This window comes from Scomber scombrus, chromosome 9, assembly GCF_963691925.1.
Source record: "Scomber scombrus chromosome 9, fScoSco1.1, whole genome shotgun sequence".
In the NCBI taxonomy this organism is placed as follows: domain Eukaryota; kingdom Metazoa; phylum Chordata; class Actinopteri; order Scombriformes; family Scombridae; genus Scomber; species Scomber scombrus.
The window spans coordinates 11,720,531-11,792,619 of record NC_084978.1 but is presented as its reverse complement, the minus strand read 5'-3'; the positions used below and the strand labels follow the sequence as shown (position 1 = coordinate 11,792,619).

The 72,089-nt window shown below is 39.2% G+C and overlaps 1 pseudogene; it reads right to left on the bottom strand.

The window, feature by feature from the left end:
• Nucleotides 1-34,039: 34,039 nt before the first annotated feature.
• On the bottom strand, nucleotides 34,040-71,292 carry LOC133986399 (ecto-NOX disulfide-thiol exchanger 2-like; annotated as a pseudogene).
• Between the last annotated feature and the right edge of the window lie 797 nt (nucleotides 71,293-72,089).

Sequence of the window (72,089 nt, the reverse complement as noted above, 5' to 3'; positions counted from 1 at the left end):
ATTAAGACAGCAGCTACAGCTCTCACAAAGAGCCAAAACAAAGCAGGAGAGTGAGAGTGCTAACAATGCTAATGATCAAGCTGTTGTTTACTGAGAGCCACTGACAGCTTCATACACAGAAGTCCAGATAGATGAGGAAATCTGGGTGTTTATGGCAGAAAAAGAGCTCATGTTTGTCTTGCATGACTGAAGTTTCTTGAAGATCATTATTTTCTCAGCCGCATGTAGGGTGGCCTCCTCTGTAGAGTCTCACCTTGTCTTATCAGGACGCAGTTTCTTTCAAGTTGTAGTCTACTCTCTCTCTCTCTCTGTCTCCCTCCCCCTCCTCTCTCTCTGTGTGTGTGTGTGTGTGTGTGTGTGTGTGTGTGTGTGTGTGTGTGTGTGTGTGTGTGTGTGTGTGTGTGTGTGTGTGTGTGTGTGTGTGTGTGTGTGTGTGTGTGTGTGTGTGTGTGTGAATTGGAGTTTGTACATTTACTGTAAATGTGTCTTTGTATGCCATGCCATAGGTCCATCATTTTCTAACTCAATTGTGTTGGGGTGATTTATTCAGTGACAAGTTCAGTCCCTGTGAAGATTGGCCTGTAATGATATGTCATGTCAGAGAAGAGGAGAAGAGGAGAGGGGAGTGGAGAAGACAGGAAGGATAGGATTTGAGAGGAGAGGAGAAGAGGATAAATAAGTAAGGGAAACAGGTAGGAAAGGGGTAGACAAACATTTAGCATGTAATAGTAGGTTTTTGTCACTTAAACTGACTTGATTAGCACTCTGTTCGTTTGCGCTGTCATCTTGCTTTAACGTCTCCGGCTAGAGTCAATTACAGAAATGAGAGGAAACGTCAATGAGAAACAAGTCACCCACTAATGCAATAAGACACACCAAAATCACACTCCATCCCTCTCTAACTCCCCTTCTCTCATACACACACTAACACCACAGCAGAGAGCATGAACAAGGACCAGTTTCTGTTCAGGTTTTGGAGACAAAAGTAGATAAATAAAAGTCAACTAGTTTACGAGAATATATGACCCAAGAATAGCAACTAAAATAATTTAAACTGTTCCCTGCTCTGTTCTGCGGTGCTGTGTGGAAAGATTCAACCAATTAAAGTTGCATCCGCATTTCATGGCTGAAGGTGGCAGTAATGTGACAACAGAACTGACAGGTGTGAGATGAAAGGTGACATCTTTAGAGTGGATTTGGGATAGTATGGGGCTGATATGGTAACTACATTATTAAACAGATACACAGTATTAAGAAATAATGCAGCAGTGACAGCTACAATCCTGCATGAGTGCACATGGTGAAAGAATGCCTGCAAGACTGAACCATCCTGTCACATTATTTGCAAGGAGCTGATATGTACCTTAGTGTAATTGCATACAGTACAGGACCTTGACACCTTTCAGCTGCATTCATTTACTACCCATTCTAATTAATACATGAATTATTTAAAGGTATTATTTATAAGATGTCTACCCTTTTTTGTTGGTTTGCTATATTCAAATACTTTTTCTGCTCCAATGAACCATTTTTCTAACAGGAAATGATCTTCATGACATAATATTCTGCTGAATGGCATGATAAGACAGTCAGTGTCACAGCGACCTGTCAGCATTACCAGTACTTCAGTACATTAAAAATGCAATGGTGGAAACTGTGCTTCGCCTGACAATTTTATCTTAACCACAGTACTCTTTGGTGATGGGAGACTGATTGTTGGAACCATGCTAAGAACTGATTCTGATTCTTCATTCCTGCTGCGATAGGTCAGGAAGATCCCTATACATTAACCTTTTCAATTGTTTGGCAGAGCCACATTAAGGGGACACAGTAAAGGGAGTGTTTTCTGTTGTCCATGTCGCTGGGGCTGATGGCTGTGTGGCTGATGGCTGTGTTGAAAGGTGGGTGTATGGCTTTAATATCCCTTTCTTCTAGAGGCTCAGGTGTGGGTGTTCTCTGCAACACTTGCTGGGAAAACGGGAATGTGGAACAGTGATGAAGCTATGGTTCAGAAAAGTCCAGATAAAACAAAATATTCCTTTCCTCGCTGTTGACGTTCACGTTCACGTTGCGACCTGCCAACCTCTCACTAACATGCTTTTTTTTCTCCTTCCTGATTCCAAGTGCAGTCCTTTTTTCTCTTTATCTCTCTTCAAACTCCAGTACAGTAACTCTTGTACACACAAGAAGTTGAATAACACACACATAAAAACAACGTGTACCAAGATGGCACAGCATTACAACTTGCAGGTCAGTTATGGCAAATGATATAAGCTGTTGATTGAAATAATGTGAAAGCAGATTAAATTAAGAGGGAGGAAAAAGGTGTTTATTCTCCAGCGACATAAGCAGCTCGTAGTGAAATGATTGCCTCATGAGAGAGTACAGGAATAGTTGGACAGAAGGCGTTGTCATCTCCTTAACATCACCAGAGGACAAATATCCTTGCTGAGGTCCAGATGATCAAGCATCTCCGCTACTGAACAGCTCAGTTTGTGGGGAGATGTAATTCTCTTGAGAACAGGGAGTGATGAATACCAAATACAACAAATCTAGAAAGTCCTGGTCACTCAGAGAAGCGTTTCTACTGTAGAACTGCAGACTGTAACACAACTAGAGTCACATCTACAGATTTTGTAACTTAACTACCTTGTAGCTCACTACCTTAACTACAGTGTAACTGCTCATTAGTAGAGTATTATAGCACCTTATAGGACTTTGCACCCATAGATCCTCCTCATTGTGCCAAGAACAAGAACACCTTCTATCAGTTTACAGCAGGCCAAATTGAGAAACTTTGCAGATTAAGAAAAAAGGTGACTAACCTGAGAGCAGGAAGCAAGCTGCTGGAGTCCTCACGCACCACTTGAGAGTAGTATTTCAGTATTACCATTATCTTATTACATAGCTGATTAAACTTGAAGCTCATTCTCATGTCAGTCCTCTTCCCTCTAGCCATGCTTAGCCAAAATTGGCAGGCAAGAAATGAAACATAAGAGGTAGTGGAGTATACCTGTGCTCGAATAAGATCTTTGTTGCATTTCAATAGGTGACCTGAAATGACATACGTCTTTGTAGTTTCTGAAAAATGTGCATCTTACAGAGTAGAATAGTGCTGAATTTCTAAATTTTTTCCATTGAGCGTCATGACAATTTGGTCTTGTCAAGGATTCTGAGTCTGCACTAGAATCTTATAAAATTTAAGGACATCCCACTGGGCAAACAGAAATAAACTGCTTTACAAGCATACATACTGTATTTGTGAGTTGCACATTATTACCAGAAATCCTCTCTCGACAGCCCGTGAGAAGCTTCAGCTGTGTTATCACTTAGCTACCTCACTCAAGGCACCTTGAACAACAGAGAGTCCACATGTACATATGTTTCCCATTTAAGCTTCCAATCAGGTCCAGAAACTCAACCAAATACAAAGACTCAGTTCCCTTCTGGTTTTCTAAAACTCCTTCCACTTACAGCTGACTCCCTTTAACCAGATTATACCATTTTTCCCCTCTAAACTCAAAAAAGTGTTTTGTGTTTTTGACGGTTGAAGAAAATCCTGAATGAGTGACCTGTTGTGTAGGATCCTGGACAAACTTCCCACACAGCTGTGGACCATCATGCAATAATGGACTGCATTTAAGCATCATGCACATTTTTTAAATAAATCAATGCAGAGGTGATAAGTGTGTGTAGGAACTTCTTTTCCTTTGGAATTGGATCTTCGGGGGAACGGATTCCTTGCATCACAGGAGAGACAAAGCAAGTGCTGTGCGTAGTACCTTTTACTTTCGTAACATTAACATACAACATTACAAGAAGTAAAAAGGAAGGGATGGTAATGACAGCAATAAATGCAACTAAGATATGCAAGCATTTTCTGCTTTAGAACTGCATAACCTAAAACAAATCTCATTTGGGAGTTCATTCAAGGATTTTATGAGACCTGAGATGTCTTCGGCCCACATACACGAGGAACAGTTGTGGGCTATATCTTGATAACTATACTGAGAGAAAGATCTAAATGTGCTAACTATAATCATTTGTTATTTAAGTTATTATGTGGAATTAACCACACAATTTAGATTTCAACCTTTTCTTCTCGTTCTTTCTTTGCTAGCCTGAATCTCAAATTCAAGGTTAAATTATACAGTATGACCTAGTGTTTCAGGTACTTCAAATGACCTGTCTCATTCAATTTTCTTTTTGTAAGGCATGGTTGATACCAAAGATTATGATTACTTTTCTATTATCCGTGCCTTTAGGCAACCTTCCACCCATTCATTTACTCTGCGGAGTTGATTTAGGGACAAATCATTAGCCACCACTTTAAATGCACTAAAATCTTCACTAAAATGCAGCCAGCGGTGTATTGAATTATTTTCCCAATATTCGTCATGCACTGAAACTCATTATAAAGTAATTTCTAGAACACAAATTAGACACATGGCTTTTCAGATTCCATATTTCCATTTAAGCACACAGAAAGTCTTCTCTTGGCTTAGCGTGTGCGTGTGTGTGCATGCATGCCTTTGTGTTTTTCTGTTAAGCTTTCATGTGTGTATGGCCTGCAGGTTGAGCAGTCTTGCCTTGAAGTTATCGATTTGGTTCTTCAGCAGTTGTTTGTCTTCAACACTCCTCTCAAGCTGTGCGTCTTGTTTTCTCATTCTCAAAAGTTGCTATACATAAAGAACAAAAGTGCTTAACCACTGAACTTCATGTTAGCCATGTTTCATTGGTGAAAATCTTCAGTTTCTACAGATACAGGATTTGAATCTGTAATACACTGAACTTCTTTTTTATCACAAGACAAAATTCTTCTTGAGAAAAATCTACAATAAGGGTTCCTTCATCAGCTTCTTTTGATGAGATGCTGAACTATCCTTCTGTTACAGTGGTGGTGTGCAGTCTGAGTCAAGTGAGGTTAAAATTGAGTGCTTGTCAGCAGACGGGGAGCGAGCAGTGATTCGACTGATCAGCAAGGCAGACCTGCACATAATGAGCTCCTCTGCATATCTAGAACCTCATGCATGCCCTGTATTAAAAGATATCTTCTGCATATGTCATCTAGATAATGAATGAGCCAATTACACTCTAATATTTTTACATTATGCAGCATTATGGTCTGCGTTCTGTCTGCATCGTATATTATTTTTGGCATGCACTTCAAAAAAGCAGTTGTGCAGATAGGTAGCTGGAAAATAGCACAAATCAAGTAATCATTTCTGGCACTGTGGTGGCCTAGTGAGGAACTGGCTGTTCTCAAATCATGCCGAAATTGCAAGGACTGAAAAAGTGAAGGCAAAATAATATTTTATTTGTTTTTAATACATAGCACATACTATGAAATACCTTTGAATATTGCTGTGTTGTGTTGCAAAGTTACTTTTAACATCTAGGTTTTTTTTGTCTCACAAAAACTGATATCTGAGTCGGAGCTTGAGGAGATTCAGCTCAGTTAACCTTAACAAACGCAAACAGCTTGGCTTTATTAGCTGACCAGCCAACAGACTATTTATACATTATATATACAACACCAGTCAACAGTTTGAATATAACTTTCCATTCCCTTGAATGAGAAAGCTTGTCCAAACTTTTGAATGGTGCTGTACATAGTGTATATACACACACATACATCATGTCCGCATTAATGGACAGCACTTGAACTGCAAGGAAACTGATAAGTAAAGTTGATGGCTAGCAAGGGGACACCTGAAATTGAAAATATGCATTTTGCATGTGTTGCATGTTATTGCAATTTGAATATAATTGAACCACATGATTTCACTCTCCATTGTGCTATCTATATTTCAGATAGGTGTAAATATAATCTGTACAGCTCATGTTTGTGACAAACTAGAGAAGATGTTGAGCTCATCCAGCTGCTTATGTAATATTCCATGGAAAAACAGAACGAAAAATAATTAACAATATCCGATGTAAATATGAGACCTATTAAATTAGATTATTTTCCAGATAACATAATAAGATTAAGATTGTTTCTTCAGTGTAAAATGTAAATGAGGCCTTATCCTCCCATGGGAGGATATTTTCTTACTAAGGACAATCCTCTGTATAAATTGCATTCACACCTGGCTGCCTCTGAGATACTAAGGTCGTATCATAATGAAAACAAACACTGATGGAAGGGGTCTGAAAGATTTAATCTAATCAAATTGTATGTTTAGATCTTGCATTAATATCTTCCTTTCCCTGGTAGGACAGCTTTAATTTAAAGTGTGTAAATGTTTGTCACAATGGTGCCACAGAGAAGTTCAATGGCAGAAACACGGAAACAAGCCTGGTCAAATGAGGTTAAGACTTAACAAATTATTAGAAGTAAGCCCAAAAGTGGAACATTCATTTAAAGGCTTGACTTAAAACACTGAAACCAAAATAGTGACTGCAGCTCTGATGCAATTTGTTATAATTTAGACTTGGTGCTGAATAGACTATTGGCAAGCACCAGAAGCAAATCTCCACATATGCTTCCCCGCCCCTCAGAGACTGAAGCCTGTCAAAGTGATAAACAGAAGATTGTGGTTGCACTATGCAGCTCCCTAATGTAAACGTGTATGTGGGAAAAACAACAGATGTGCTCAGCCAACCTTTCATAGGTAAATATAATCTTAAGAAAAACATTTTAGCTTCCAGCATCATTCAGTTGAGGAAAAAATATGGTTTATGGTCATATTTTTCAACTTAAAAAACGAAAATAGTCACCAATGATTCCCAAAATGACTTATATGAGTGTTTTCAGCGCCCTCACTTTCAGGATGGATGGGGACCAGAAGAAGAGTCCACGGGACCATGGTATAATATTTATGATATTTTATGGTGTGACAAGGCTGTGGTTAAGGTCTAGTTAGGTTAACGTACAAAAACCACTTGGTTAGGGTTAGGGAGAGATCACAGTTTGGACACCCGAGCCACTGCCACTCACGTTGTGAACACCCATGAAGCTTAGATTTATGGGGAAAAGACACTTGGTTGGAAGTGGGAGGTGATCAGCTGATTCTTACAGCAAAAGCCACTTTTTGAACAGCGTCACTTCCCTGGGTCATTGTTGCCAGCCTGAACTTTAGACCGAGACTATCATTTTTATTGTGAGGATGGGCTAAATGTTTTTATATTTGTGCTGGAGACATATTTCATAAAGGTAATTATAATGCACTTTGTCAAATTAGACAGAAGTGGAGAAAAGCTCCTCAGCCTTGAAGACAATATTTTATATGACATCTCTTTGCTTAAAGAAGAGGAACTGCAGGCTGGGGCTATTTGACAACACAGCAGGTGATCAGAAAAGTGGATTCCTGCCTGAGGATATGTTTTCTTTTTTCAAGCAAATTGCTAAATGCTCCTAGGGGTAATATTCAATTATAAATGGCCAGAAGCTGTGATTTTCAATGCTGGTCCTCAGGGTGCAAAGACTTGTTCTTTTTTCTTGTTTTTAAATACACTTTGTATGATTGTAATGTCTGTCTAAATGGAAATTTCTATTGTCCAATCAAAACAACAACAAATTGATTCACACCTTCACCTGCACACAAACACATGCCTGCAGCTGCATGTTGAGTCGGATTAGACGTGTTACTCAAATTTACAGTAATGCATGTACATTTTTAGTATGAAAAGGTGCAATACACAATTTTCTACAAATCAAGCTACAGCAAAGAAAATAGATAATTGTTAACCAATCAGATAACACAATGGTGGCATGTGAATGTAAAAGTGATTTATTTATAGGAGGCATCTCAAGCTAATCTGTTATATCTGAAGATGTTAGTGCTGCAACTAACAATCATTTTCATTATCAATTAATCTTTCAATTATTTTCTTGATTAATTGATTAGTCGTTTGGTCTATAAAATGGTATAAAAAAAAGCCCAACCAGAAATACACTACCCAAAGATATTCAGTTTACTGCCAGAAAGGAGTAAAGACACCAGAAAATATTCACATATAATAAGTTGGAACCAGCTAGCCTTAGCAGGTTCTGCTATACAAGCGAGCCTTGGCTGAGTGTTAATATGGTGAAGCTTTAAACCTTAGTTGAACTCAGTTTGCAGAACATTTTAATGTGGGTTGAGAAAAAAATACAGTGCTCATTAAATGCTACCTTGTAAGGACAGAGGAATCATGTTTTAGACACTGCACGTGACTAGCTTTGATCATAGTCCACCCACACAGGTGTTTTCACTAAATGTACCGGATTCAGTGTACCTGAAGGTCTTCTCAAGACTGTGTAGGACCACAGACTGTGCTTGACTTACAATGTCCCCTACTCTCCTACTACTCGTACTGTGCCTGAGAACTATAAGGCTCAAGTTAGGCTAGAAAAGAAGTCGTTTGTATGACATTCAACCTTGTGAAAAAAGTTATATTGAACAGCCACACTCAATGACAGACTGAAAGGCCAACAACCATAATACAACATTAAATCTCAGAAGGCATTCATAGAGTTGGACTCAGCTGCACATATAGGAAATTAGAGAAACTGTTGTAGGCAAAACATTTTAAAAAAGAGAGCCAAAGACAGGAGTTCAAAACCTTGGCTTGTTTTTACCTCCACATAACTGGCCAATCGCAGCGTCATGTACGTGTGAATGCCATATTTATAGTTTGGGAAAGTTGCAGAAATGATCTTAATCCAATGTCGGAAAGGTGCCGGAGGAAGGATTTCTTAAGCTGTTTGACCGCCCGGCAAGCTGTTCTGATGGAGTATGCTGGTGCCTTAACGCCTTTATTATTCTAATTGGTGTGAATGGTGACTTCACTTTAACGGAGCTCGGTGCACACTTGGGCTAATGTTTGATACTTTAGCTAAATTGTCCTACATGGGCAGGTACTGTAATCAAGTAACAATAAACTTATATTGCAACAATAATCCAACTCAGTGTGAGTCCCGGAGCTGGGAAAAGCATCAGGTGAGCACATGTCAGACATCAAAACTACTATAAGTCTTTGAATCTTATAAATGGAGCAATAATGCCCACCAGCACACTTATGAAAGGGCCTACATTTAGTGATGGAGACCATAATGGCTTGTTAAAGGGAAAAAAAAAGATTGACTCAGTAATTTAGTTTTTTTAATAGGGCTCAATTACAACACAGAATAACCTCTGTGCAGAGCCTTCAAATATACCTGGAAGAAGCCAAGCCAGTTATGTACCATCCCACCTGTCCACCAGGCTCTTTAAAAAAAAACTGTGAACACACAAAGTGAAAAGAAACCCCCAGGGGTCATCAAAAAGTTAAAAGTTTCACTTGCCTTATTTTTTATAGACTATGATTTAAATCATGACCTTATAGTGAGAACAAGTTTATTCCTCTTCTTGGAAATGCCACAATAATCAAATTTAAACTATCATTTAAAAGAGCACATTTAGTAGCAAATGCTGCCTGCTTCTCACATTTCCTACACAAAAAGGTTCATGAGGTCATTTATTCTTGCTTACCTTTCAAACTCTTCTGCAGTTTTAGAGTGCACTGACAACACTGGCACACACCGACTTCTCTGAAAATCGTTGCCTCAGGTTGTTTCTGTTCATTCAGGTAATTCTGCATTGTCATAGACCAGAAGATGATATGCATTTTCAGGGATCAGTAAAGTACAGTCCAGTTCAATAATTGATTGAAACACTGATTACTATCAGCTGTGATAAGCCAAAGCCGCAATGATTTACAATAAAAAAGTCCCTCCACTTCCTCTGAGGTTACAATTGTATAGTATGAGAAATAGAATAGAACAGCAATAAAAATCTATGCTGATAGGAACCACATTAAACTTTTTTGTTGTTGTTCATTGGCTGTTAAAGCACTGTGTGTGACCGGAATGAGGCTTTTGTTTCACTCTTGTTTTTCCTGAAGTGAATAATTTCCCAGTATGATGACATAAGCAGGATCATTTCACGTGTTTTCAATGCAAAGTAATTTGTTTCAATGGATTTTTTGGAAAGATGTGACTGTGTTAAAGTCAAGCGGTGATCTGTTATGTCTCTAGTAGCAGCAACATTCTCAAAACAGGAAATGTTATACAGGAAACAAGTGGCATTTACTGTTTGGTTTGGCAAAAATGCAACTAACAGTAACTAACTAACTAACAAAAACATATTTCAGATTCAGAATAGCCAATTAATGATTGGGAAACAGATTCTAATAATTATAAATTATAGTCATATATTCAGAAATGCTAGCACCAACAAATCACCTATTTTCTTTGAAGTATAAGATTTATTGTCACAAAGAGATGCAATTTCTTTGAAGCACTTGTTTGCCTCACTTTACACACGTCCACTGACTTTATACTGTAACTTGCATTATCATCCATTTTATTCTTTTACCTCATAAGGATGCATTAAAAATACCATGACATTTTTCATTAGGCTGCTGCAAAATTAATTCTGTTTAATCTCAATAACAGCAAAAGCGCAAAGAAACCTCAAGAGACTTTTAGACAAAGAATCATTTGCCTGCTTTTATATTTCTGAAGCAAATGGAGAGTATGAGAGCCTTTAAGAAATTATGTTCCCATGCAGGCACTGAAATACAATCCCTTTTGAAAAATAGCAAAGTGCCTTTTATCTCTGAATAGGCTTTTGACTTCAATAGGATTCTTCTTTTTCCTATTTTTTTCCCTATTAACTTTCCTGGAGAAATTGAATTCACATTGACCTCAGTGCAATTGAAAGCGTAACAAAGCAGAATTATTGATTTTGATATGAATGCCATCAATAATATCCATAAATGCCCCAAATTAGATTTTTCAGTTCACTCAGATTGACTTTCAAAACGCTAATCATGACTTAAAATCTATCCAAAAATATCAAGGTTGCACGAGTCTAACGTGTCATAGAAAATATGAAGGGAAAAAGGTTTTTCAAATATAATGTGCACTACAGAATAAATGAGTCATCTAGGATTAAGAAGCTTATTGTCGGGGTTACATTTCCTGTCAGTAGTTTATAGCTGCTCTTTCACCGTCACTAAATCTACTAGAACATAAAAGGCTAAGGTCATTGGTTCTGTGTATGTTTTCCATAGTATTTAACAAACTGGAAGGGAATGGATGTCCATGTTAAATTGTAAATTGAAATTACACTATGAAAGAGGAATAGAAAGGACAAAGACAATAATAGGAAGAAAAAACACAATAGATAAAATACTACACTAAAATAAAATAAGTACAACCAGATTCAGTTCTTAATGTTTTCAAAAATGTAATTATAATAAAGACATTTTGGAGACTTTTGAAAAATATGTAGATAATGAAAATAAAGTGGAAAACATTTGTATTTCAATTTGTATTGAAAACATTTCAGAATTTAAAAAAAACATCCCATTATAACCATTGCATTTAAAATAAAATAAATCTTAGGGTCTTTGCATTTAAAATATGTTACAACATCTTTAATACAGAGTTTATAATTATATTTATGCTGGAAATGACAACTAAAATCTGACCAAAATTTGACTATAAGAGTAAATGTAGTTCCAGGAACTTGTCTCATGGGTACACATTCAGGTAGAGGTAGGTACGTTTTTTATCAGAGGCAATATATTCTACATGGGGACTGAGTTAATAATTATGTCATATTAAATCTCAGGTAATTGGGTAATCTTTTATTGTGTCCATACATTTACTGACTAAATGGAAGTAAAATCAGTCGTGGAAGTAAAGTAAAGGAAGTAAAATTCATATCAAGTTTGTCTCAGTCTGTAAAACCGTAGACCTTCAGGAACGAACAGACTGATCATCATCATCTGTGTACTGTTGGAGACGCTTTCACACTGCAGGTAGAAAGCTTTTGTCAGGAGCTACTTCAACGTTATTACATCTGCTGAAGTCTGAGCTTACCATCTGCTACTTGAATTAAATCAACTGTTTGGTGACCACACAGTCTTACCTATTATTGCTTCAGTTTGATGGCTGGCCCTCCACCTGTAGCCTATAACCTGCACCGATATCTCTAACTTAAAACTTATTTTTTATTTTTCCATGGTGCAGTAGATTTTCCTTTCTTAGATCCTTAACATCAACAACATTCTTATTGCATTTTTGCTGCTTCTTTCTCCCACCCCTTTAATATTTGCAACACCTTTTTTTAAATATTAGTTTTTTTTCTTCTTGTGTCATTTTGCCTTTTCATTTGCCTTTTCTGTTTTCACACTTGCCCTCAAATAGCAAATTAAATAAGTGATCGTCAGAGTGTGAATCAAAATCGCCAAAGATAAATGGTTTGTTGTCATCATAGATAAAAGTGTATTTCATGAAGCTTAGGTTGTTTTATTTTGACGGCAATTTCTACAAGAACAAAAGTGAAAAGTTCATCCTGTCCAGGATAGGCGTATAGAGAGGTGTGAAAATATAATTCACCTTTACTGTTATTAATGAAATAATTTTCAAAAATGAGCTTGCTGTCATAGCGACTGTGTCAGTGAAATCAGAAAGATACTCAATAATAAGATGTATAATATTTCATCCAGGAGGGATAATTATTATAAAAAGGTCAGGTGGTTGAGGCCAGGTGAAGACATTCTTCCCACCCAGCTGTTTCATGCAGCAGCATTATCATTCACACATGCTCTGTGAAGAACCACTTTTTCCTTGTTAGAAGATGGCATCTAATGGGGAAAATCCATTTTATTTGTAAATAATTATATTTTACAGATGTTATGTTTGAGTAACATTTCTCCTTTAAATGAATTATTGGATTTTTAGCTATTTTAAAGCTACTGTACAAAAGTAGGTTTTTATGATACATCTTTAATTAGCATCATACACTACTGATGTGACCTGTGTAAGCACATGGCTTTGGTCTCAATATTTGAAATATAGTTTTAAAGTAAATATTAATTTTAATTAATTCTTATGAATTAACAATGTTTTTCTTGGGTTACACCATGGGACATATAAACTGAGCACTCAGCAACTAAGTCCAAAAAACGATAGTTTATGAGTAATTGTTAAGAGCTTCTAACCTTCTAGGGCAGCAGTTGTGATCATCAGGGGTCCTTGTCTGTAAAACCCCTTCCTGTTATATGGCCGTCTTTACAATTTTAACAAAATGGCCTTTTAAATGGCAATTACACTTTGAGACAGTTCATGTGGTTCACTTGACTTGACATGATTCCCCAAATTATATTTAATATTTAGAACAATTGTATTCAGTTTATTTAATATGAAATAGTGACAATGTAAGATTATGCCAAACTAGTTGGTGTGGTGTTTTATTGAGAATTTTAGCATTTTTAAGCAAGTGTAATTGTTCAAATTTAACCCCTTTAAATTTGACTAAACTACATGGAAACAAAAAAAGGAGCATCACGTCATTGACACATACACATTCTTGGGTGTTGAGAAATACATTGAAAGGATTGAAAGGGATTATTTTTCCCTCCTATGCCATGTGTGGAAACATGGTTAAATTACCGACTTGCTGAGATAAGAATATGGAACATCTTGTGTGTGTGTTGTGATTTCTTCCAGCAATATGCAGTGAGGCAGGCAAGGGAAGGGGATAGTATTGATTATGAAGTCTTATTAACTTGCTGTCCAAGGAAAGCTAACAGTCTGACTAGATTCTGTCTGATTTGGCCCACATTTGCTCTGTATTTTCCCAGCAGGGATTGTTATCAACAATAGCATACACATGCACCTGCACAAATGCATGTACACCTACACTAGGAGAAGAACAACAGTTTATTCTCCCATTAATCTGTGTGCTGCAACAGCCATAATTTGAGCTTTTTTCAGCTCTTTGTACTTGTGTATCTGTATGTACACTGTGTATACAGTATATATATGTCCAGCTCCATTTATCAAAATATGCCTCAATATGACATATATTTATAAGCATCGGAAATATTAGCGCTATTCCCTGTTTAATTTTACAGGGTTTTCTTGTCATATATAAGATGTATCTGTGCAGAGATTCTTGGTAGTAATAATAAAGCATCTTCCAATATGAAGCCTAAGCGGCATGACTTTCATTTAGAAAAGACATTTAAAAAGATTAGTTCTATTTCCTGTTCTGCACAGTTTATTTATCTATTATTATTTGTATTCATATCTATTATTTATCATGTCATCTGTTTGTAATATCAGATTACAAGTTCTTTCAAGTGTTAATACAAGTTCCAGTTCTCTCTCTCTCTGTCTGTGTGTGTGTGTGTGTGTGTGTGTGTGTGTGTGTGTGTGTGTGTGTGTGTGTGTGTGTGTGTGTGTGTGTGTGTGTGTGTGAGAGAGAGATTTAGGGTTCAGTCCTGTTTAATGTGCTCCAGGGACTCCATGTAATACAATTTTTGGTAGAGCCAATTTGATTCACCCTCCTTTGTCTGTAATTGTATTAGTCAGAATGTCTTTCAAGAACATGATGGTGTCAAGACATTTGACTTCATTTACCTTTGTGACCACAACAGCAATTTATCAAACTACAGACTTTGAAATACAGATAATGACAGATACAGTGCTTGGCCAGTTGTGTGAGCATTTGTTGGACTCACCAAGGTTGTTTTTCTGTTTCTAATCACAGTGATTTCTTTCACAGATATTTTTTCTGAAAAATAAAAATCACTTTAATAGATACTGAAGTGTAAACTGTGTCCAAACTGAATACTACATACTGATTGTAATTGTGGTTTGTGTCTCCTACACAGCGGAAACAACAAAATGAAGTGTACTTGCCAGTGCCAACATACACCCTTAAATCACTGGATTTTTGAGTATAAACAGCATGTTGATGGCCACTATTGTCCTGCAATTCAGTGCATAATCAAATACATGAAGGGGCTAAAGTGGAAGATGGGTTGATGGTGTTGCAATAGCTCACATCACAACCCAGTAAACCAAAACATAAAACTTGTCGGAAACACATTTTTGCATGCTATTCATGAGGTTTCCAAATTCAAAATTAAGAGCACTGTCTAACTTACACTGCACTTTTAGAAGCTTCCTAACTAATGCTGTCTCACTCAAAAATGACTGAAAAAGTTATTGCTGCCACTCAGAGGAATCCAAGTGTTTATCTAGCACAATTTTCAGTTATTTTGGTTGTAAAGAGTATGCTCCTTTCTGCCAAAATACCAGGTACAGTATTGCCTGTTAAGATCACAGTAAACCCAGCTCGTCTGTGGCAGGTACCTATCTCCCTAAACATCTGCACACTGCTGAGTGTCATCCCAAAAAAACTTTACCTGAGTCCTTAGATTCACCCATGTCATCATCAGGTCCATCTCCTCTTCTCCCCCGATGCCCCTAAGCTGCTCGTTGTGCACCCATAGTATAAAAACCTAAAATAATGTAAAAATATCAAACACTACTACATATACATATACAGTATATATATATGTATATGTAGTAGTGTTTGATATTTTTACATTATTTTAGGTTTTTATACTATCAGTGCAATTGGCTCTCAGACAGGAGCTGATATCATAGAGCCAACTCATTTGCGACCAACACATCACTACTCACAAAGTACAAAGTAATAAACAACTAATTTATCTATGTCCGACCTCTAGGTTCGGCGCCACTGGGCTAAATTACCTAAACCACCTGTGTAGTAGTAGTTAAAAATAGCTCCACATCAAACAGATACTACAGTAAAATGGTGCTTACACATCAATTAATCAGTATTAATAATATAAAGTCATATATGTCATATATTACAATGCAGAATGACAACTTTCACTTTTCATAATTAGAGTTATGTACAGTTGTACCTTTTTTAAGTTGAATTTTGAATGCAGGCCTTTTACTTGTAATTGTGCATATTAACAATAAGGTATTAGTACTTTTACTCAAGTTAAGGATCTATATTTCTTCCACTGCTGGGTAGACGTAACATTTTTAGCACTTGGTACTTTTACCAAGAATAAAAATAATCTGAAAATACTTTGACCTCCACTCTGGAAACTATTCGTGTGGCACAGCTTGACCTGTACAGAGGTAAGTCTTGTCCACCTTCTACCTTATATTAGTGCCTGGTAAACAAACACACACACACACACACACACACACACACACACACACACACACACACACACACACACACACACACACACACACACACACACACACACACACACACACACACATCCCTATGTGTGCACACAAAATGAGTGTGCATCTGCTCAATTACACATTGAAGGGCATAAGACCATTCTTCTGTGGTTAATGCAGTGTGAAAGTATATAACAGATAAAAGACAGAGGGATTAAAACAGGCTATTGAGCATGTTAAGGTACTAAAGCTCAAAGAACAATGTAATCCTTCATGAATCTAACTTTATGCTGTTCATACTGAGAACCCTTTGAATACTATCCACAAGTGTTTCAAAGCAGTCGTGAATAAAACATTACAGAACACATTTTTAACATCTGATTTTTACACACAAGAATTACTACTACTGAAAAATACATTGCATTTTTAACATTTTCCAAGCAAGCTTAAGGGTAGAATAGCTACATAAAAGATTGCACAGTGTGCAATAACTGCAATTTTATGGTGGCTAAATCTCTACATTTGTTTTCCTGAAACAATTTCCCTTTCAATTCGTCCCCTTCAATTTCCAGTGCCATGTCAAAGGGCAAGAACAACTGGTGCCCTTTTAAGAGACATAACAGGTTTCACCTTACTGAAAGCAAGAGAGGACGTGATATGATGTCTGTGCCACTGATTTCCTCTGCAGCAGAAGAACACTGATGCTATGTTAAGGCTGATTCTCCACGGTTTTTCAGCACATCAAGCCTTTCCCTATCTTACAAATGTGTTTTAATTAAAAACCAAGATGTCCTTTTGAATAAAAGCAATGCCTAGTTTAAAGCAAGCATGTCCAAATATGAAAACAGTGTAAATATTTAAGAATGAAAGACCGTAAGAAAAGTTTTGGTAACAGTGAATTGATATTCATGACAGTCTCAGTGTGGTTTGATCACTTCCATTGTCTTTCAAAATTGACTAACAAGCTAACCTTCAGTAGTGATTTGTTTTTACATCTTTCCCTTTTTGTAACACAGCATAGATGCTTAATATGGAGAATAAAAAGAGGTATTACAATAGGTGTTTTTTTGTATTGAAGGAAAACTGTATGCCTCAAAGTAATGGAAATTTTACTGAAACTGAGAAAGAATAGAGGAAAAACAAATAAAATACGACTTAATGGCTTTTGATTTGCTTCATGTAGGAAACTAAAAAATGCATCAAGCAAAGAAGTGTCACCCGTGTTGCAATAGAGTTATCGGCATACTTCTGCTGTGGTCTGTCTGGTGTACAGATGGTGAGGCAGTTTGCCTGATTACAGATACAGTGATGGAAACAACACCCATGCTGACTGAGGCATGGAGAATTATTCAGGAGCTGATTTGCACTTATGTTGAACACAAGAGGCTCTACAGAAGCAGCAGTAACAAACATTGAGATCTGAACATACTATCACCCTCTGAGCTGCACCCTCTGATACAAAGGCTATTGTCTTTACACTGGGGAGTTAACAACAATGTGTAGAGGCATAATGCTCTGCCTAACAGCAAATCAATATTAGTGGGTTAAAGTGTAAAGTGTGATTAATGTATCAAAATTCTAATGCGGACAGCTCCCAGCAGCAGTTCTGAATACTTGTTAATGTCATACATCTATTTATGGAACGTTATTAGCATTTTTATAGTTCTGCAGGGGATGGAGCAGAATGAACACTATTCTCTTTTGTTACTGTACATGAATATTCACACAAAGAATAGGGCCTCAATGACATTCAACAGAGAAAAAGCTTCAGCAACATGCATTGCTGTGCTGTGACGAAGCTTGATTTGAAATAATGCTTGTCTTCCGTTTGTTGATATACCGCATTATGAACAGTGTTTTTGTGAGTTGATGAATCTCTTTGTCTGCATGTGTATAATACCTAAAATCTAAATAAACAATTCCTACACTCAAACATCCAAAGAGTCTCAGTAGATCAAACCAGATCTACACTTAATGCAAATTAATACCAACTAACGCTGCACTCTCCATTGGAAACAGCACAGACTCTATTAAACACAAGTCTTCATCACTATTAATGTGGCATTTCTCTGACAATGAATAATAATGAAAAAAGGAAAACACTGCTCAAACAAAATATGCAATAATTTTCTATTTATATATGGCTACAAGCAGTGAATAATTAGACAGTTTAGAGCAGCAAAAAAGCAAGTTGAAAAAAAATGTTTTAGAGCAGAATTAAGGATACCAACCTCTGCTTGTTTGTACCATATGTCCAAGTTCTTATGCTGAGCTTTGGAGAAGTGGTGCCATGCCTTTTGTTTGGAAGCAGTGTGAATTACAGAAAAGTTCTGTGGTTTGGAAGAGATGTGTAGATGTAGAGAAGTGGAAGAAAAGGAGACAGAAAGAGAGCAGGAAGGAAGGAGCAAAAAAAAAGTGAAATAATGAAGACAAAAGTGTTTTCTATCCACAATACGTTTATGTTTCAGACTTGTGTCAAACAGTGTTAAATACACTATACTGTAATACTGAACACCGGGATTTCCTTTTTTTTTAGCGACAAAGGTGACAAAGGCTGGAGAACATGTGTGGTTTGTGCATTCACCTTTAGTGTCATGTTTGTGGTGGCCACACCACACGTAGATTTCTTTAAAACCGTCACCATACAAACATTTCAAGTAATGACAGTAGCTACAGTCTTTTGTTTTAATACAACACACAATTTATTGAGAGTTTGGTGGCTAATTTGAGTGCATGTATTTTGGTTAACATTCTGTCATTTAACATTTTATGTCCGCTTTAAATTAAGTTTTACCTTTTTGCTCTTTTCCATGGACTCAGCAAGTTCTCCCCTGGACAAAAAGAAATTGCTTTTCTTTAGTTCGCCTATTTTTGTATTTTACTGCTTGGTCCCTGACAATGCGCTTAGGTGAAGAAAAAAAAAATGTCCAAAGTGTCCATAGGGATTCAAATTTTTACCAAGCAGGAACAAAAGATGAAAAAGTGACAAATGAAGCTTAGAGAAAGTTCACACAGGAAGACCATCTTTTTGTACGCTCACGTCATAGTTTTATTTCTCATTCTTTAGTCATCCTGATCCTTCTCACAGCTCATACTGATCTGTCTCAAAGCTCATATTTTCCTTGCTGTTATTTCTGGAGCATCAATTGACACATCAGCTGTTCACATCACCTGGTCAAGTCTAACCAATAGCACGGTGATACACCTTCATTGTCAGCCTATCATATTGCAGCTGTCTTTTTAAATGTTCTTCCTCTCTGCTCAGGTGCTTTCTTGACGCTGTTTTGCGCAACCCACCACCTCCCCATCACCACCCAGTCTTCAGATTCCTCAATGGAACACTTCAACTTCATCAGCCCGATCAGTTTCAGCCTTAAGATGACTTGTTGTGATTTGGCTCGAGATTGATTGATCGAAGTCATCAGCCCCCACCAGTGTCTGGACTCCATGAGGGGATCTATCATGCTGATGCTCAGGACTGACGTCCTTCGATTCAAAAATTCTCCATGCAGAGTCCAAGCGCCAAAGACTTTGACAATACCTAATCATTAATATCATCTGCATAATAAACATTATTTTACTTCATTCTCTGGTCTCTCTTGATTGAAATGAGAGTATTCTATAGGCCTGGGACAATATACTTTCTCCCAATTCAATACTATCACAATACCTGGGTGCCGATTCGATTCAGTATCAATTCTCAATTGAATGAATAGAAAAGCAGGCATTATTTTCAGTCTTTTGCTCCAATTTATTGCGTTCCAAACACAGCTGTGTTCCTTAGTCCACTGAAACACAATATGACACATAACTGGCAATTAAGATAAATGGACCAAAACATTTTTAGTGCATTATTTAATGAATTGATTAATTTGAAAGCATCTTACAGTCTCTTGCCTGATGGAGAATAAGCGCTCTGCTGTGTGGTAATTAACATCATGCCTCCATCAGTGGAGAGCGGCCTCTCAGCTGAACTGTTAACTCCAGGAAAGACATTGCTGTCCAACATGCTGAGCAAGTGCAGGGTTGTTGAGTTGAAACAGACTGAGCACCAAGTTATTTTTTCTTATTCTCAGAGTTGGTTTAAGTTGTTTAAAACTACAGTAGCTACAGTCTCATTTGTTACTGCTGGAGTTGGCAGCTCAGCTAACGTGAGCCTTGGAGTGAATGCCTAGAAAGTTTACAGTGTACTTCACATTCGCTTCCTAAAGGTAATTATTTAGTCATTATGTCATAACATATTTCATGGGGACGGCTGTAGCTCAGGAGGTAGAGCGGTCGTCCTCCAATTGGAAGATTGGCGGTTTGATTCCCGGCTCCTCCAGTCCACATGTCGATGTGCTTGGGCAAGACACCAGTGTATGAATGATTAGGTTCCTCTGATGAGCACGTTGGCACCCTGTGTGGTAGCCCCTGCCATCAGTGTGTGAATGGGTTAGTGAGTTGTAGAGTAAAGCGCTTTGAGTGGTCGAAAAGACCAGAAAGGCGCTATATAAGTACAGTTCTTTTACATATTTGAAATTGCTGCCATTTTTGAAGATGAACTAAAAGATAACTCTAGCATTGTATGTGCTTTAGACTGTCCAAGTGCTACAATGTCCCCGCAGTTGAGTTCCACCTTTTTGTTCTATCAATATCACATACTGTAATTTTCAGCAAAGGCAACGGCCAATAATACAAATGTCGACTGCCTTTGATTTAGATAGGCAAGGAACACCCTGGTATGTATAGTGATGTCGCCACAGAGAAAGATTCAGAGGGTCCAATTAAAACAAATTTAATTTTCATAATCTCAAAAACTGACTGCATGACATGATTTCCATCAATTTCATGCCCATAAGATATATTTTCCTCATCCTCTCTAGGTCAGGTTTGGTGTAGGGTTGGTCCGATGGACACCACATCGCCGATGTGGTGTCAACAACAAAGCAGTGAGAACAGAAGAAAAAAAGACACTTTTTTATTAGATATTCTACTACTTGGCAACTAAATTATTATTTTTTTGTCCCGTGCTATCAATCTTTAATCTACTCACCTGTAACAGATGCCAGTAATGTCTCTACGGGCCAGCAGGAATTCATTTAGAATAATAAATACTTCACAAGTTGCCAAGATAAACTTTGTGATTACCCCTGTGGTTTTGGCTTGGGTTGGCTGTGTGATTCACCATTCTGCTCTGTTTTGCAGGTGGGTCATTAGTGTAACTGGGAACACCTGAGGGCCCCGGTGTTTCCCAGGTTAAAAAAGTTATGGCTTCAGTTAACCTTCCCCTTTGCTCATCCCCAAATGCACACATTCTGGTTTGGTTATGCTGCTTTTGTTTCTTTTTTTGCACCTTACACACACATCTTGCACACCCTGTACCACTGATTCTAATGATATCAACACCTCATGCTTTTAATATTAAATTAACTCTTTAAGTCATACAATTTGGTTTAACAAAATATATTTTCCTATAACCTTGACATTGGCGTGTCTTCCTTTTTATTGAGCCCTAAGAGCCAGGTCATAACAATTATTTTTTTTCAAATAGTTTTTGCTGACTGGCTGCCTTCCCTCTCCGAAGAGACCATCATGGTTCTCTGGGGGCTATTTTGTTTGACTACAGCTGAAGACTCAGCATTTCATGTTAACAGATTCTCTCAATCACTCAGTGTAATAACATTATAAAAACAACAGGCTTGCTGTTCGACTCAATGTATCTTGTCCACATCACATACCGTATACATTCTACCATTTATATGCGCAGGGTTAAGACTGAATCAGCTCCAGGATAGATTATGGTGAATTGATAATGTCATTTCCCTCCAAGGTGCATGTTCATGTTATGATTGTACACAGAGGCTCATTAGAAATGTGTGCAGCATGTATACTTGTGTGTGTGAATGTGTATATCAGTTAGCAATATTATTGATATGTTTATGCCCAGGATACTTCAATTTCATTGGTCAATGGGAAATAGGGCCACAAAGAGACACTGTGACAGCAGTTTATGGGAGTACAGTGTTTATAATCTATATCTACAGTCAATGGCAGTCCCTGCAATTGGAGCAGCTGCAGCTCCCTGCATCCTCAGGTGCAGTGGTCTAACAAGACTAAACCTAAATCATAGCAAAAGTTTCTGTAATCTGGTATTCATGTTCCATGTGCTATAATGTGTGAACATAAATAAATGTATCAAAATATGTGTTTATATGTGAACACATGCATTTATCAGTATAATAGGCACTCCATCTATGTGGTATTTGTATGTCTCCATTCCTTGTTAATTATGGTTTTGTCGGAGGATTCTGTTCACACAGCGCTGCTGCAAGGCTTCATATCCATTTAAGGATACATTTAATATAAGATACTCCAGTACTGCCATTTGTAGAATTAATGATAAGACCACAACGTCAGATCAAAAATCAAAGGATGGCAAATATGAAAAGTACTACAGTGTCTTTGTATTTACAGAACGTGATGTTTACAGTGTCAACATTAGGATGCACTTGATGACAATGTTTGTGTTAATAGAAGGGTGTTGGTAAACTAGCCTTATATAACCTTAATAACCTTATATGAATAACCAGTTGGTTAAAATTAATGATTTAAACGCCACCTAATTACCTCACTAACCTTACGACCCTTCATGATGCCTAGCTTTTGTTTCAAAATGGATGTCTTAAAATCTCTTAGATCTCAATTCTGACAAAAGAGAAGTCCTTGTGATCGGCCCTAATTGTTTTACTAGTGAGGATAGTCACTATATTGGTACCCTCACTAGCAACATCAAGACCACCTCTAAAAATCATGGTATTGTTTTTCACTAACATTTGAACTTTGAATCTCATATTACTAACCTCATTCAAACCTGTTTCTTTTGGCTGAGAAATACTGCAAAAATCCAGCCAAAAATATGGAACTTCTAGTGCATACTTTAATCGTTCCCTAATCATCAATATAATATATATATATAGCAATTCTTTTCACTTCATTAGCTGGTCTCTCCTGATTGAAATACTGGTCTTCAGTCCGTCTGCAGTCCAATTCTTGCCACCCTTCATTGGCTTCCAGTAAAATAAAGAAGTGACATAAAATGTTACTAATCACATACAAGTCCTTGCATGGCCTGGCTTGTGCATATAGCGTTACTGAGCCCTGATTCTAGTTGTTGGCAACTCCAATCATCTGATCAAGGCCTTTTATCGTTTCCCTGTTCCTATTTTAAATCCATAGGTGAGTGTGCTTTTACAGTTGTTGCTCTTAAACTTTTGAGGAGCCTTTTCTTTTCCATCAAATCTTCTGAATCTGTTTTTTTGTTTTAAGCAGGTGCTGAAAACTCATTTTTACAGGTTAGTGTTTTTATATTTACTCTCTGTTCACTTTTGATTATCTTGGCCATGTGCTTATTTCTTGTCTATGTATCAGGCATATGTGTATGAATGTACAGTATGTATGTAGATGCTTACGTATAGTGTATGTAGGTGTGTATGTATACTTGTATTTGTTTGTCTGTCTTTTATCCTCTATGTGAAGCATTTTATAACAGTGTTATTAAGTGCTATACAAAACAACAACAACAACAACAACAACAACAACAACAACAACAACAATACTAACAAAAAAAACATATTTTTCACTGTATACAAATTCTGGACCTAATCCTCAACAAATGAATCAGCATGGATGGTTAGACAACACAAGGGGGATTTGCTTAGGAAATGTTAAAAGGAAATTGACAGAACTATTTTAGAGTGACTTTAAGTTTGTTGTAAGAGGCCAAAAAACATTCTGCCAACTGGAGGAGATAATTCAATTTAAGGATTTTAAGTGGTTGAAACATTTGGCAGAAAAAACCCAAAAATCCATCTGCAACCAACTGAACCAATTGCAGATTCCCCATATATTTATACTATCACCCAATCCTACTGGTGGGAGCCAGATGGAGGCATAAAAGCTGAACCCACGATGGAGCACTTTCTCTTCCAAGGCAGAAGGATGGCAGGAAAACTCTAACAACATAGGGGGATGATGCTTTAAGCAGGCTTTTTCCTCCTTCTCTCTGGAAGCACTGAATGGTGAAATAAGCCCTCTGGTGAGAGTGAAATACCCTGGAGATCTCTCCTATGTTTTTGATGGAAAGCAGTCATGCCTAGCAATATGTGTCAGAAACTAGCTATGGTCAGGGCCACGCCACAGGCCACGGTAGTAGCGACACTGTTGGTCAGGTGTTTTTTTTCATTTTCATTGCTAAGAGGGACACCGTCATAAGGTTTCGTACTCCCTAAACAGTTAACAGAACCAGGTGCGAATTGGGCAGTTAGCACTTCAAGTGGGGGAATCACTTGGCGATAGAGGCAGGTCTGGAACAACCTAATAGGTGTGCCAATATACTAGCAAATATATACTATACTGGAGAACTCCTCAACTAGTAAATGCTTGTTTGTCAGGATTTTAGAGTAGGAAATGTTGCCATATAACCATATAATGGTGAAAAATTCCCCTGTCAAGATTATTTATGTTCATGTAGAGTATGTGGTGCATAACATTCTGTTACATTTAAAGGAGGGTGTGCAAAATCTGCTCCATTGAAAATGTAGCCCAACCTCTACACAGAGCACTACTGTATAAATCATACAGTACTTTTGAAAAGCTACAGAAATGGTTGGTCACAGCTCTACATAAATGAAGGGGTTTCAAGAGTTTGATTCAAGCATACTGCAGAATTTCTTCTGTTTTACAAGCATATTGAAGACCAGGAACAGATATCTTAGGGGTGTTTTTACTCTTCATAATACTTACTCTGTATGACCCAATTATCTTAATTTTGTACATGTATTTTCTGAACAGTGTATGAGGAGGGAAACCACTGGTAGTACGGGAATAGGGTGTACCGATCAGATTGGCAGCAGTGTATACCCGCAGCTTGGTGAAATGAAAATTGGAATTTACAGGGAGAAGATTCTCCACTATCAAAAAATCTAGGAGGAATCGCAGGAGGCTCTGGGCAAGGTGAGAAAAGATGACTTTAGGAATGGGAGAAGCCCTGGGTCAAGGGGTAGCACATCCTAAGGAGGGACTTAAAAAGATACAACTGAAATATTTATGACAATTCTATGAATTTTTAGTCCCCCCTCGTATATAAACTGAAAGAAAACCAAAGAATTCCTTCTCCCACGTCACCAACTTCAGCAGAGAAGTAAAATAAACAAACAAAGAAAAGCTAGTTTTGCTATATATGTGCAAACAAATAACCAACAACAAATAAAATACACTATTTCATTTGACTTTCATGCCAACAATCAATAAATACAGGCATGTATATACATATATATAAGTGAATTTCAAGCTTCAAAGATGAGCTACTTAAGTAAAAACAGAGCTTGGATGTTAAGATAGCACAACAGAGAAGAGAGCAACACATGAGCCTTATACCCTCAGTTCACACATCTGGTGGAAGAAGGCAAACTTCGACTTTGACTTCAGCTGCTCTGATGAAGCCGGTGCCCAATGCAGCTGTGTCCAGTGGACATAAGAGGTGAGATGAATTTCTCAATCAATGAGGGATTTTTCCTCTCCCCTCTATTGAATCACCTTGACCAAAGTATGTCTGTCTCATTCCAGCTGTCTCACTCTTGCCAATCTATTTTCTTGGACTTGCTTTAGGTCTGAAAGGTTTATGTCTACTGTGCAAACAAAAAGATGTGTGGACTGCCCATTCTACTGTTAAAAACACAACCAGAAAATCCTGTGAAACCTTCACACTGATTACATGTTTTGTTGCTACGACATTCAGTAAATTAGACTAATTAAAATATTTAAAAAACAGGGACCATGACCAGGGCCTTTCAATAAAGGTAATGCTATTCATGTTGACAGAAGTGAATACATATAATAATGCGTCCTTGGATGGCAGTCTCAGGCACTGACAAAAGCAGAGCCTAGTGAATATGGATGTCTTTTGTTCACAGGTGTTGTGTGTAAAACTGCCTCATGGGAGACCAATCTCGGTGTTGACATTTGCATGGGTGGAACCACAGTGAGCAAAAGACAAACTCATGAATAGAAATACGTGTTTGTATGGATTATTGTGTTGGATGTGGATAGCCTTTAATGAGAGAGAATCACAAGCAGAAAGATCAGAGCGAAAAAGACAGTGAGTGAAAGAGAATCATGGAGGGAAATAGGGAAATTGAAACATGTAATGTAAGCGAGGCAAAGAAAGAGAAAGTCCTGGGAGGTTGTAACCCACTTCAATCTGCCCTTTCAAAGCCAATACAACGTATGCAGATATTAATACTAGCATCATCATAAATATGCATCAATCAGGACCAGTGTTGGGGATGTTACTCAAAAAATGTAATATATTACACATTACTCGTTACTTTTTTAAAAAGTAATGTGTTACGTTACTTAATTACTCCCTGTGGAAAGTAATTACACTACTAGTTACATTACTTTTGCGTTACTCCTTAGCAACACTGGTGATGTTGTGTAAAAATAATATATCAACAGATAAAATAATATGAGTCTTGACTATCATAACACCATGTTGTACCTCAAATATATATTTACCTCAAAATAATACATATACAACCTGTTTCTCCTCGGAGTCAGCACTAGACTGGCTGGGCTGAATAGCCTCTACACGGGCGCACAATATGGTGTATCCATCCTGACATGGGCCGGTCCAGATAGCTCACCAAAGTTTTCCTGTCTATTGACGGCCGTCCGTTCAATATTATTGGGACTTTGCTGAGTTTGTTTCTGAAAGAACGAGCAACGCACAAGCTTTGGCTGCTTGGTTGGGGGTCTGCACTGAGCCTGGGCATCACTGCGGGTCTAGAGTGTTTCTCTATTAGCTTTGTGTTAGCATGAGAGGTCAGGCAGTTGTGCCGCAAACGTGCATGAAACACACCTTTGATACAATTTATACATAACAATAGAAGAACTAATGTAACGCAAATAACGCCACATTTCTTTGTTTAGTAACTGTAATGTGATTACTGACTGCAGACACTGTAACGCGTTACATTACTGCGTTACAGGTAAATGAAATGTGATTACAACACTGATCAGGACAGCATGACGGCCTAATCTCGGGTGACAGATCTTCATTATTGTTGTTTCCTGCCATTCAACTAAGCATTATATATAGATATATGTATGTGTTTATATATGTATGTGTATATATATATATATATATAGCTATACACAGCGCAGGACAAATAAAGGCACAGTATACATACACACTATGGATTTGAATGACATATAGAGGTGAAGTGGAGTCGCTATGTTTACAGTCTTTTACTGTCCAGTGAATTATATTTGCATATTCATAGATTACAGATTTTTTTAATGAGGGCAAAGGAGTTTATGCCATTATATGGATTTCAAAAGGGGTAATTATATCTTACTGCATGTCTGGAAGGGATTTTTAAATTTAATTCCTCACACTGTTTAAAGAAACATTTTGATTTAGGAGTTTTTATTCCAAGCTCTACAGCTGTGTCAATCTGTTTCGCGCTTGTCATTATTTTTCTGACGCTATCTTTGATGAAATAGCTAAATAACTAGACAGCTATGTAGGAATATTACGCCCCCACTCTTAATCCCACCTACTAAGGGAGGCAGTTGTCAGTAGACACAACACAAGATCAGTATATGAATCTCTGAACAAATGTGAAACATGGATGGCAATAAACTGTTTTGTGAAGTGGAAAGAAAAGTTTGTTTAAAGTTTTGTGTTATCGTCAGCCTTTGCAATTTCACTTGCACCTGCATCTTATGTTTCTATAAAATGAATCTTTTTCCATCATTATTGTGTATCAAACAATGTGTATGTCTTTGCCCTGTGAGTATCGGTGTGTGTGTGTGTGTGTGTGTGTGTGAGAGAGAGAGAGAAAGAGAGAGAGACTGAGAGAGATGTGAAGAAAACCTGGTGTGTGTTGGTAAGTGTATGTGTGAAGAGCGCATTTATGTCATGGTATTTCTCTCTGGGTATTTCAGCATTTGATATGCCGTGTATAGAGCGGTGACCTGTGATAAAACGGCAGCCTGCAGTGTGTCATGGGAATTACTGTAGCGTGGCGTGGTCGATTGAACCTGTTACCCAAGTATAGCGCTAACTGAATGATAAATTCTGTATGATGGAGTGCTATTCTCTGGGGGCTGTGACATAGAATAAATTGTTTACCGAGTGCATGTATGCGTGATCAGGAAAGACACACTCAAAGAGACCACATGCTCCTTAACCTGTAAATTCTCTGGTAATATCATGTTTCCATGTCTGGTGGCAAGGGGCCAGAGACAATTTCCCTTGTTAAGACACAATTTGCCAACTCAGGACCTAGCAGGATTTTGGTCAATTCTTCGTCATGGGTCAAGTAAAAAGAAGAGAACAGATGGAGCAACATTTCTGGATACAGTGTACAAATGGCTATTGTGTTATAGCCAGCAAGGCCTATTGCTGGAATTAGAAAAAAAATAAACCTTAAAAATCATAGAGGACAAATTAGTTGGAGAATATAGACTGTGTACCCACTGAATGTACTGTATATCTCTGGTGCTTAAAGGAGACATAATACACCTTTTTGAGATTTGGGTGTATTTAAAAAGTTTATATTTTGAGTAAAGATTGAGATAAAGAACTGAAATCTTACTAATATTTGTTCAGGTAGCCTCCCGAGCCGGTGGAAGTCTGCTGATGGGCATCGTCCTGTAGCTAACCAATCAAAACCTCCAGAGGGAGGCCCTAAAATTACAGGAGCTGATATAGCCAGTTTCATACAGATGCTAAGTTGCTACACTTAAGATAAATGAGGTGTTTAAATCATACAAAGATATGCCAGTAGAGCCCCACAATGTAACTATACTGTAGACCTGGAAATGTGTTTGGTGCATCCCCATTACATGTTAGACTCCAGAGAGGCATTCAATGCAGTAATTAATTTATGTCAAGCATACTTGACTCACCGTGTGGCAGACACGGTGGTCAAAGCTTTTATGACACTTGTCCTGAGTTCCCTCCTTTATATTAGCATACTGTGAAACAACGCTGCATTACTGGAAATGTAGATATTTCCTCAAATGGCTCAGCTTGCTCAAATCAATTAATGTTAAGTATATCACCAGTCATGTCAGTGTGACTTTTCTTTTTTTGTGTGTTATGTGGCCACAGTGAAGCAATAATTGTATTTCCTCTTGTGATAAATTTAGTCTTTTTGTGTTTTTGATGACCTTGAAAATAAAGTATTTGCTATTTTCTTAATCATGGCTCGACTCAAACTCCCTGCACTCCTGGCTCAGTCTGACAACTGCTCTCTTGCAGGTGTGAAGCAGATTTATGTTGGTGAAGTCAAGTAATGAGCAGAGGATGTAAATATACGGGCTGGATTGCCCTGTTTATGGTGTGTCACATTTTAAAAATGTAAATTTCATGAAAATACTCCTAAAGGCCAGCACATAACATATGTTCATGGAAGTTGTGTTTTACATGTAAAACAGTGCAATAAACTGGAAGACTCACATAGAGCCAGTATGTTGGCCATTGCAGTCTTGACCTTGTCTTTGGCCTAATCCATCTCCTGGTCATGCTGACTCTTTTCACTCATCAGCTGGTGGATTTTTGCCATTGGAGGACTGGATTATGGAGTAGAAGTTGTTTGCATTTCTGCAGTTGACATCATCTCGTTCCAACCATGTCATGTATTGTATCTGCAAACTTATTGTCAAGAGAAGAGGAAAGTCAGAGTCAGAGTCAATTCAAGCATAGCAAGATAAAGAGCAAAATTCCTTTAATACTCTTCAATGTCAGAAGGCGTCTACAAAAGAAAGGTTTAATAAAGTGCTATATTTACAAACTCAGTTATTTGACCAAAACAGGAGGAAAGTAAAAGGGTAGGAAAGAGGACAAGAGAAATCAATAAAATCAATACCACAGAAGTGCAATAACAGGACAGCCTCTGCCAACAAAGTTTTCTACTCAAGAGAGGACAGAAGGGAAGAGTTAGGGTCACCATGAGCAAGAAACGCTGCCTCTGCAAATTTACTCTACACCCATCTGATGGTCAGGAACATGCAGTAGGCAACAAGTGCAACATGAAGTGCGTTTCCACTGCACCTGGTAAAATTTAGGAGGCGGGACCTTTACAGGAACGTCCTCTCAGTTCGGTCCTCTCAGCTGTTGTGTTTCCACAGCAGAGTAGGACCCGGATAGGACTCACCGGACTCTGACCGTGACGTCACAGAGGCGACTTGCCGAAAACATAACAAAGAAAACGACAACGAGGAGGTAAACATGAAGGAGCTGAGCTGGTTGCAGCGTTTCTGGTTTGTGTGTTCGTGTGCATGACAGTGGACTTTATTAACTTTTTTCCGCCGCTTTCTACTACTGTTCTTCCTCTGCTGAGTTTTTAAAAATGCAGCTTAATTTGGCGCTTTCTGTTGACGCCACAACCCGCTTTGAGTATACCCAATCAACACCGAGTAAACTTCAAGCCGCACTCAGGAACTTTTCGGGGCCGAACTGAGCATAGACATATGTATATATGTCTATGGAACTGAGTACCTACCCCAAGGCAGGGACTCGGTTAGACCCCGTAAAAGTTCCGGGAGAGGTTCCTTCGGGGGAGGTTCCTGCAATGGAGCCACGCACCAATGGCCCGGCCCCATAAAATTACCCCGAAGTTCCTGCAGTGGAAACAGGGCTATTAACCCCAATGAGGACAGTGTGTCACAATGTACACATGGTTAAAGTTAGATAAATAGCTTTGGATTTTCCTAATTTAAAACAAATCATCTCAACTTTCAGTTCAAATTTAAGGTCTGGATCTATATAAGGCTGAAATTACATTTTATTTATGTTGTTACATTATTCTATCTTTCTAACCTCTATAAAATTATAAGTGGGGTCATCTGCAGGTCATGAGCAGGAGTGCTGGAAAAGAAAAAATAAGACATGAAGATGATGAGGTGAAAATAACTTTTGTCCTCAAAGGAGGGAAAGAACAGAACATATGAAATAAAAGTACAGCATGATTGAGGATAAAAAATGATCATATAAATAAATGCTGCATATAAAACAGCAAGAGGTTAAATAACAAGAACAGTCCAGGGTAAAATCAATCAGTTCTAGTCTTTTCTATAAACACCTTCAGTAAACAACTCTTGCTAAATGTCTCTGGTGTCTACAGAAAAGGTGAGAGCCATGTTATATAGCCACTGTTTACAAAGCCCAAGTTGTTTAGCAATACTCCTGCTTTGTCTGGTGAATAATCAGATGATGTCAACAGACTTTATTGATTTCTATTGTTGTTATTCCACTGTGGCCGGCCTGTCCTCTGCTGTCTCTCGCTGTGCGCTTTACAAGTCAGAAGAGCATAGGATGGAATACGCTCCCACACACAGGCATCAGTTCACAACAAACTCCCTCATGTCTACACACACACATAGTATTGCACATGCATCATGTTCACACACATAAACATTACTTAGGGTCTTTGCAGATTGTGTATCTGGAGAGGTTTATATTTATTTAAGCCCAGTCCTGGGATGCTCTCAGTTTTTCTGTCACACACACACACACACACACACACACACACACACACACACACACACACACACACACACACACACACACACACACACACACACACACACACACACACACACACACACACACACACACACACACACACACACACACACACACACACACACACACACACACACACACACAGTGGGTCCATCAGATGGCTTGCATGAATGATGATCTATCACAGCTACAGATATTGAATCAAGGTGTTATCTCTTGAATCCCTGAGGTGCTCCTGTTTGTTTACAGGCAGACTCTGGTCCCATACATTACCCCCTGCAGTGGCATTATTAATAGACAATCTGGAGGAATATTAGTGGTATTTGATCACTGACAATGGCCTGAGGCCAGAGAGATTTGGATTCTCATTTAATGGGTCTTTAGCCGAGGCCTGAGCATAACTAAAATCAATCAATCAAGAATTATTATATATGTATTACCTTGGTTTATCTGAAAAAATACATGATTAGTATCTAAAGCCTTCTCTGTTACTTTGTCATTTTCTTCAGTAAGAACTATTCCGACAAACTCCAGGTAGGATTGTTATTTTAAACATGCAGAAAAATATCCAGAACATACTGTTACATTTTTCCCATATTTTGCTGTCAAGGGTGTCATTTGGTAAATACAGTCAACCGCAGAAACCCTGTGAGCAGCTGTATGAAATAAAAAGAAAAAAAGAAAAATTTGAAATCTTCCACCGGCTTCCCACTCTTAGTTTTGCTCCCACTTAAACAATCAAATAAATGTTGGTGAAATCACTTAAAAAGGTAAAACAACAACAAAAAAAACCAGCCAAATAGATGAGAAATAATTAATTAGCAGTTACGTTAATTAAAAGGGCTACACATCATTTATTGTTAGTTTTGTCTTTTTACACTTCTGTTATATGACTTGTTTTCCCCTGATTAAATGAAGGTTGTCTATATCTTATATATCTACCAAAACATTACCAAAACTCCATATTGCGTGCCTTCCTAGCTTGAATGTTAAAAGTAAAGAGACATGGTTAAGGACAGGAAATGTGCTCTGAACACTAATCAGAACTATGCTAGACCATAAAAAGCATTTTCATATTTCAGATTATTGTACAAGTCCTTGCAGTCAAGAAAAAAATGATTATCACATATCAAGTCACTTTGAATTCCCAGTCAGAAGCAGAAGTGAAAGGCACTCACATAAGAAAGTCTCCACACATTAAAAGAACTTTATGAAATGTCAAGTGTGTTCAGATTACTGTCTGGACTGGCTCTCACACATTTTAAATCAGCATATTTTAAAGAGCATATTTTCATTTAACTGGTGAAGTTATTAGGGCCCGAGCACTACAGTGCGAAGGCCCTATTGAATCTGTAGGAATTCTTCTTTATTATTTTTCACGCATTTTTGGCGGCCTAAACATACCCCAAAACTTACGAAAATTTGCACACACCTCAGACCTGGTGAAAAATGTGATATTTTATGGTTCACTGAAATGGGCGTGGCAAAATGGCCTAATAGCGCCCCCTAGAAAATTAAGAAAATTGAGCCCACACATTTCGCTGTTTTGGGGCGGGGCGGGGGAGTGAGGGCCCGTTCATCGCTGCTTGCAGCTTTGTTTTCAATTATAGCTGAAATGATGATTAATAGGTGATTAATCAGTTAGTAGTAGTAGAAAAGTAATTAATTTATGGTTGAAGTTGTTGACAAAGCAAGTATGATAGCGTCTTACACGACTAATATAAGTGGCAGATTTTTACTGGGAGTCTACTGCAACACTAGTGGCTCTGTGAGGCTGTACTAACTCAAATCTCACTCAATATCAACTTAATGGTAATGCTAGAGAAAGGAGCAGAAGAACAACAACCATTAGGATTCATCATATTGGAACCATGAATGTCTACAAAATTTCCCATCAATCTATCCCAGTGCTGCCCCTTAGTACACGTGCATCATGCGCTGTCATATAAGGCACCAAGTGCCAGAAAGGGCACTGGATAGCTCTTCAGTAAACTTGGAAATGTATTGACAGATTGAAACTTCCTGGTTTAATAACTCACAAGTGAAATATTGTGAAAACAAAAGGATGCCCCTTTCCTAAGGTAGACAATGACACCATTTTCACCCAAACAAGCCATCCTTTCTTGCTGGACTAATAACATTGGCCTGTATGTACAGCTGGCTGATTTATCCAATAGTTGTTGAGATATTTCAGTCTGGATCAAAGTAAATGACAGCGACTTATGTGGCCAAAAAAATAAATTTAAAAAATGGCTGACTTGGTTGCAACTTCTCAAATGGGAGCATTTGCTGCTTTTCTGTGCTCTGTATGGTTGAGCAGTGAATAGTTGCTCTTTCATGTTTTAGTCCAGTTGGCAACCCTTATTACCTGCTGTAGCAACAAGTGTACTTGACATATATGCATGATTCATGTTTGTCTACTAACCTTTGACCTTGTCTCCCAGCTTGCATATTCATGCTCAGAGTAATGGACAATGGGAGGAGGTAATGGTGGCCAACACTTGCTGCTGACACTCCCACTCATAAAGGTCATCTCTGACCTGGGCAAAATCAATGTGGAGATGGCCAGAGTCTTTTTTGTCTGTGCTGGAGCCCAAACGGATGCAGTAACTTCAGAAGACCAAATAGAGGTTTGAGAAAAGATGAGAGAAATTGGGAAAAAGAGTGCGGTGGAGAGAAACTGGTGGGCTGTAGAGATGCATGGAAAATAAAGGACACAGAAGACAGCAGAGACATTTTATTGAATTAATGAGAGTGATAACATGGTGAAATATTAATCAATCAAACACCTTTGATCCAAACATACAGAAGTTACACAGTGATAAACACAAACAGAATAAGATAGGTAGATAAAGAAGATAGGAAGGCAAAAAGATACCACACACACACACACACACGCAGCACACACGCACGCATACACACACATGCATAGAGGTATGTGACAAGGTTAAATTGACCAGCTTGTCCTTGTTTTCCTCTAGATAGGAAGGAACACACTTATCTACACATCCTCTTTGTTCACTTTGTGTGTCCTGTTACTGCAACTACATTCAAGTTGTGCAGACAGACACTCAGATAGACAAAATATGAACAAATTACTTGAGCTTTTTACTCTGTATGTGCAAGCATGCAAGTCCTAATTACAGCAATAGCCTTGGATCACTCCACAGCCTCCCACCTGACATTTAAAGTGCATTGTGCATTGTCTGGTTGTCGTGAAGTGCAATCACACTTGTTTTGTTAATTGATTGGTCTGAATGATCTGTGAAAGGCTGGGCTGTTTACATTAAAGTTTGCAATCATAAACCAGAAATTAAACTTGGAGAGTTGTTCTTGCTGCTTCAGGCTCTTGGATTCCTTCAATATTTCATAAGGGGAGACCTCAGTGTGCCAAGGCTACTGTAATGTGTAGCTGTGTGTAAATGTGTGTGTGCATGTGTATATACATGTGGGGGAAGAGGCCACAGTGCACCGAAAGTCATATTTATGGGGAAGCTACATAGGTCTGTCATCTGGCTAATATATGGACGTATAGCTCCACTCCTATGGTGGGAAGAGGTGGATGAAAACACACACACACACACACACACACACACACACACACACACACACACACACACACACACACACACACACACACACACACACACACACACACACACACACACACACACACACACACACACACACACACACACACACACACACACACACACAATAATGCAGAGCGTATTATTGCAGTGCTGGGTGTTTTAAATGAGCTTTGTGAAACAGGAATATATGGCCAGCAATCCACATAGATAGATTTAAGGCATCTGTTCAGGAAAAGCTGCTGGATGGAGATAAAATAAAGAAAGCTGGTGTCACATGATGTCCAGAAGGACCTCTTCTTCTCCAGGCAGAAGTTCAAACAGCGTTCCATTGGTCAAAGGAATTTAAATGTGAGTAAATTCATTTGTACAGTGTTGTGACCCCATAAGAATAAATAATATTTATGTAAAAATTCATAAAAGCAGCTTATACTGTAAGTGAAGGGGCATGGAGCTAATTGAATAAGCAAATAAAACAGAAATTGTTAGACTAATTGTGTAGGTTGTGTAGCTAAGGAAATGTTTACTTAAGATATAGTGCATATTGCATAAAATAACACAATATAACATTACATTATCAATGGACTTATGTAAAAGACACATTCCATTCGTGTTTGTAGGCTTGTTTTTGCAGCAGTACATTTTTTATTCAGTAAAATGGTTTGCTCAGACTGACGGAGCAAATGCATATGCAAAGATGTGAGTGACGCAAACAGATGACTCAATCTGTGCTCTAAATGTCATGAGTACAGCACACTGAAAAAAATCTATGCTCATCACAAGCCTTTATAACTCCTATTTATGAATATATAGAGACAAAAGGAAAAAGGATAAGGCTGTAGTGAGAAATAACAAAAAGAACTGGAGTGTAAGCTGTCACACAAACATGTAAACACACTTGGCATTCAATCTGAAAGCACCTTAATTATTATGATTAACAATTATTATTTTCCCCCTACAAGTTGTGTAAACTGCTGCAGATTGTTGAGAGTGAACACTACGCTACGCTACATTACGCTCAGTTACTTCTTTCAGTAACACACATCCACTGCAGATTTTCTGTTCACTGCTTTCTATCACAGTGAAGGAAAGAGTGTGACTGCAGTGCTTCCATAGCGCAGTAGTAAAGCAAGGAAATATAGGAGTGGAAACACAATTGCTGTAAAAAAATATATAATTAAAATTGGCCTGATCATGTATGATTATCCACTGTTATGATGGTAACAAGATTTAAAAAATCAAAGCTACATGTTTCTACAGTAGGACAGGATGGCCACAAACACATTGCATCTAGTATAAATCCAGCTTTGTTACATATTCAAAGTAATTTAACTGGTGAGGTCATGTGGCTCAGGTCCTATCTGGTGGCATCTGGATGTTGCATGACGTCCTCCTATAAGATATTCCATATGTTTTCAGTGTATAATTTAGTCATCCTCCTTTTCCCTGGTGTATTTCTGTAATATTGCTTTATTGGTCTATTATGTGCACATAACATTTACTGTGTTAATGTCTGTCCTGGGAAAGAGATCCCTCTTCAGCCAGTGCAATAGCCTTGAGGTTCCTTTTTTGTCCTCTGTTACAGGTTCTTTGGGGGAGCTTTTCCATATCTGAAAGTGTAGGATGTTGTGAAGCCCCTGAGGAAAATCTAAGATTTGTGATATTTGTCCATACACATAAAACTGACTTGACTACTACATTAGGGCAAAGCAGCAGCCTGTTTCCATAGATTATAACACAGCCACTATCTAAGAAGTACAACTACCTCAGGTTCATACAGTAAAAGTTGCGCACATTATAAATTTGAATATTAAAAAAAAAAAAAAAAAACATCATGACTGATGAAATAGCAGGAGTCTTTTAATTTTGTCTTCATCTGGCTTCCGGACCAACGAACCATATATCCAGTATCATACACCTCCAAACAATCAGTAAGGAGTGCAGCAACTTTCCATCTATCTGTCCATCCTTCCCCCTATCTATTCATCCATCTATTGAATGGTCCTGAGGGAACTTATGAGGCTGGAGAATTGTAGTGCTGAGTGATAGATATCATCCCTTTCATTTCCATCAGAGTAAAGGTTGACAGCTCATCCTTCTTCCTCCACCTGAGGTGAAGCAGTGCTGGGGCACTGAGCAAAGGGGGCTTGCACTGATAGCAGTGGACGACTGACAATACGAGTGGTATTTACAAATTCAATATTTTCCAGGTGAATAAGAAAGCTGTTATCCTCTGACCTTTAAGCCCAATGTAAAACAATTTATTCACAAAAAAACAAGGTTGTGTGGTTGTTGGGGATTCAAGCTCACAGTGGTAAGGGCTTGGCATAAACAAAACAAACATGTGTGACAGTAAACTCCTCAGCAAATTAGATATGGCAGAAGTTCTACTTGCTCTTCCTGATGGCAGCGATATCCCTGAACTATCCTCCATGAGCCAGACCACCAATAAACACTGTCTTACACTCTGGAGGATGTTCCCTCATAGCTGGAAGCAAAAGCTCTGTCAAACATGGAGACAGAAATAAATAGAGACAACATTATTTCAATTGAAAGGTCAGCTGTTGTCGTAGCAGTCCCTCACACAGCATAACTGATGCACTACAGGAAATCCACCTAAAATATTCATGTTACAGTTGGTTGGCTGGTCCTCAATCACTGTAGCTACAAACATTGGTTTTGAGCCAAGTTTCAATCAAGAAATGTCACCAGTACATGAAAAACAAAAAGTCTTGTTCATAAGAGATGTTATATTAAATAAAGACATATGGATTCAGTATGCTTTCCAAGTCCAGCTTAGTTTTGATTACATTACATCCCAAGGATTCAACAATTTTCTCTTTTTCCTATATTTACAGTAATATGGGGCAGATTTACAGTAATTTGCCTTTTGAAGTCTGATTTAAGATTAAAAAGAGATTAGCTGATTAGCTGACTGACAGAAAATTAATCTGCAACCATTCTGAATTAAAATTTCATTTTAGTCATTGTTTAAAGCAAAAATGTCAAACAGTTGCTGCTTTTAGCTTCTCAAATGCTGTTTTTTGTCTTTTTGGTTAGTTGGTTGGACAACATAATACATTTAAAAAAGTGACATTTGATTCCCAGAAATAACAACAGCATTTTCACTATTTTCTGACATTCTGATAGAGTGATTAATCAATTAATCAAGGAAATAAGTGGCAGATTGATAATTAATTGATAATGAAAATAATCGGTACCTTGCAGACCAAATTTAAAGTTAGAAACCCTGCCGAGTAGCTCAAACATAGGATAGCGTTCCTGCCTTCTTAATAAGAAATAACTATTGAAAAACTGGTCTAGTTATCATTCCAAGGTAGTAAGACTGGTCCAAAGTAATGCAATGTTATCCTAAATTTATGAGTGAAAAAGCCTTATGAAAACAGTTAAGTTTTAGTGTGATCTTCTCTCATTCAGCCAGTAAAGGATATGTGTTTGCATGATAAAACACTGCCATAAAACACACCATAAAATGCATGAAACCAAGTATCTGAAATTTGCTACATTTAAGTCACATTATAGGAATGAAAACTGGATGCGATAAAGAATATTGCAGGAGAAATCAAATGAAGTGGTATCCACAGTTCCTAATGGTCAAACAGCCTCTTCTTGACATTTGTAGTGCATTTAGTTCCACATATTTTCCTATCGTTGTAATGACATGCTCTCAGGCAGAGGAGTCTGTTGTTAAACCAATAAAATCATCATAAAAGGTTAGCCAAGAAAAATGTTCTCTATGATGGAAATACATAATGATAAGTGATAACATGGAACAATATGCTTCAATTCCTTTTATTTTACAGAAATAGTCGTGTTACACCATCCCTAACATGGAAATATAATCTTTCTGGCCAGAGAAAGGTTGATCCTCTCATGTCGATGGTTCGTGGCATGAAGAACATCACTGCCTGAACAAAGATAAATGTTGACCAACCTAATCTCAGCTAGATCAGGCTTTTCATGCTTGATGTGAGTGACTGGTTAAGTCTGCACAGAGGGAACTGGAAAATCAATGGATGCTAAATCACCTGAGTTTTGATGCTAGCACTGTTATCTAAACCAGACAAGATAAAATAAAGCTTAAAGCAGTGTTAGTAAGAGTCATGGTCAATTTTGTATATTCAGTATGCAAATTAAATGTAGTTTTTGTTTCTTTTTGATTCAGCTCTTGATGCAAAGATTTTAAGGTCAGTTTGGGTTTTGAGGAAAAAACTTTTTCTGTCTCTGTAATAAAAAATGAATTTAAAAAGCTATATTTTCATGTTATGAAAGAAATAGCCTTTCACATGATTCTCACTAATGGGACTTTGACAGGTAAGCTGTTCAAATGAACTCTTGTGCATTTGCCTGATTGGTTTGGTTCATGCAGGCTGGTATGAAAGCTATCAGTTAGACTGCAGTACATTTGTTCAGAGCAGTTCAAAGCAGACCGACCACAGGATTTTGTGATAGCAAGCTTGATATTTTAACATTAATTCAATGATATTAAATCCATCTGCTGATTCTGGGAACTGTCAAGAAAGCTATAACCAAAGAGATATAATTATGCAAAAATAACCTGGTAACCATAGTAACGCATATACTATTCAGAACATGAGTGCATAGATTTTATGATATATCAGCAAGGGAAGTTATCAAATCATCAAATACATTGTCTCCCTCATAAAACACATATGCAGCCATTATAAACCAAGGAGAAAAAGAAAAATAAGTATTTTAAAATAGTGTAACAGTGTAATGTAATGTAAAAATGTAAAAATGGAACAATAAACTGACCAGAACTATAAAGAACCATGCATGATTTATTTAATTGGCTTGGACAAACTGAAGCAATGAGAAGCTTAAAATATTCCATATGCAGATGCTCAAAGTGTCCACATATCTTCTTAGAAGTATAATGACATAACAAAGTGGGACCAGCAGTAAAGTGAAAAGTACTAGTGTATGTAGGAGTCATTCATGTACATGTTTGAGCAGCTAAAATCACTTTCACATGGCTATAAAGCTGTGGCCTAAATCATACAACCTTCCGTCAATCATGTCCTACATTAGAAAAAAATGCAGAGCATTTTTCATTCTGTACTCAAAAGGTTGGACATGAAATTTTAAATTATGGGCCCAAGAGGAGTAATTATCCAGTCCTGTAGCTTTAGTGTTGGAGAGCCTGTAGCAAAGTTATGGTAAAACACATCAAAGGTACTTTATAGCTTTGTCCTCCTCATGTCACAGCTTGCTCTGGCACATGGCCCAAATGCCTTTGTCCCCCGACCTTGGATATCATGATGGCATTAAAACTGGAACATGCACATACTCATGGGCTGCTCTCTTAGTCGCACACTGAAAGCCAGAGCACACACAGACACACAAGCACACACACCAACTCTGGGACAGCACCAAGGTGATAGTTTGCCTGCCTTTGCTTTGCAGTCAGCTAAAACATGCTGCGGTTTATTGCACGATTCAGCATTAAATTACAATCTCTGACAGAGTTCATCTGATGAGCGAGGAGGAGGATATAAAAGGACAACAAGGAAACAATCTGGCATTTAGCTGACATCCTTGCTTCATAAAAGCCTGCCTTTAAAAACCAACATTTCATTTCCAGACACACTAGAGATGTGACTGCATTACCAAATGTTTGGCTTTGAAAGGATGATGAAATCCATACTGGGGACTTTTTTTTAGAAATGTAAGCACGTAGACAGGACTGTTCTGGAGGGCATCTTTGGTCTTTTACTGGAGGGTAATTACAGATGGACAAGCTTGACATTGATGAAAAAGTGTAGGAAAAGAGAAAGCCTAAGGAAGTGATGACCATTAAAGACACTCACAGAGAAATTCCCTGAAGCAGCAAATTAAATGTAGGGCTTCAACATTAAAAGGGCCGGAGATGAAAATGGGTTTTTGTCTGTGTGTATGGGAGTCCTGGATTGAGAGAAAAAGAAATGAAGATGGGAGACAAAGTTGAATCAAAAAAAAAAAAAAAAAATCTGAAAGAATAATGGTGCTATTGGTCAAGCTGATTATCAACAGCATGCCATTTACTTTTAAACTATTACACATATATCAATAGGTATTAATTTGACAATTAATAATTGACAAATTAACTATTGTTCATTGTTTTTTTATTAATGTAATCTGATTTTTCCCCTTTGTGATGTAGTGGTGAAATGATAAGCAATTCAATCCTGACAATGAGATTAATAGTTAATAATCATTTCTTAAACCCAAAGTGATACAAACAAACAATTACAAGCATAATTTATAAACTTTCCTTGCTTGTTTCTTTGGATTAAAGTGTCAAAATGTCAAATGACAAAATATATCAAATGGCATGCTGTTCAGTATACTTCTAAAGGTAAAAAATGGAAAAACAATTGAGAATATTGAATGAAAGACTAAATATAAGGAATTAAATGTATGGTAATTATTATTTCCTGGATAATTTATTGAGCACTTTTAGCAGCTAAGCAATGTATTACATTTTATTTTATCAGTAATGTTTTGAGCTCTGAAATTTGTTCACATTTGAAAATTAGACTATATATTTCAAAGAGAAAACCGTAAGATAATGACTAAACTCACATTTCCTCATGAATTTTACATTTCAGAAACATTTTGAAATGATTAAAAATGATCAGAATCGTGTCCTTAAAAATAAATATGTAGTAATATATGTAGTTTAAAAAAGGAAGGGAAAAAAAGACAATGACAGCTACAAAAAGTAGTCATAAGTGTCAAAGTTGAGAGAAAGAGGTGAATGTTGTATCCAAAGTGCAGTAGCTGAGGGTGCTGCTTCTTGTGATAGCCACCATATGTAACCTGCTGCCCTCTATCACCATCACATTCACTGCTAGTGCCTGCTGGACACATAACAAATACCTGAGGAAATAGAGCACTGACTCACAATCATCCTTTAACTTACAGCACACTATGTTATAAAGCTACATTTCTCATCTTCTTGCAGTCTTTTGTTCTACTGCACTCATCCTATACAAACACCCTGTGATACTTCTTTTTTTAAATAAATGTAAAGAAAGATGCACGTCAGCTTTTACTGTTACCCTTTGCATTGCCCCATGGGGAGGAGCTTTACCATGGTGTAATCCCTTTAAAGGGGCCCCTGAGGCTTCAATTACAGTGGAAACCCTACCAATGAGGCAAAAAAAAAAAACCCAAACAAACAAACAAAAACATTGAAATGCTTAGTTCTGGGTGAACATCTTCCTATCTGTTTGAATAAATTGCTGCATTAAATTTCTACCCTGAAATACACTTTTTTTTTTTTCTTTTCGTCTGCTTCTCCTTACTGATTTCAAAGGACAGTTTTGACACCCTCTCTTTCTATTGTAGAAGGCAACTTTCAAAAAGGGGGGGAAAAAGTGCAACTCTTTCATGTTGGGAGTAAATTGGCTTCCTCTGAAAACTCAGTTTCCGACCTTGCCTTAAAGGTGGCACAAAGAAAAGGAAATAAGGAGAAAAAGACAGGTGGTATGAGAGAAAAGAAGGGTGGGAGGGAAACTGTGGCAGGAAATAACAAAAAGACATGTGAAGAAACTGTTGCAGAGAAGATGGAGGGAAGGGTTAAAGCGAGAGGTTTCGTTCAAGCAGCTCAGTGTGCTCAACTGGTGCACCACATATCATCTTAACACGCCATTAGGTGGAAGCTTTTATCCAAAGTGGTTTACAAGTAGCATGAGTGCTTAAAATGTTAGTATGAATGGCTTTAACCTTAGTCGTATCTGCTAAGCTGCATCTGAATCCCTACTTATGATTTGTTTTCTAATCTAGCTTTAGCTTCTTGACTGTTTATTTCTTTTCCCTTGTCATATACGCAATCGCCGACTCTGAGGGTGAAGCGAGGGCTAGAATCCAAGAATAACTAACCTTTTACTAACACTGCTCTAAAGGATTTAAGAGCATGGCTAATTCTGTACCTGCTTGAAAACAAAAAGGAATGAAAATGTGTAAGTGTTCGCACTGGGAGAAACCTTAGGTCATGCAATGAGTGTTTATAACATGTTCTGGTGTTGTAACTTTGAGCAGTTAATGGGCCTACATGTCATTCAGCTCCAGGATTAGAATGAATTCTGTATAAAGTTCATGTTTTTCATCCATGTCTCTGATCACTAGTGAAGCTTGTGTGAATGTCTAAAAGGGTGAGGGGAAAAAATGTGCTAAGTTCTACCTGTGATACATTTTTCTGTCTGTGTTAAACAGCAACAGTGATGCTTTGTATTAAAGGTGAACACTGAACTCAAACACACGTGGTATCAAAGGCAGACACCCACTGGTTGTAGTGGGGAGTGCTCACTATAGTCTGGGTTGAAACTGATGTATTCTCAATCTGACATGTGAGGCTGCCTTGAAAAAGCTCCAAGACAGACAGTTTTCTCGCACAGCAGGAAGAAAGTTCCTCCCGGAGAGACTGAAAACTTGAATCATGTTTAATTATTTACAGAATGCAAGTGTGAAGAAGGAGTGTGAGCTCGAGTCATGTTCACTAGGAAAGGACTTATTTTCCAAATTTTATTTTAGGCTTTTATTGATATATCTTGATGTGGTAACTAGGAATTCAATTGAGAAATAATTTACACCATATTAACAGATGGTTAATTTAGTGACATACCTGACAAATCAACATTAGTGATATTTACTGTAAATCCAATATTCCCATCAAGCATTCCAGATAATAGATTTTCAATGTTACAACAGAAAAATCATCTCACAATACTGCCATATCATCCAGAAATATTTAGATCCTTTGCAGGTGAAAATATATTTAAAAAATGAAATAATACATCAGTGCAGAACTTTATGGAGTCAGAACAAGGGGGGCAGACTTGTCACCAAGAAAATGGCTCCTGTAGGACCAGTCCCAGAATCCAACACTGGACTTTATGGGAATAGTGCAACGTTCTCCTCTCCGTTCAGTCTTTCGACTCCCATATTGCTGAGCTTTATATGATACTGGATGTTTAACTGAAGTTGACCTTCTATTACGTATGGTCAACATGCGCTGCCAACATTTTTTCCTGGTTCAGGTACTCCAACACAGACAAATTATCTTTTTATTCGTTCAGAAATAACGCAGTGAGAATTAGAATAACTCAAAGAATGAATAACCCAATTACCATGAATCACCTATAGTGGCCCACAGTGTACAGGGGCTATAAATAATAATGAAAATTTAACAAAAAATGTGAACTCTGTAAATTACTTTAAAGAACAGCCAACTACTTTTTCCTCCTTCACACTTAGGTTAAAAGATATTGTTGCCAATATTAATTTCACAACCTTACGCACAAACACAAAATTAGCATCTGGAGTGACAGGGTCTGGTGCACACAGCACCTGGGTTTGTCCATGCGCATGTGTGCAAGAGAGTGTGTGTTTGTACCTATACGTCTGTAACAGACAGAGCCTGACAGAGACCTTTTGAACTGCAGCTAGTAGCTGGTAGACACAGAGGTGATCAGGTAATTAACTGGATTTGACCCCTTAAATGAGAGGCGGGAGGGGAGGAGATGCTGTATATGATAGAGGGAGAAGGAGAGACATACTGTATATACGTATCGTAGAGAACAGAGAGCAGGGGAAGAGAGATTAAGAACAGATAAAGCGACAAGGGTGAACTGAGCGAGGACAGAGTCCATCACCTCTTCGGCCTGGCATATTGAAGACAGCTACACAGCGTCATGTGTTCACAGAGGTCACTCCTCCAATTATACATTCACAGACATCACACAATGGCACGCCTGTATGCATACATACGCCCTCACACATCCTTTAATTCCTCCCCTCTTTTCCTGATGAAATGTGAATACAAATCAGCTGTGCTCTGCTGGATACAGGTACTAAGAGGTATTGAAGGTGACATTAAGGAAGAATGCTCTCGCTGTGTGGTGCATAAGTGCCTATCTCGAGCCCGAGTGTGAGAACTAGGCCAGAGATAAGTCATAGATAATGCACATTCACTACTGTATCGATAAATAAAACATGCCCCAGGCTTGCTGAACATGGGTCATCTTGCAGTGTTGCACTCGCAATGCTTATACAGCAGCGTTACAACAGCAGTGATAACTTACTATGAGACTTACTGGGGCTGGGAGGAAACAGCATGCAGCTCTTACAATGGATGATCTCCTTGACAACTGGCACGTCCTGGGAGAAGGGTGGGGGCACCAGGCCCAGGGTGGGAATCATGGGATTTATGGGGGCAATGCCAGTTATCAGCCCAAGACTGGGGTAAAAATCTTGAGGCAGAAGAGAAACATGGGTGAGAATATATAGCAAGTAACACAGCAGGTGTCGGGAGAGCAGTATACACACATTAACACATTTGTTTCCATTTCCTATCTGCTATTCAGTCCCGGTTAACCTTTAGCATGGCATCATTTGAGCACACGGTGGCTGTTTCATTTTCCATTTTACATCATGTACTATGTCCCTGAACACAGAGCCACACTTCTGCCAACAATGGTGACACACACAAGTGGTTTATAAATAACTGAAAATATCAGCTACTCATGAAAAAAACATCTAATGAAAATCAGGAATACTAAAATCATTTTTACTTAGTCTTTTTTTAATGTCATTATCTCTCTCTCTGTCTCCCTATCTCTCCTTTTTAGTCTTTGAATGATGACATGGAGCATTACAAAGAGATTTCAAAAAACACAGCAGCTATAATCCGATTTAGACTGCACCTGGGCACACACAAACACACACATTCATACTCACACACACTTATTCTCAGCTTTTTTTTTTTGAAATGGAAATAAATTGCTGTCTCCACTGCACCTGCAGAAGACAACAGCAGAGAAGAGATGCCATTGTGTGCATATGTGTGTGTGTATTCAATGAGTACGCCAGGTCTCCTTCCCCATGAGTGACGAAAACTTGGCTGAGAAAAAACTGAAATGAATGAGCAACAAAACACTGATGCAATGTAAGCTCAAGAGGACTAGCATTGAGGGTTTGTTTTTTGTATGAAGTCAACTGAGGAAGAAAATCTATTTTGATGAGCTATTATGCAGTAATGGAGTAGTGGGAGGGGTGGAAAAAGTTATCAGTGGCATGATGCTGCTGAACTACACACCATGAAGATAAAGAGCAGTGATACTGAGGTGGTTCACCTGGCTTTCTCTGTCTCCTGTTGATGACCCCTTCATCCTTCTTTAGCCAGGTGACAGAGGAAGGGGAGGCAGGTGATAATGAAAACACTGCTAGGTTGCCAAAGGGATGAATGACTTCTTCTGGTGAGGTGGAGGAGAGGAAGATGGATCACACGGAGGGGATGAGATAAGTAATGCAGGGAGGAAGCAGCAAGAGAATCAGAGCTGTAAAATCCAATCCAATTATCACTCCAGTATACCAGGATGTACAGTTTTCCATTAAAACTGTATCTCTGTATCTGTCTGGGGTGTTCACAGATGTCACTAATTGTATTTTTATCTGTATTTGCTGAGAAAGAAAAACAAGAGCTGACTGCTGAATAGCAATGTATTCTTTTCACAATATTCATTTTTTCTTATTGTCTGTCTGCTGTATTTTAATTTGCTCAGCATACACCTTTCATATTTTATAATAGTGTTTCATCAACACAAGGACAAACAATTAGTCAATCAAATGAGTCTGTGCTTTCAAAAGCTTTAGCAGGCAACAATAATGTAACTGTTTTGAAGTTAGGAAAATCTAAAAAAAAAAATGATTTGAAAATGTTCAACAGTAATGAACAGTAGTTTAGTTGAATTTAGTTGATTTATTTGTACAGAGGTAACAATGAAATATTACACAGTAAAACAGTTATATTAATTGTGCGGGAGAGGAAAGAAGCCCAGAGGGCTTATACAAAGTGCTTCCCTTCATTTCAACAAGTCATTGAAAACATACTGAGTCATAAAAACAATACAACATATAATAGACAAAAACATATATTGCAGGCAATGAGAGGAAAAAAAGGAAAACAATACAGACAGAAATTTGAACACTTTAAATGTGCAAGAGATTTAATACATACACAGTTACATAAAATTCTATTTAAATACAAGATATATTTTTTAAATTTACTTTGAAAGCTATTGAAGAGGATGACAACTTCAAAGTTGTATTCCAAAGTTGAATTCCAGAGATGAGGATCTCTAAATCTGATGAAAAACTGATTATTTGAAGTGTGGCTATACGATAAATGTAAGTCATTTGAGTGAATGTCTGACGATAAAAGGAAAAAAACAGTGAAATGTATAGCTGGAAGGTTTTGCTTGTCATATATGAATTTAAACATAAACACACATGTTAGAAGGGTATTTACAGAATAAAGTGACAAAAGTTTAAATTTCCTTAACAAAGATGCAGATGAGTCTTGGCTAGTGGAGTTTTAAATTATTCTTAAAAACCTTTTTTGGATTAAAAGTATCTGATTGAGGTATGATGGATATGTAGCAGCTCAAGCAATATTGGTCAAAACCAAAATACATTTTTTCCAAGTCAGTTCCAAGTCATTTACATCTGGTACTAATAAGCATTCTAGTTATCTCCAATCTGATCCAATCACAACATGTAAATGAGTTTGGTGGGGCCGGCGGACAATGTTGTGATAGGTTTACTCTTTTCTTACAGAATGTGGTCATGCAGTCTGAGCACGATGCAAGGGAGCCTCCAGATGTGGTCTGGTTGATCCTATTGCATTCAGATCACATCTGCCTTCTGCGTGCATTTACCCTTTGCACCGTAGTTCCACCTCTTCTGTGTGGCTGCTGACAGCTCTGTCAGCTGCTGTGGCATACAGTAGTAGAGAAAAAAAGTGCCAGTGTCTGCTTCAAGAGTAGTTTAGCCAACTTTCCCCACATTCAGCACTAAATCTAAGAACATCGGAGCAGCGGGTAGAAATGAGGGTGAAGAAAGGGCATGAATCACACTGCTCTGAGCCGTCCACCTTTTCCACTACCCTTTTCTATTTTAATATAAATAAGGTTAGGTATTTTGGAGACAAGACTAAGGTTCAAAAAGTTTATAGCCTGCCATGCTGTTTTCTTGTGCTCTTCTGTGTACAATGATGTGACTTTAAAAAAATGAAACAATTAAATGGATTTCTGTAGCATGGCCTCTCTTTTACTTTGAATCTGGCTCCTGAATATGTGCTAACAGATGGGACAATAATACACTGTACACTGCATTGTGGGAAGTAACTATGAAGACAGAGACCCAACAATAGAGAGAGAGTTAAAGATTGGCTTCAGTTCAGTCATAACTAAAAGGTTCCCTCCATAACAGAAATGTGTTAAAACAAAGCTGGAGACAAAGAAAATGGACATACACATTACTGTTACTTTGCATGATGTTTCAACATCACTGACAGTTCATACTGATGGGGGATACGGGTTGGATACTGAATGGATATAAACAATTGTCTGTAATTGTGAGATACTGTATGAGCAGCATTTAAAAGCAAACAAAGATAGGCCGTTGTGCAGATGTATGCATTCATCTGTACAATAGCATAAAAATCACACATACATGTATTCACTCATATAGTTGTATGGCTGTCTAACAAAATGTGATTCTGATTGTGTGCCTGCTTTCGTACATCTGATCCAGGGAAACATTGAGATCAGACAAAAAGTCGTCTCCAGGGTTACATCCTGGCTTCACCTGCGTATAGCACTCTGAACCCTGGCCATACACTACCTCCATCAGACATGATCTGTTTGCTCAGGGCTGAGTTGCTCTGTGTGTATGTGCTTTCCTGTGTGCCTACATATCTCTGTATTGTTACTTTGTTTATCTGTTTTGCTGTGGTAATCCTATCCGACTCAGAGCTGAAATTCCTTTACATGTGCAAAAATGCTGTTTATTTGTTTTGTTGTGTTTACAACTTCAGTGTTGACTGAGGGCAAATTAAGTTTGCATTTAGAATAGAACTAATCTGATTAGGAGCATGGCTGACTCACCTCAATTTAAGCCCATGTGTGTTTCATTTTTGATTTGCATATTGTTTTAAAACAACATATTTGTTTTAACCCCCTAATATGATAAAAAAGAAGAATTTACTGATGGTAATTAGAAACATAATAAAACAAGACTCAGTATTGGCAAAATTGGGTCCAAATTAATTTTACAGTTAGTACTGTAAAAATGGTGAAGCAGATTGGATTTCTGGGCATATTTTGTGGTGTTTTCCTTGTTTCTGCAGAAAGAATAAAACAAGTGATTTCTTGTTTATGCATTTCAAGCAGAACTGCTGTTGAGCATCAAGCTAAATGCTATGTTTTGGTCTAAGTCCATCAGAATCAAACAGCCAGGGCTTCTTTCAACAATCAGCAATCACACTGTTGAATCATACAATCAAAATCCATAATAGAAGACAGATTTTTTCACGCAACAGCCTTCTGACATTGCAGCTGAGGTTTGACTCTCACTCACTCGCTCTCAGACAAAAGTTGACAATAAAGAGAGAAATGTGCGGAGATCTTTGGTTGAATCTCTTAGTCTGTTTACCTCTGATCCCTTTTTCTTTTTTTCTCTCTTTTTGACTACTTTTTATTATCTACAGCATTTCTATGTGTGCTCCTTCATAACTGCACCAAAGCATTTCAGACATACAGCACAATACACCCCCATCTTGCTTCTTTATTTTCAGTGTAAAACCTTTCCTGGAGGTTTCTTGAATGTAATGCATTTCTGTCTGCCTGCATATGAATAGCTTAGACATAAAATTAAATTTAGAGAATATGAATCTGACTACAATAAGCTCCTGGCTATCAATGTTGTACTCCCCCCTTTTGCCTGAACACAACCTCTCCTCCCCTTTTCCCTCCCCACACTGTAATTTTCAGAGTAAATGTTCCCTCTCAGCAGAGTCAGTGATGGGTGGCGGTCGGAGGGACATGGGCAGCCGCTGTGAAGCATGCTGGGTAATATGGGTAATATTTTCTGATGAAGAGACAGGCAGGCCTCCTGGAACTTGGCCTTTTTCTCTCTCTGCCAAATGTCCCCCATCTGCATCTCCATTTCCCTCCGGATCACGACCAGTTATCTCTTGGAAATCCAACAATCTGTATTAACTATTAAGAATTCTTTATTTAAAATCTCCTGTATCATAATAGATGTAACTACATTACATTTGTTGTGTAAAATTTCTGTGGTAGCTGAAAACTCTTATGAACTGCAGTTTCTGCCATTACTTTTTACACTTCGTTTTTCCTCATATTTAATATTCCTTGACTTTACAATAAAGAACATTAATGTCAGTTAGTCTCTTGATGATCGCTGCTGTAGATCAGATCACAGAGTATGAGAGCATATGTGTGCTTGTGTCTGTCTGTGTGCTCGTGTATAACTGATGTGTGCCAAGCAAACACAGTGGAGAGAGCTGTGGGAGACTCTCCTCCTCCTGTGAGCTATTTTGTTCATTCAAAAATACTGAAAACCAAGTGGATTCCACTTGTGTATTTGTGTGTGAAAAATACTGTACGCGTGTGTGTGTGTGTGTGTGTGTGTGTGTGTGTGTGTGTGTGTGTGTGTGTGTGTGTGTGTGTGTGTGTGTGTGTGTGTGTGTGTGTGTGTGTGTGTGTGTGAAAGTAGTGTTCATATGTGTGTTTGTGTGTGTGACTGGGAGAAACAGAGTGAAAAAGAGAGAGAGGGTTAATTCCTCCCCATATATGCCTTATGGCCACCATCCAATAACACGATCAGAATACAAACCAGCCAATCAATGCCATTATTGCTTGCAAAAGGAAGATCTATTTCTATGAGGAGTGCCTATCATAAATGCCCTTGTTGTCCTGGGGCACAGTAAGTTAACTAAATTTCCATTTTGCAGTAAATAAAAAATACAGTCCCATGACAGGCCAGCTGACTCTGGCTGACTCCGGCCTCTGACCTCACAATAGATTAGGGCAAGCAAACATTGGATTCCCTGGCTAGAATCTATATATCCTGTACTTTTGTATAAAGGGGCAGTACCTTTCCACTTAGCTTAACCTAACTTAGCAGGGAAATAATGAACAGCACTACACAATGTAAAGAGGTCGGCTATCTACAGCCTTCAGCTAGCCAAATTAAAAACCTTTCAATGCCTTTGTAATGTTTTGTGGAAATTAATTCAAGGCCAAGTTAAAAGGCAAAATAAACAAAGCTATGAAACCAGCCTATTACTGATAGAGCATAACCAATTACATTGTGTATACCTGTGAATGGGCTGCAAAAAGAAACAAAGACACCAAGAATATAATAAAAAGTAAAAGATTTGTTTTAGTGCTTGTGTTTCGGGGAAAGAGACTACTCTGTATTATGTGGGAACACTGGTGCAGACTGTCTGCCGCCACTCTTTGCTAAACAGACAATTGACTGTGAACTTTACTTCTCATGTGATATGGCATGGCTTTCCTGCATTTTATTTGAGCGTTTTCTGTTTTCTGTCTGTGTGTTTTGATTGCTGATGGTCCGTCCATCACTCACATGCAGAGACATGTCTCGATGGGAAATACAGCCCAATGAGGAAATGCAATTCAGCTATTTCTGCATGTCCACGTGCAGCACGCACCTAGTTACAAAATTTCAGAGGTGTCCAAATGTCAGACTTGCATTCCTTTACTTTTGCATTGTGACGACCTGCTTTGATCTTCTTTTTAACTTAATTTGTAAACTCCATCCTTCTGGTTAGTGCTAGCTTAATCCCAGGACCCGCAGTTTATTTTTTGACCCCTCCCAAGTGCAGCAAAGTTCCAACCACCTGCAGGAGCCCCAATTCAGTCCTCTACCTTGTGATGTGGTTTCACAGTGGAATACAGGAGCAAAACAAACTTGAGTGTCATCACTGGAAACATTAGGTGACTACCCTATACCAAGCAAGATGCCTTATATGGTGTGAGTCACATTGCACTCTGTTAGCAGAGACTTCCATCCTCAGTTCTGTCTACTGCCACCATGAAACTATTTAATGCATAATCTCTCATTGATAAATCCCTCCTCATACATGACCACATCTTGGACAACCTAGCATAAACCAGGGGACAACACTGTGTTTAATGAGGCCTGCCCTCCTTGATATAGTTACATGGAGAAAGCCTGCAGTACTGGCCGTGGTGTTTCTTTTTAGCAATCATACACCGGACTGAACTGAAACAGTCTCCCCTGCCAATGCCTAATCTTTCTTCGATTTAAAGCCTTGCTCTAAAATATAAACCTCCATGACAGTGCTTCTCAGGTAGATGAGAGCAAACCAAACTTATTTTTCCTCCCAGAGACACACAACCTCCTCCTCACTTCACTCTGCCCATTTTCTTTGTTGGTGATATGAATACACATGCCAACAACCCCTCCTGTCATCTTGCAATGGAGTCCCAGAGTCTGATTGAGTGTTTTGGCCTGGAGCAACATGTTGATGTCCCTTCTCAAACCAGTATGCACACACTTGACCTGATCATCACTGACTTTGCCCCAATCAATAACCTAAAGGTCTATGATCTGGGTGTGCACAACCACAAGTTGGTCTTAACTTGATTTCCCTGTCACCACCTACTAAACCCAAGTGTCAAATGCGTTTTCAGAGCTGGAAAAGCATTGACCTAGCCCTCATGACAATGATCCTCATGTGGATGAACTAGTGGCATTCTACAACATATCTCTGAGCAGTGTCTTTGATCTTCATGCCCTTGTCAAGATGTGTGAGGTCAGTTTTTCATGCTGTGGTTGCATGTTCACTCATGACCTGCAGAAAATAAAAACAGCTGGATTTGTGCTAGAACAATGCTTCAGACACTCTGGGCTCACTGTCCATGAACTGGCCTCCCATGAACATCACATGACTTACAAAGTCCCTTAAAGATGCTTGGTCACAGTTCTATTCCAACTAACTAATAATCCTGGCAACCCTGAGCATCTTTTTTAAACCATAAATCATCTCCTGAAGCCACAATCATCTTCCCTAGTTAAGGCTACAGAAGAGATATGTAACAACTTCATTTCAGAGCCAAGGTCAACAACATCAGCTCTCTCAGATTCAGATCATTTTACTGTACCCTTAGGTAAATTTGGTTTACAGTGAGTGAGTTATATCATGTTGTTACGCCCACAGACAGACAGTACAGGACAAGAACATGCTAGACAAAGTAACAACAGTGCTCAGACTAAAAGGAGAAAAGAACAACAACGGCCCCAAGAAAACAAGATACAAGAATAACCAAGTTAAAAGATATAATATGTGCCATTAGTAAAAACAAGATAAAAGAAACAATACAAAACATGAATACATAAATAATGTTAAATTTTGCAGTTTCTTTCACCTGTTAATAGCACTGATGGCTGCTGATACAAAGCATACATACATATACAAGCAGGTACCATAAACCTCCGTCCTGATGGTAGCAGCTGAAACTCACCATTAAGAGGGTGGGAGTTATCTTTTAAAACAGAGCCAGCTATCCTTTGCGATCGATCTAATAAGCGGCAACACAGAGCTTTGCTCTCGCACGCGCTGCATTTATAGTCACACAAACACGCACTGTCACTCTAGTGCGCGCTCTTGCTCGTTCACTCCAGATTCCGGTAGAATACGTTTAATTTGCGGGCGGGCGGCGGCGGCAGCACATCGCCGATGTGGTGTCCATCAGCGATGGCTGTCCGGGGAACTCTGTCTGGGAACTTGCTATCTCTACTCTATTTTACTGGCATCAGGTAGTCACATTATGGAAATCGTCAAGCAGGGTTTTAACCCCATTCCCACAGTTCTGCTCAAATCATAGATCCCCAAACTGTCAACCTCTCCCTTCAAACTCATAGTGTTCCACCTGTCCTCAAAGTCACAGTCATCTGCCCCCTCCTCAAGAAGCCCACCATGTTCTTGCCAGCTACAGACCTATCGCAGACCTCCCTTTCCTGTCCAGTGTTTTGGAGAAGGTGGTTGCTTCTGAGGATCACCTTAAAAACAACCTATTTGAAAAATTCAGTCAGGTTTTCGTTTGAGCACTGAAACATCTCTGCTCAGGGTTGTGTATGACCTGCTGATGGCAGCTGATGCAGGGTCCCCTTCTCTATTGATTCTCCTTGATCTGAGTGCTGCAATTGGCACTGTGTAAGTTAGTATGTAAATAAAGTTTTTTTATAGCACCTTTCATCACCAATTACAAAGTGATTCACAGTCAAAATAAATAAAATAATGATAAACAACAGATAAAACGTACTGGGGAAAAACAGGCATAAAGCACATTGTTTAAACATAAAATACCACATGCTACCGAAGGGATTGCCTGAACAGATGGATTTTTAAAAAGAGTCTGGAGACTAAGCTGGACTGGATGATCTCTTCCAGTCAAAGTTAAAACTTGTCCAAGGGACACTTAAAAGACCTCGGTTAATCAGATACACTTATTATAGCATTAACCTCGTTTTATCTCCAATAATCAATTAAGTGGTGAACGGGACATCTCATTGTATATTTAACATGTCTAGGGTAAACAATGATCTCACTCTTTTATAATACCCAATGAGAGGCTGAGGGAATAACCCTGGCAACAAAATAAAATTACTGCAAAAAGGTATTTATTATCCTACTCAGATACTCACTGTATGAATTGACAAATGAAAGCACAACACGGTTTCTCGGTCTCTCAGTTTTAGTATTAAATGAAGCAATAAATCTTCCACATCAGAAAATAGAAAACATTGTATGAAAAAAATAAAATAGGAAAACCCCAAAATAAAATTGACCCGGGATTTTATTTTCTCAGTCTACTAGTTTAAACAACCTGAGTGCACTCTGTATTTATTATGTGGTCTTTTAGCAAGCTTGCATTAGTTCGTTGGCGCGCTTTACGTTGGACCTCATGAAGAAACAGGACGCAGTAATGTTTACCTCCATTAGAAGAGATGAAACGGCTCCTACCACCTCCGCGAAAATCCTCCCTGTCAGGCCAGGCTCAGCCCACAACAGTTAGCAGCAGCATCCACACTCTCAACAGCAGCAGACAGCAAGCAGATGGTCTCCAGCCTCATCAAAACGTCCGCGACGGCCGCTGCAGCTCCTGCTCTCGTCTGTGAAGCAGCTGTGATGAGCTAACGTGGCTAACTAGCGCACTAGGCTAACGTGGCTAGCTCGACGCTCTCAGTAGCATAAAAAAACACGTTATTAATAAACAGTCCCAACTCTGGTAAAGTCACCTCCGAGCTTTTCTTCAGCAGCAAGATTTACACAGTCCAACATGAAAAACACAATAAACGAAGACGTCTGCAAGGACTCTCACATGAGTGCAGCTCTTCTCTAGTCCACTGTCCTTTTTCATTTTTTTTCTTTGTTCCCACGTATTCTCACGTGAACACCCAGAGGTCAACCGGAAGACAAAACATCCGGGTCATTAATTCTCCAAAATAAATGAAAATGACTGTTATACTTTTGGTAATGAACTTAACCATTTTTAAAAGTAACTTATACATTTTAACTGTACGTTTTTAAATCACTATTTAAACAGAGTAATATATGGATAATGCTTGACAAATCTTTTAGATGCAACTTGACCCAACGAATAGAAATGATGCACCTGTCAACAATTCACATATTTTAAATGAGGGACAAAAATACAAAATAATTGATTAACATCAGGTTATTACAGGAGTTTAAATTAAGTCAAGGATAAGGCGGCACCAAGGTCCTGCCTGATCACTGATCGAACCGTATCAAGAGTAATAATCAAGAATTCGGTTTTATCTGCGTAGCTCACAAAAACCCCTTATGTTGAGTAAGATAAATGAAACCTCGTTTCCCCTGCCCGGACGCGGGTCACCGGGGCCCCCCCCCTGGAGCCAGGCCTGGGGATGGGGCTCGATGGCGAGCGCCTGGTGGCCGGGCCTGCACCCATGGGGCCCGGCCGGGCACAGCCCGAAGAGGCAACGTGGGATCCCCTTCCCGTGGGCTCACCACCCGTAGGAGGGGCCAAAGGGGTCGGGTGCAGTGTGAGCTGGGCAGCAGCCGAAGGCGGGGACCTTGGCGGTCCGATCCTCGGCTGCAGAAGCTAGCTCTAGGAACGTGGAATGTCACCTCTCTGGCGGGGAAGGAGCCTGAGCTGGTGCGCGAGGTTGAGAAGTTCCGACTAGATATAGTCGGCCTCACCTCGACGCATAGCAAGGGCTCTGGAACCAGTCTTCTCGAGAGGGGTTGGACTCTCGTCCACTCTGGAGTTGCCATTGGTGAAAGGCGCCGGGCAGGGGTGGCAATACTTATTGCCCCTCGGCTTGGCGCCTGTATGTTGGAGTTTACCCCAGTGGATGAAAGGGTAGCCTCCCTCCGACTACGGGTGGGGGGACGGATCCTGACTGTTGTTTGTGCCTATGGCCCAAACAGCAGTTCAGAGTATCCACCCTTTCTGGACTCCTTGGAGGGGGTGCTGGAAAGTGCTCCCTCTGGGGATTCCATCATTCTGCTGGGGGACTTCAACGCTCACATCGGCAGCGACAGTGAGACCTGGAAGGGTGTGATTGGGAGGAACGGCCCCCCCAATCTGAACCCGAGTGGTGTTCTGTTATTGGACTTCTGTGCTCGTCACAGATTGTCCATAACAAACACCATGTTCAAGCATAAGGGTGTCCATATGTGCACTTGGCACCAGGACACCGTAGGCCGCAGTTCGATGATTGACTTTGTAGTCGTGTCGTCGGACTTGCGGCCGCATGTCTTGGACACTCGGGCAAAGAGAGGGGCGGAGCTGTCAACTGATCACCACCTGGTGGTGAGTTGGCTCCGATGGTGGGGGAGGATGCCGGTCAGACCTGGCAGACCTAAACGCATTGTGAGGGTCTGCTGGGAACGTCTGGCAGAGTCTCCTGTCAGAGAGAGCTTCAATTCCCACCTCCGGGAGAACTTTGACCATGTACCGGGGGAGGCGAGGGACATTGAGTCCGAGTGGGCCATGTTCCGCGCCTCCATTGTCAAGGCGGCCGACCGGTCCTGTGGCCGCAAGGTGGTCGGTGCCTGTCGTGGCGGCAATACCCGAACCTGCTGGTGGACACCGGCGGTGAGGGATGCCGTCACGCTGAAGAAGGAGTCCTATAGGGCCTTTTTGGCCTGTGGGACTCCGGAGGCAGCAGGCAGGTACCGGCAGGCCAAGCGGGGGGCGGCTGCGGCGGTCGCCGAGGCAAAAACCCGGACATGGGAGGAGTTCGGTGAGGCCATGGAGAACGACTTCCGGACGGCTTCGAAGAGGTTCTGGACCACCATCCGGCGTCTCAGGAGGGGGAAGCAGTGCACTGTCAATACTGTGTATGGGGGTGACGGTGCCCTGCTGACCTCGACTCGGGACGTCGTGGATTGGTGGAAGGAATACTTCGAAGACCTCCTCAATCCCACCGACACGCCTTCCGGTAAGGAAGCAGGGCCTGGGGACCCGGGTGTGGGCTCTCCTATCTCTGGGGCTGAGGTCGCCGAGGTGGTCAAGAAGCTCCTCGGTGGCAAGACCCCGGGGGTGGATGAGATCCGCCCGGAGTTCCTCAAGGCCCTGGATGTTGTGGGGCTGTCATAGTTGACACGACTCTGCAACATCGCATGGACATCGGGGGCAGTGCCTCTGGATTGGCAAACTGGGGTGGTGGTCCCTCTTTTTAAGAAGGGGGACCGGAGGGTGTGTTCCAACTATAGGGGGATCACACTCCTCAGCCTCCCTGGTAAGGTCTATTCGGGGGTACTGGAGAGGAGGGTCCGTCGGATAGTCGAACCTCGGATCCAGGAGGAGCAATGTGGTTTTCGTCCGGGTCGTGGAACTGTGGACCAGCTCTACACCCTCTGCAGGATGGTGCATGGGAGTTTGCCCAACCAGTCCACATGTGCTTTGTGGACTTGGAAAAGGCATTCGACCGTGTCCCTCGGGGGGTCCTATGGGGGGTTCTCCGGGAGTACGGGGTATCGGACCCCCTGATACAGGCCGTCCGTTCCCTGTACGACCGGTGTCAGAGCCTGGTCCGCATAGCTGGTAGTAAGTCGGACTCGTTTCCGGTGGGGGTTGGACTCCGCCAGGGCTGCCCTTTGTCACCGATCCTGTTCATAATTTTTATGGACAGGATTTCTAGGCGCAGCCAGGGCGTTGAGGGGTTCCGGTTTGGTGACCTCAGGATTGGGTCACTGCTTTTTGCAGATGATGTGGTCCTGTTGGCTTCATCAGACCGTGACCTCCAACTCTCACTGGATCGGTTCGCCGCCGAGTGTGAAGCGGCCGGGATGAGAATCAGCACCTCCAAATCCGAGTCCATGGTCCTCAGCCGGAAAAGGGTGGAGTGCACCCTTCGGGTCGGGGATGAGATCCTGCCCCAAGTGGAGGAGTTCAAGTACCTCGGGATCTTGTTCACGAGTGAGGGAAGGATGGAGCGGGAGATCGACAGGCGGATCGGTGCGGCGTCTGCAGTAATGCGGGCTCTGCACAGATCCGTCGTGGTGAAGAGAGAGCTGAGCCGAAAGGCGAAGCTCTCGATTTACCAGTCGATCTTCGTTCCTACCCTCACCTATGGTCATGAGCTTTGGGTAGTGACCGAAAGAACGAGATCGCGGGTACAAGCGGCCGAAATGAGCTTCCTCTGTAGGGTGGCTGGGCTCTCCCTTAGAGATAGGGTGAGAAGCTCGGTCATCCGGGAGGAGCTCGGAGTAGACCCGCTGCTCCTCCGCGTTGAGAAGAGCCAGATGAGGTGGCTCGGGCATCTAGTTAGGATGCCTCCCGGACGCCTCCCGGGTGAGGTGTTCAGGGCACGTCCCACCGGTAGGAGACCCCGGGGAAGACCCAGGACACGCTGGAGAGACTATGTCTCTCGGCTGGCCTGGGAACGCCTCGGGATCCCCCGGGAAGAGCTGGACGAAGTGGCTGGGGAGAGGGAAGTCTGGGTTTCCCTGCTTAGGCTGCTGCCCCTGCGACCCGACCCCGGATAAGCGGAAAGAAGATGGATGGATGGATGGGTTTTATCTGCATTTATTGCAGGAAAATATTTGCCATCCAGTTCCTAATTGCATTTCAACAGTACACACAGTCTATCAAACTAATCGGGTTTTAAGGAAAAGTATAACGTCATCAGTGCACCAATGATAAGTGATGTTACTGAAAGTACCAATAATCTGTCCAAGTGAAAGCATGTATATGGAGAATAAAATAGGCCCCAGCACCAATCCCTGGGGATGCTACATGAGAAACCAGCAGTGTCCAATTTAAATTCATACAGAGACTAAGAAAATCATATCAGCAAGACAGGTGGAGAACTATTCCAATGCAATCCCAGAGAGGCACAAAAGTTGTTTTAGCCTGTGTAGTAATATATTGTGGAGTAAGCTATTGTTCCAATAATACATTATTGTGCTTTACGTTGGTTCATGATGGCTACAATATTTTCTTTTAATTGCAACTAGACTTGTGATTCCTTTTCAGCACTTGCGCCATGTGAGGGCAAGGCTAGCTATCCCACATGATAAAAAACTTAATTACATGCACTGCAAGAAGAAGAAACAAGATGATGGTGAGGAAGATAATAGAACTGGGAATAAGACTGACTGCTGTTGAAAACGTTGAGGCACAGTGAGACATATTGACTTCAGAGGTTTAAAGCTATTATAAAATTCTCTGGCTGAGGAATTAAATGGTGTATGGTGTGGAATAACATGAGCTTTAGGTGAATACTCCCCAGCCCAGATGTTCATAATGGTTGTGGTCCATTTAGGTCACCTTCTTGCCTCAATCTTAATTTCAGGCAGTCAGTCTGAAATTTCATGTCAGTCATTTGGCTGCTATATTGTATAGCCAACCTCCCATCAGATAAATTCTGTGCTGCAGGGATGCTATGGAAATCATTTGGCTTCAGGAAGTGTAAGATGGACTGCGTGTCGAGCTGTGTGTTAAATTTTGTGTTGGGATGGGAGGAAGGAAATAGGGGTTCATGAATGTTGCTGTCTGGACTGAAAAGATGTATGTAATGCCTCTGTGCTGCTATTGTCAGTGTATGTTGTGCAGTTGGTAGAGCACATTTTATAGGCGGTGAAATTGAAAATAGAGCAACTTCAGACTTTAGTCTATTGATCTGGCAAACCAAAAGCTCGCCTGACACAATCGTATTTTCCTCTTATGTAATCTTCCTCCACTGATAACATTCATTACAAACGATGGAGTCAGTGCCCATTAGAGGGTTCTCTCTTTTTAGTGCCACTAGTCAGTGCAGCAGTGCTGTTTTTGGTTTCTGTTTTGTCTTTGGCCGTAACCCTATAAAAGTCATTTGCACTTCCAGGAGCAATACAATAGTGCCCTCCTTTATGTCTTCATCTGTCCTGTGGCTCACCACTCTTTATCTTTCAGTTTCTACTATAGGATCTTTTGAACTCAGCCACTCTATCTAATCCTGTGCAGTCACAGGTCATATTTTTTCAAAAATGGTGATACCCTTGCCACAAAAGATATGTTTCTTTTTTATTTTATATATGTTTATAGTTGTCATGTTTGTTACATAATTGTGGATTAGAGTGGAATTTTTTTAGTAAATCATGTTAACTTCATTGACTGCTTCATATCCACTTTAACAATTGCAGATAGTTAATTTGAGTATTCTTATCAATATACTCACATCTGATGTTTTCGTCTGACGTTTTTTGTGTCTTCGGAGGAGCACACGTTACATAATGCACACATGCTTCATGTTCGCCAGGATTTATCATTAAATCTGTTTCCATTGCACTTTGTAACATTTTGTTTTCATATTTACATCATTGTCACTTCAGTCAGGTGTGCACATTTTCTTTTTAACATACTTTGACTTCTTTTTTAACATTTCTGTCCAGGACCAGCCCTGACAGTGTTGGAGCCCTAGATAAGGTTTTATATTCCCCCCACCCCATCCCCAAAAACTGGGGCAATATTCGATACGAATTATATACGATAATTATATGTTACAACAAATGCAATTCTGTGATACACTATATATCACAAATAAATAATCAATGTTGCGTCATATCTCTAACCGCAGAAAAAAAGAAATGTACAATGTTTATTAACAGTGCATTAGTTTGACAGAAAAGAAATGCTGCTACGTATACATATCACAACACTGATGCTGCCGTTCTAATAACCCAAAGATTTATTCCTTTTCATTACAGTAAACACAACACACGACCACAGACAAACACGCAATCATAATAGTTCTTATAGTTACTTTCAAATCTCCAGCGGACTCTGTGCTTCCAGTGAAGAAATGCAGAGTCTGACAGCAGCTGGCCATGGCTGGTTTTGCTTGCATTTCCTCTTCGTTGTCACCCACAATTTCCGTCCATCTGAGAGTCACCAGTCTGTTCAGTGCCTTCATAAAGGAGTTGGAACCAAACACTAATTCATAAAAAAAAAGAGTTCTTAATAGTACTGTCTGTTCAGACAGTAAATTACTGGCTAGGTTGACCAGAGGACACAAGGATATAATCAGGACCCCCCAAAAACGCAAAAAATGCCTTAGTCTTTCTTTGGAGGAGAATATGAGTTATGAGTCTTAAAGTATCTTGAAAACTCTTAAAAAAGCTAAATTATATCCCTGAGATGAAGTGTCTTAGACATAGCCGCCAGAGTGAGTAAATCCTGCCAGATTTAAAGATAAGAGCGTCTGTGTGTCTGTGATAATAAGTGGTAGCTTGTAAGGTTGTAAGGTCACACACACAGAGAGAGAGAGAGAGAGAGAGAGAGAGAGAGAGAGAGAGAGAGAGAGAGAGAGAGAGAGAGAGACGTAGAGAGACACTGGAACAGAGAGACGAATGTAATCATATTTGACAGAGAGGGTAGCGATGGAGAAGAACTATTCTTCTGGCTATTCCACAGTATTCTGCTGTCATCGCAGTGTGGGTGTATGACTCAGTGTTATAACAATCCCCATTCAATATCCCAATAATAACACTGCACCAACATACACAACCTCCATTCACCAACTCACACCATAAAGATATCCATCATGTAGAGATCAATAGGCTTCTTATCTTTATGGTCTACACAACTCAAACTGAATACAAGTTTACCTTTTAGCTCAAAGCACCGCTGAGTCTAGGTGCAGCGACATAGATCCGCTAACATGGCTGTGTAGACTTTTAGCTGTCTTATGGTTGAGGCTAGTGTTAATCATAATCCCATGATATATAAATTAAGCATGCAAAATAAAATGAAGGAGACTCTACAAAGAAAGTAAACATCCCATCCCACAAAAATAAAGCAGAATGATCCTTAAAATCGGTGTACTGATCAAACTGAAACATGTTTGATTTTGGGTTTACAGTAAACGTAAGGACTTAATTGCTGATGTCACAGGACAACCAATAGAAAGATCAAAACATTTTAGATACTGATGATTTTGTCCCTTTGTGGACAAACCAGTGACAAATATGTCGCTTTGCTTTGAACTCAAGTTGTTATCTAAATCAATAAAGATGAGCTCAGTGTTGAGTTGTATATTTTTTTCCAACTGTAATTGAATCCAGATCACTGATGTGATAACAGAGAAACAGAGCTGATGTCAGATAATGCAAAATAAAATCAAGTTATGACACATTTGCTGAAGGAACTCTATATTCAGTTTGTGATTATCTGTGCACACCAGTAATACTTGCATAAATAATAACAATAATAGTCTTTATTCACATAGCACTTATCCAATAGCAGAATTGTCAAAGAGCTTCAAGGGCTGTTGATGAAGCTGTTGGTACAGCGGTCTGAACAGTGCTGAGTTGATATCAATGTATTATTTGTCTGTTCACTAGGTAGGTCCAGGTCTTGTTTGGTCTGGCTTAGAACCAACACTGGAGAGCAGAATAACTGGTTGACCAGTGTCCATCAAAGATGCCTTATAAGCTGTCATATAATTATATGTATATGTATATGTATATGTATATGTATATGTATATGTATATGTACATGCACATGTACATGTATATGTAAATGTATTTGTGTATGCATGATGTGTATAGAAATAGAACATTAGATGTTTAATGAGCAAGTACACTCACTGACAGCAAGCGGCATCTCCAAAGTCTTGTCAGTGGCACGTGAGCTTCCAAGTTTGCCTCTGGGTTGTATGCACGCGTGTGTCTACAGCTGGTGTAGGCTCATGGGTTTTACACTGGGATATCACACAGAACACATCCTTCCCTGGGCTCTAGGAAAGTTTTGCAAATATAAAATAAAACCGGATAATACAGTGATAACACCAGCTGGACCCAAACTGAGTTCCCTTGAAGACAGAGAGTATGCACTGTGGTAAGGGGGGGAAAAAACCAAAAAAACGTTTTATCCACAGTAATTGGTGGAGCATCACACTACCTCCAGTGTTGGTGTTCTCTCTCTCTCTCTTTTGGGTCTTTATGTTTTGTCCAGCTGAATTAACCCTTGGGGTAGAGCTGAATTAACCTTTGGGTTTATTCGGACCAGGTAATCAGGCCACGACTATCGACAGCTTACTTTTGGATTAGCTCTCTTTAAAACATGACAAAAAACCCCAAAATAACAGTGGTATATACATGTCTGTGCTACTTTGGTTTAGAGGGAAATACGACGAACACAGATTTCCTTTAGCCATGATGATGAGTCAATAGTAAATCCACCAGGATTAGTTCAAAGGCTCAAGCAGAAATGGTGACAAAGACAGCACATCACGGCATGTGACTGTGTGTCTATGTATCTTTTATTGCTTGTGTAATGTTATGTTCTCCTTGTGCGTGTATGGGAGGAGTAGAGTATGTTCCAGTATGAGTGGTTCACAAGGTTCAGAGCTAACAGACTGGAAATATGACCAAACATCTCATGCCAAAGTCGACTGAACCTATGGATTATGGATGGAGTTCAGCAAAGGTCAGGTTTACTCCTAGGAGGCATCCTTTTAGCTGCCTGTTTAAGTGCAGGCAGAACAGGGAGTGTGGACGCACAGTCATAACTCAGACCGCTGTAAGTTGTCTGCCACATTCAACTTCGACTGACCTGAGATTTACTCTTCATGAATGGGTAAAGTGAGAGACATGTCGATATGGTAGGAGTACAGTTAAAGAAATGAGCTGGTAGGAGTACTTCAAACAGAATTATTTAGTCTTGTCTGATAAAGAGTCTGTCCTTAAGTCTGCTCCATTGAGACAAAAGTACAATGCTGATTTTGAAATGAGCCTGGACATTATATAATACAGCTTTGTTCCAAACTAAGATATGAATCATGTAAAAAGAAATTACCCATGCTCTCCCAAAATTACTGATAGCAAAATAGATTCAAATGATGTTTAAAGTGTTTGAAGTCCCCTCCGCTCAAAAATGACACATGATGTAGACTTCAGATTTTAAGGGTTGAGTGAGAAACTGTATGTTTTATTATGCTAACTTTCTAAATGGATATTTATTCAGTTTTCAGCACAGTCCAGTTTATCACATACACTGTTTTTAGTGCAACAGAGTGCAGGCTAAAACTATGAAAGCCCTCAGCTCTCTAAAATCCAAATGAACAGCGTGTGCTCCAATGTGGCTGTGGATTACAGAGGCTGACTCAGCTGTAATGAGACATTAATGAAGATGTTGGGTAATTTAGGCTGGCGAGGCAGAGAGAAAGGGAGGGGGAATAGGAGAGGAGAGAGGAGGAAGGAATAGGGAAAAGTAGGGAAGCACCAGCTGCTTTTCCAGATGATCCACGGGGGGAGACACAGCTGTCCTCTTCACCTGACTCTCCTCCCTCTCCATTTTCCGCTCCTGCCTTCCGTCCTCTCTGTACCACCCTTCAGAAACTGCTTCAGCAAAATGACTTTAATGAAGATATATTACCACAACTAAGGCCTAATCCATTGTTTGCCACACAGATCTAGTCCCCCTACACACCTCTCTCTCTCCCTTAGCGCGTGGGCAAGAGCATTTCCCTGCATCTCCATCATGCTGGACAGCTCCCCACTCTGTCGGTAATGTTTATGATACTCTTGAAAGGAGAGCTGCCAGAGGCTGTTCTGAGCCTGAGAGCAGTAAATACCACAAATTAAATTCGATAGGCATAGTATGATAGCGAGGGGCAGCAAGTTGCACATGTATTCATCATCAGTATGGACTAACAGATACTTGTATGCATGTGTGTGAATATACAAATGAAAAACATATACTCTGATACGACAAGGATGTAGAAAAGCCCCTCAAATAGTGAAGAAGAGACCAGAAACTGCCCTACCTGGAGAGAGGAGTCAGTGTGTAGCACTATCTGCAAAATATGTTCAATATTGTCGTACACTAAAAGAAACGAGCTCTGTCTGTCTACATGTTTCTATGTGATTACATCTGTGAAGAGAGAGAGAAAGTTAATGTTCATATTATTGCTATTTTGTACTGTCCAAATATTTGGACAAACTGCATTTGAATGCTTTGGCAAGACACTGCTCTCATAACGTTGATGCCAATAGAGCCCATTGAGTTGAATTGAATTTGAACTGAGAAAAGACTAATCACAAATTGAGGGTGAGACAACAGAACTGAACCTAAAGTATTAAATGGAAAGTGAAATTGTTAAGACTGAATGTGATGTTATCAGTGCAGAATACTTAACCATAAGTGCTCTCGGAGGTTGTAATGACATTGGAAATAATAAACAGATAGACTCATGCTTCAATGCTTCATTAATCTTAAAATTCTTGGTTATACAATATTCATCCAATCGTTCTTAAAGTAATGTTGAAGTCTGTGTTGGTGCAACCTGATTTGTTTGAAGGAAATGGTGTGCGATCTCTTAAGGACATGTCAGTGTCACAGCTCTCTGATTGGTTACATAATTATGCCCATGAGGCACATATTGTTAAAAAACAAAGATGTTTCATAAACCTTACCCTCATTAACTACAACAGGAAAGCATATTATGGTGGAAGATGGTTACTGACTCTTCATTACTTGATTCTTTGGCAGGAAGCTGCCATAAGCTATTATTCATAATTTACTATCTGATGCCTGGTTAGCTTATCATTATAAAATCAAAGCTTGAGCCTTTTGCCTGTGAGTCAGAAAATAACTAACCTCTAATCAACTGTTGGTGCCATGACACTGTAATGGGCAGTATGTATATTATGAGCAGTAACTGTTTAGCATGTGTTCATATGAGGATCAGGTTTAACTTTTCTTTTCACATTTGACCCAACGTTTAACTATTATATGACAGCAAAAATACTACAACACAATGTACATCAAAATATAAGTCAAGACTCACAGAAAAGACACATAAAGGCATTTTGTGATAATATTACAGGCAGATAAGTGACACAGTCAGAGTGAAGGGAACATATCATGCTTTTTGTGATTTTCTGTTATTTGTTATGATGTTGGATGTCTGTGTTAAACAGTCAAAGTTCTAAACCTAGAGGTGAACAGATGTGAAAATGCTCACTGAAAATCAAAAGCCCAGGTTTCAGCCTGCTCTGAACACTCTGTTTGCAATGTTACCTCTACTTCATCAAGATTCAAGATTCAAGATTCAGACGTCAGATTGTTTGCAATCTGATGCTCATAACCTCAAACATGATGTATTTGAGAAGTTTCCATTTTGAGTATAGAATGATAAAAAAGTGAAATCCTCCTACTGCTGCTTGTTTATGTAGCCTCTAGCTAGTCAATCACAATGGAATGGGCTCATTGGGAGGGGGCTAAAATAGGAGACAGGAGGTAAAACAGCCTGTTTTAAACAGAGGCTGAACTGAGAAGCTGCATAAAGGGCCAGTATAAGTTAAATAAGGGTTGTTGCTGTTGTTGTTGTTTTGTTTTTTTACTTTAAATCATGAAAAGATATCCCAGTGGAGCCCCAGAATATAAATACAGATCTGAAAATGTGCATGATACGTCCCCTATAAACTTTAAACTAATTCAGTATCAAACTACGTAAACATAGATAATTCTGGTTTAAAAATAGCCAGAAATATTAGCAACATGATTATCATTGATATAATATATTTTATGTTTACACAAAGTTGGGCGCTCTTGAACATTGTTTAAACCCTGATATATTGCCTGGACACTGACAGCAGGGTGGACAGCGTATTGCATGCAGTTTGTTCAGATGTGACTTCGGCACAGTCATAAATTATGGGCTGCACATGAATATACACCAGATGTCTGCACAGACCCTGGCAGACACAGGCAGATAACAATGTACATTATGTGGACCCTCGTGAACCCTCTGAGCTACACGGGAAGTATAAATTTAGCTTTAACCCGTGGTCCAAATTGTCCAGAGGAGTAAGGATACATTCTGTGGGGTGAACTAGGCTACTCTTGGTCTTATGGGCATTATTTACTCTGTGAATAGTGACACACACACACACACACACACACACACACACACACACGCACGCACGCACGCACGCACGCACACACACACACACACACACACACACACACACACACACACACACAGAGTATATATGGAGTACAGTATACATTTTATGTATTTTATTTTAGATGTTAAGTTTGGCAATGAGGCATCGTCATTCAGAGAGGTGAGCTTTTAGTATTTTCAAAATCCCTCATTATTCAGGTTTAATGATATCGCTTTAAAACATATGTCACAATATATGTTATGCTACTTGTGACACATGGCTAATGAATGTAGATTAGTTAAAAGGGTATCTAAAAAGCCTAAATGTGGACTAATTTCTCACAGGCAGTCACAAAACTGGCAGACAATAACAGCTCCTCTAAATTAACAACTGAAATAATGCCTCATTAGAGAGAATTTAGCACTTTCTAAGTGTATAACCCTCCATTCAATTGTGATGTGTTGCCTGTGCTCTGTTTGAAACTGCCTGTAACATCAGTGCATTCTTGATGTAATAGCTTTAAATTGAATCAGTTTAATAAAAAAAGCTTTTAATTGTAATGGCATACACGGCATTACAGTATGTTCATGTAGTCTCATTTCAATATGAGTCCATTATGTTTGCATCTTCTTGGTGTGAGCAGCGGTGTAAGCAGAACAGAGAAGAGTATAAACTGCTGTTTTGAGCACTGAAGGTTATTGTTTTAGTATAAATAATTTCTCATATTGTTGACTACATCTTTATTGTTGTACTGTAACTGTGGCATTTGTGTTCTCAGGGCATAGCATATACTGGCTGTGTCACACTCTTCAACAAAAGAAGTCTGCTCATGCCTCAGTTGAGGTTGTGAACCTGAGATTAAGAAACCAGGCCTTAGAGGGATTACCAGGATGTTGATGTGTTTTCATATCTCGACTTCAAGCAAGCTAGGTAATACAGAAGGGATCAGCATACACAAACATTATCTGCTCCTAAACCCCTTTGTTGTAAACTTGGCTCATTTGATATGCCAAAACACACGTACCCTAAGCTGGTACATTTCCAGCTGTTGACCCCATGTGACCTGACCAAAGCAAGATGCTAGTTATACATCACAACACTAGTTTCATGAATACACACTGAGCACTCTGACGGGTCTCTTTAAAGGAATAGTAAACATTTTGAGAAAAAACACTTATTAACACCTTCTTGCTGAGAATTAGTTGAAATTTTGATACCACTCTCATATCTGTTGACACCCTACAACCTTCTCTTTAATTCATGGATTACACAAACTGTTTTTGATCTCAAATTGAGGAGATGAGTGAACCCTCGACCCCAAATTTACTTATTTTGGTGGGGATCTGGCAACATGATATTGACAAAAGTTAAAAAATGTGACAAAATAGAGGTTGAACAGACCTCCAGAGAGATCATGTATGACCGATAACAAAATTATGGCCAGAACTACACCCTTTTCTTATCTTCCCCAGATGAGAGTCATAAACTGTAACTCACATTCCTGGAGGATATTCCATGAGTCTCTCTGCAAATCTGAGCCAAACCTGAATTTGTACGAATTGTTTCTCTGAGCTGCTCTCCAGAAACTCATGAACCAAGACACAATTCTTATTGAGGTGTCTCTTTTCTTCGACTTCAAGTATATGCATATTTAAATATTTTATTAAAACAAGTTCTGTTTGTTTCTATTTTATTTGTAACTGACTTATGTGCTTTTATATATAGTATTCAATTTTTGAAGTTTACTACTCCACTCAACTAAAATTACAAGAAGCCAGCCAAAACCTGAATTTTCAACTCAAACTGAAACATTGCTTGGAGGCAGATAACGATGTTTCACACTGGAACACTGCATTGCAAAGACTCAACCCGTCCCGAGCCAAGCCGCACTGCACCAAGCTGTAACTGCAACTAACTCCAGTTGAATCTAAAATAACTCTGGACCTGCTGAGACAACATCTGTGCAGCATGACACAACATTTAACATGTAACATCAACAGTAAGACATAACATGGCTTTGTGATCAAGGGTTGATGTTAAATTAGCTTAGCATTACCTGTTGCAATATATTAACCTTGAATTACACACTATTTCTAAACAACGTCTTTTATTATGTTATTTTTATTATCATTTATAGGCATTATTATTCATTATCATGTATCCTCAACATATGTAGCTATTAATACATTTATTTATTTCTCCTACGAAGTGTTGTTGTGGTTTCTTTGAGCACACCAGACAGAGGTTACTGCTTGTACAAGTACTTAAGGCAATTAGACTGAATCATTGATTAAATTGCTTCCTCCTAGCACTAACAAACTCTAACCAAAGACGGCAGTAGTGCCTAGACAAGGTTTTATATTAATAAATGTATTAATATTCCAACGCTGTCCATTAAATATGCAGCTCTAGCCATTAAGACAGGAAATAGCAAGAAAAAACTTGCCTGGCCCTGTTCATGGTAACAAAATCTGCATAGCAGCACATCTAAAGTTCCCTATTGACTTGTTTGTTTGTTCCCTACAAAAAATGAAGTGCAAAAACAACAATTTGTGGTTTAATAGGGTGATATGTGTAGGACTATTTCTTTGCCAAGAGCAATAACTTTGTGGAGTCTTGTCATTACCGTGACATTGTCAGGCAACAAGAAAGACCAATACAGAGCTTTAGATGTGCTTGTAGTTGTATTTTGTTACCTATGGACCAAGTGAGACTAGCTGATAACTTCCATGCTAAGCTAAGCTAACTGGCTGCTGTATATTTGACACACAGATATGATAGTGGTATCAGTTTTTCTGATCTAACTAAAAAGAGGCAAATAGGCATATTTCCCTCAAATGTTTCATTTTTATTAATCTACACCAAAACTGAATTTGCTTACGATGAACATACTCAGCACTACAGGGGCTGGATGAGGATTAGTAACTCCTTAGTGGAACAGCAGGGAAACTCCTTTAAGGGGTTACCTCATACACTGTAAACACTCTAAGCTCCAGCTAGATTTTGTATAGTCAGACAAGGATAACTTCCAGCTTCCATAGGCCCACACAGGTATGAAAACACACACACACACACATACACATGCACATGCACACATCCTCTGGGCACATTTGCCATTTTAAAACCTTTACTTAAGGAAGCAAATGAGCTAACAGCCCATCCTTAATTATAACAGCCTGGGAGAGTGGATGCAGAGGAGGGAAGGCTCCAGACATTCAAACACTGACGCATTGGGAGCTGCCCAGTGCGATGAGTACAACTGATGCTCACCGCCTTGCTAAAGGGTACTTAGAGGGCAGCAGAGGGGGAGGATATATTGTTACTCATCTTGCCTCCTACACAGATTTTTCCAGCCAGTCTGTGTATTCAAGCCAACATCCAAAAAAAAGGTTCTCTAACCTTTAGGCTGCTTTTGCTTCCACCTCTAAACATGTAGGCCGCAATATCTTACTTACAGTACATCTAAAGAGGCAAAAGTATATTATATCAACACCAACGTTTGGAAAAATGTTGCTATCACACTGGAGTGTCAACATAAATCTAATGAATTCAGTTTTTTATGGGATGTGGGATAGACATTCCCACATCAATATATTCACTTTAAAACACAATATATCTTTGTGGCACCTTGTGACCTGTTTGGCTGCATGTACTGTGGCAGGTTTTCTGTGGAACCTGGCATGAGTTGTTGTCCAGTCATGCTTATCCGAGCCATCCCCAGGTTGCTCATGGCTGTTGCCCAGGCGTTGGAGTCTGACATGGGGAACATCATGGAGTTTAAGTCCATGGTCAGGTTCAGCTCACCATCTGGAGAAATACACAAAAAGAGGGATGAAAAAGTGAGATTGAAATTCCTTTTAGGGACAATTTCGATTTAAATACTAGAAAACGGATGTGTGATGATTTAGATCAGTAAAGTAGAGGACAAAGTTCAAAACCTTATTGACACAATCCCTTTGTGATCTCCAACCTAATTTGAATTCTGCGTTTTGTCACAGGAAAAGGGAGTGACCCCACAGTCTGTCGGACAATATATTATTGTTTAAATCTCTTCATCTTAGAAGTTCAAAAAACAGGCCTCTTGATACTTCCTGCCTCAGTGACCCATGACCTCTACTCAGTGTGTGCAGCTGCTCTGACTTAAAATGCTGTTGCACAAATGTGCAGACTGTGTTAGTCACTCTGTACTATTCAAAATTACAAAGGTTTCTGAACAAAATCAGCATGTAAATATTTTGATATTACACCAATTTTTCTTTCTTTCTGCTTTCACTTTCCATGCATCATCATGCGCTACAGTGGTACCAAAATCTCCAGTTTCCTTTTGTTTTTGTTTCTCATCAAATCAACCAATTTCCTATTACATTAGCCCTATGTACTATATATATTTATGTATTATGAATACATGATATTGTTAAGTATTTAAATTGTTAATTGCTAATTGAGGCAAAGTATCTTAAACAAAATAAAACCTTTTAAAATTCTATTACACGTTAAATTAAAAAAATTAAAAGAATTAATAATTTAGTGGGTATAGTGTAAATCCTTGTCTTTGATAGGCAATTCCTGCTATGATCATACATATGATCACTTCATGTTGTGCTTACC